The sequence below is a fragment of the Panicum virgatum genome, chromosome 9K (genome assembly GCF_016808335.1).
Source record: "Panicum virgatum strain AP13 chromosome 9K, P.virgatum_v5, whole genome shotgun sequence".
Classification (NCBI taxonomy): Eukaryota; Viridiplantae; Streptophyta; class Magnoliopsida; order Poales; family Poaceae; genus Panicum; species Panicum virgatum.
The window spans coordinates 60196820-60266335 of record NC_053144.1 but is presented as its reverse complement, the minus strand read 5'-3'; the positions used below and the strand labels follow the sequence as shown (position 1 = coordinate 60266335).

Below are 69516 nucleotides of genomic sequence, written 5' to 3'. Positions count from 1 at the left end.
GGCCAGGATTCGGGGGTTTTCTCTACCCGGGTAAGCCGGTGTGGCTTCTTCTTAATAAAAAAATGGTGGGGCCGTTTCCTCCCCGGGTAAGTTTTTTTTTACGCCCCCTTTCTGGTTACTTTCTGCCGTGATAATCAGTTTTTGTTTGGTCGGCCCAGCAAAGCTAAGCTTTTGGGTGATGCCAACATTCAGAATCATTTTTGTCTGCCTCAATTTCAGTAGCCTCTAGCAACTTTACAGTCATGAAGTGCAGATCAAGCTTCTAGGTAAATTTACTAATAATATATCCAAGGCATATTTACTAAGCTACCCATGTTTAGAAGGTTTACTAATTTCCATGTTGTTTCCATACAACCACATAAACGATAAGACTTTCAACATACTAGCATATCAACCCGCGCTCTCGCACGGGCTGATTAAAATTTATAAAAATAAGATTTATTTCTAATAGTAATAATTATCTACCTCACACCCTCTTTCATCTATTAAATATTCTAACACATACTCAAAAATATATATTTATCACTATCTACCTGCAATAGATTTCATTTTGTATCATGCCTCCATGCGTGTTTGATATATATTTAATTGAATCATTTTTTGTGAATATGTATTCTTATCTCTTCTATCATATATGAATACACGATGACACATATCATGGGTAGTATTTTTATATAAAACAATAATATAATTAATATATTAATAATGATAGAAAAAGTAATTTAGAATTTTATATTGATGCACTTTACTATTTTATTATATTTAGATTTAGATTTAGGATTACTTTAACTTTTAATAATGACATAATTGGATAATTTATACGTAAATTAGGGGATTATTTACATTATTTTATAATAGCATAGGTGGGTAATTTATATGAAGATTAGGGAGGTTAATTTAGATTTTTTTATAATTGCAGAGGTGGGTAATTTAGATATATGTTTAGGGAGGTATTTTAGTCTATTTTCATAATGGTAGAGGTGGGTAATTTATTAGGAAACATAGCGGATTCAATGATCATTATGATTAGAGTTATCGGATTGACGACCATGTTTCTGATTTTTTTAAGAATTTTTAGAATTTCTCTATTTTATTAGAGTGTCCATCTAGAATCTTAGGTGGCCTCACGTGGAGGCTTCAAAGCATCCTCCAATTAGTAATAGTAAGATGTCATATTTTCTTGTGAGTAAACATATTACCATACACTCAAAACATCGATTACATATAGGATTGGATGGTAGGATCATAGTTCTGCATTCTGCTCGATCAATACAATACAAGATCATACAGTCCTTCAACCCAAAAGCGATCTGTAGCACATCCATATGACACTGTTAAAAACAATTCCTTGTCTTCATCTATCTAGTGCTAAATGAAAAAAAAAGAGTGTTCTTGAGACAAGAAAAACTTTACAGCCAAGTTGCGAAAAAAAGTATTGTCTCCCAGACTTATTTTCCTACACGAAATAACAGGAAAGGTTCTTTTACGAGTGGCCATTTATTTTTCACATTAGCAGTAGTCGATTAGTATTGCTACTTGATTGTTCGTGTAGTATTTATTTATCTCGCATAGTACGGCACAGAGTCATTTTCGTTACAATTATTAGCTTGAGTTGGACAATTGGAAGAGGAGCAGAGATACCATGTGACTGGTAGAACAGAAACTGTATGCAAAACCTCTCAACTGAACTGATGCCATTGCTGATAAGCTTATCTTCAGATCTTCGAGCTGCAGAGCATCCCGTTGTGTGATCTATTCTCAATTTGGTTATCCCAATTATTATATCCACTCGGATTTAATAAACGTCAAGTTTTCGTTTATACTAGCATCATCATCATCATCATCAGGGTATTACCAATTATTATCAGACCAAATCCGTTATCTTCGTCCTTTTCGTCCGTTTCTTGCCAAGCCAGCAGCTGGCAGGCAATCTGTTTCTATATACCCGCCTTGTTCCATTTCCGGGAAGCCGTCACCGCGACGAACTTCCCAATAAAATCATGCACCGACTGCATCCAGAACATCAGAGACATTCGGTTCAAAAAAAGAAAGAGCATCAGAGACGTCGATCTCAGTCGATCATGAACAACGGTCACTAGTAGCAGTAGCAGCAGCAGCAACGTAAATGGTAGTAGACTAGTAGATACAAGAGGCAGGGCACGCGAGGTGACATGCCAAACCACCAATGGGGGCTAAGCTCTCTCCATCTCCATAGCTCACCTCTCTCACACACAAGACACACGGCTAAGCCAATCACGTGACGACGATCTTCACTTACTACTAATTAACAACAGCAGCATTACGTTACGTACGTTACACCTGCGGCAGACGAACAGAGAATCACTCGTTGATCGAAGCATGAATGGGAGGAGCGGCGGCAGCGGACACCGGCCGGCCGGTCGGACGGTCGGGGTTCTTGCTCAGGAGGAGGTGGCGATGCGCGGCTCCCAGAAGAAGAGCTGCCCGCGCAGCTGGTTGCACCGGCGCATGTGGTTGAGCAGCTCCTCCTTGCTGCTGCGGCGCTTCGCCGTCATCAGGAGCTTGTTCTCGCCGCAGGTGGCGCCGGGGACGGCGTCCTCGCCATTGCCCGGCGGAGGCGCGGTCGCGCTCAGGACCGAGGCCGCGGCCAGCGCCGCGACCGCCGTGGTAGTGGACCCGGTGGAGCGCCTGGGGGGCCTGGGCGGCGCGGCGGCGCCGTTGATGTCGCAGGTGGCCGCCGGCTCGGCGCCCACGAACTTGTTGATGACGAGCGAGGAGCGACGCACGCGCGGGCCGCTCCCGCTGCGCGCCTGCGGCTGCGTGCTCACCTTGAACTCCACGACGGTGCCCCTGTCCACGACCTCGACCTCCTCCTCGTCGTCGTCTTCTTCCTCGTCCTCCTCGTGGGTGTCGTGGTCGTCGGCCAGCTGCTCGGGCTCCAGCTGCCCGCGATTCCCGTCGAGCTCGTCCGCGGCCGGGGAGGCCGTGTCGGCGAACGACAGGAGCAGGCGCCCGCCGCGGCGCTGGGCGCGGAACAGGGTGGACGAAGCCACCGGGACGACCCTGACGAGCAGGCGGCCGTCCTGGCGCTCCTGCCTCATCTCCATCGTGGACTCCACCTTGCGCCGCGCCAGCGACGGCAGCGGAGGCGGGAACGCCCTGGGCGGGGGCGCGCGCGGTGCCAGTGCCACCGCCTCCTCCTCGCGCTCGTCGTCGGAGCCCGGGCACGAGCGGTCGGTGCTGGAGCCGTCGGCGTCGGAGAAGCCGTCGGAGCCGGTCTCGGAGCCGAGGCTCTCGGTGCAGATCTCCAGGCTCTTCTGGGTGAGCAGGCTGGACGAGCGGCGCACGAGCGGGTGCACGTACGCCGCCGGCGCCTGCGCCTGCTTGGGCGCGGGCGGCGGCTTCTGCGCCTGGATCATGTTCCATATGTCGGCCCTCTCCGGGCGGTCACCGTCGCCGTCGCCGTCGCGGTCCGTCTCCTTGAGCATCGCGGCAGCCTTCTCGGCGCCAGCCGCCGCCGCCGCCTTGCCCCCGTCGCCGCCCTGCTGGCACGGGAGGAGCTGCTGCTGCTGCTCGCTGGTCTCGAACACTGTCAGCGCCATGTCTCCCTGCTGGTCCCCCGCAAGTGACTCTCCCAGCTAGCAGTCTCAGGTGGTGCAGCTGCAGGTTACCACAGAAAGGGAACGCACCACGAGTGACGGCGCTAGCTTCGACGGCAGCAGCTACCCTTGTACTAGCGCGCGTGCGTGTTTATATTTCGTGGTTTGTTAGATTTCCCCCCCCCCTTTTTACCTCGTGTGGGAGATCAGGAGATGTGGAGCAGCAGCTAGCAGCACGAGCACAGGACGTGGATGGGAGGAAGGAGACGCGGCCAAACCGGGGAGGAGGAGTGGACGGGAGGAGAGGCTGCGTCGGGGAGAGGGGTTGGAGAGATAGGCTGGCTTTGGAGACTTGTAACGCGCGTGTCTCGGTCTCGGTCTCGCTCTGATTTTTCCCTCGTTTTTGATGGTTTCTGGGATCGTTTTCCTCTCTCTATGGATCGCACGAGCGGGAGGAGAGGGAGGCTCGCGCCGCGGTGGCGTGGCTTCAGCTTCAGCTGGGGATGGATGGATGGATGGGGGAGGCCACACGATAAGAAGAGGGGCGGCCGGGGCGGGGGTATTTGTAGGGCGCGGACGGGGAGGTGGTGGTGCTCTGCCTTCGCTAAGGCGGGCGCACCCCCAACTACCACTAGCACGGGGGGAGAACAGAGAACACACACTTTTGTCGCCGGTGAGGGCCCCTCCGTGACATATGCGCATTCCGACCGGGCATTTCCGGAAAAACTTTGGGAACAAAAGAAAAAAAAATTGTGCCGTTCCTATCCGTTGTGGCGCGCACACTATCTGCGGTACAAAAAATGGTGAATATGTTCTGTCCGCTCGCCGCGCTTATCAAGAGGCGGCGAGACATTTTCTCATCACCGCGAATTCAGTGTCAACCGTAACAAATCATCCCAAAAAAAACGTATGGATTGCTGGAACGAGGTGACAGACGATTCCTTTTTCCGTGCCTGGCTAATTGAGAGAAGAGCTTCTCGTTCAGCAGTTTGTTTAGAGATGCAGTACTGGTCTTCAAATTAGGATTTAAGATTTTGGTGGGTTTATAAGGGGGGAAACAGAGGAATGGAAGAGAAAGGGCATCAAGGCTGTGTTTAGGTCCCAAAATTGGGTGCCAAAATTTCTGCTCAATTTGTGTCAAATTTGTGTTGAAATCTATACATGTGTCAGGCCTCATGATGGACGGCAGTTGAGAGGATAAAAAAAGACTAACTCTGCATGCACTCCGCGTGGATGGATGGATGTCAGGCCAAGCTGCCGCCGTGCATGGTGTTTTGAACTCTGCATGCAGCATGCAAATGGCCCGTGCAACTGTTGCAAATGGCCCGCACTCTGCATGCAGCATGCAGCCGTGCCCTTGGGCCAAAGGAAATAATTTATTCAACACACAACTGTTACAAAAATTACAAAACTGTTACAAACATAAAAAAAATGTTTCAAACCCGCACAAAAACCGAGTGGAAAAAAACAAGTCCTCATAAAATTACAACTACAAATACATGATTTAATTGAGTGCCCATGCATTTGAACACACATTTATTGGCCGCCATGAAACATTTGAAATGCAATCAAATCACGAAATTCGTTCATCTGTTGGTTATCTAACACAACAAGGCGCCTCCTCAGTTGGTGGCTGTTCTACGGAAGCAGCAACCGACACATAGTTTGGATCACGGTCACAACGAGCAAAGTGTCGGTCCCTTTCTTGACTCAACCTGATGAAGTTATGAAGTGCCATGCAAGCAACTACTATATGTGTTTGTGTTTGTAGATTATAACTCGGGATACCCATCAATATCCTAAACTTTTGCTTGAGCACTCCAAAGGCTCGCTCAATGCAGTTTCTAAGTGAGGAGTGTGCGTAGTTGAACAACTCTTCTTTACCTTGTGGTTCTTCAGCGTTTTGAAACTCTTCGAGATGATACCTTGTGGTCCTGTACGGCGCAAGGTACCCTGGACGGTTGGGATACCCGGAGTCTACCAGATAAAACTTCCCTGCACCGGCAAGCACATGTAAGTATTAAGTACATGTAATTAGGAAGTTTAAAGACAGAACAGCCACTTAAGTACCTGTAGGTGGGTGAGGAAACACATGTCCAAACTTATTCATCGAATCATCAAATACCCTCATGTCATGAACTGAACCAAGCCAACCAGCATTGACAAATGTGAATATCAAGTCGAAGTCGCAGCAGGCCATGACATTTTGGGTTGTTAAGTTTTTACGGCACATGTACTGATTCACAAGATCTTTGGAGACAACACAGGGAACATGAGTGCCATCAATTGCCCCAATACAATCCTTGAAGTAGGGATAAAACCTACGGTTGTCCAGTCTCGAATGCATGGTTCTAAACTGTCGGTCTCTTGGTTTGATGATGTCATCAGCTAGCTTCACCAAAGACTTGAGCACTTTCACAAACAAGTTATGCACAGTTCTCAATGATCTCCGAAATATGTTCCTAGCTTGCCTAACAGATTGTGGAGCTCCAACTACCCAAAGGAACATTCCTAAGGCCTCAATTGTGGATGACTTTCCACTATACGTGAGCCCATACAGTTCTACCAACAGATCATGGAGTTTGTAGAATAGTTTGGGGGTCATTCTATACATGTCATAGCAATCCTGGGTATTGCAAAGGTTCCTCTTAACCCACTCATCACCACTTAGACCCGGTTCTACGACCCTATACTCAGATCTGGTGAAATACTTGTCAACATGCATAGCCACTGTGGACATACCTAACAATGCAGCATGGGCAGCAGCCTGTTCATGCTCAAGGGTGGCTAGTAGGAGGTCGTCAAACTCATCCTCACTATCCTCAGCCTCTCCATGCAATTGACCCTCAGAGGTGTTCGTACCTAAGGTAGGAGCTGGAACCTGTAAGCAACAATAACAACAAAAAAAGAAGACATCAGTGACAAGTTGCCAGCTAATTGGGGTCCTCATTAGTGCACATCGTCACACACACAGCAGTTCAACTCACTCCCAACACACATCTTTCGAATTCAAATAACACACATGCAAGCTTTAGTTGTCCAACACACAACCTTCACAAACTAAGACAGCCATCACAAACTAAGGTCTACGGACACAAAGGATACATGAATGGTTGAGAAGGTCTAGACCCGATTTGCGTAGGCTTTGATGGTCTGTTTCCTTCCTTCAACACCATTCTTGAGGAACCAGATGATGGCCTTCTCATTCTCGAGTATGTTGAGGACACCAAGCCATTCTGGGCTGCTCTCAGTGAAGCCGACACTCTTTGGCCAAACTGATAATGAGGTCCACCTGCTCCTCCTCCTCTTTCCTCTTCCGCTCCGCTGCCTGGATGGCAGCCTGCTCTGCTGCCTGACGTTGCGCTGCATGCAGCCTCAGGGTGTCATTGAAGTATTCACGGCCATCACCAATTGCTGCAGTGAGACCCCCAATCTTTTCGCACATGGCCCTCACTGCTGGGCTCTTTACCTTCTTATGGGGACTGCTTGCTGTGCTGCGTAGGCTGTGTGTGCTGCGTGAGCTGCTGGTCCTCTTGCTGCCAACGCTAACAGGTATGGCCACATGTTGATCATCTGGCTCTTGTTCCTCTTCATCTTCAGCGTCATCACTGGTAATGTCCTGTACTGAGCGTTGCCCAGGGGCATACGAGGTGGAACCATCAGCAACAAAGCCAGCGAACATTTTATCCATCTCCTCTATGTAGTCAGGAAACCCATCCCTGAGCGCCATCAAGTCTTGGTTGCCCTACAAAAAGTTGATTGTATTAGTTTAGTTTATTCATTGTTCATTATACAATGTAAAATAAAACAAGGCATTGGGCGTGTGTTCTCTTCAATACTGACCGCAGTGGCCGACTTCCACCAGTCCGTAGACGCCTCAGGTATGGTGCCATCCCCGCGGCCCAACCCAGAGCCTTTCCTCAACTTCTGTTCTATGAAGTTCTACTTCAACCGCAGCTTCTTCAACAGGTACTTGAATTGCTCAGTGTCATGATAAATTTGGGTTGCCAACAAAAACCTGTTTGAGATTCCCTCCCAGCCGCGCGGCGTCATTTTACCCTTTAGGCATTTGTCGTTCCCAGTATCCATTACGCCGCAATAGATCTCACAAAACCGCTTGATAAGGTCTGGTGTCCACTGACCCCTATCGGTGTCCTCCTAAACGACGGGTAACAACGGCACGAAATGAACGGAATGGTGGACACTAATGAGTTTGCATGAACAAAAACATAGAGTAGGTGCAGAATGGTGCGCAGTAGTGAGTTTGCATGAAAAAAAACATGTAGGTGAAGAGACGTATACCCCAACTCGGCGACGGGCATTGCGACGCCTGCCTCCGCGAGCTGGTCCCCTTGCAGATCCACCCGGGTTGGGTGTAGGGGACACGTAGCCGCCGTGGAACGCTGACGCGTCGCCCTGGAACGCTACTGCGCCGCCGTGGAATGCTGATGCGCCGCCCTGGAACGCCGATGGGCCGCCGTGGAACGCCGATGCGCCGCCGTAGGGCACATATCTGCCAGGCATTGCCGCAGGGTGGCCGCCCATGAATGCAGATCCGCCGGCCACGGCAGCACAACTTGCGTCCCCGAACGCAGATCCGCCGCCGACGTGCGCAGATCCGCCACCCAGGAACGCAGGTCCGCTGAGTCCTCGGCCGCCGCGCGGGCCATGCAACCCGAGGGTACCCCTCCCGCTGCGTGCGGGTACGCGTACGGGAGGCGGACCCTGCCTCACGGCCGCTCCCCCAGGACGAACGAGATCTCCGAATCCTGGGGTGTCTGACCACTCCGATGCCGAGTTGAGGTCGAGCGCATCGAAGTCGAGGCGACTTGGTTGAAGACTGCTCGACGACGCCATGCCATACGCGGGGGGTAGACGGGGTTGTAGGGAAAGCCGGGAGGAAATGTAACACCCCGGGTGTTTGCACAGTAATTTAATTAGGTGTCTGCACAGTAATTGTGTAGGTTTGCTATGCATTATGTGCTTGAATTATGTAAAAAGGATCTTTTTGTAATTATGAAAGGTTATATGTGTAATTATGATTTTATGCAAGGTCCTTTCTGTAGTTGTGTTGAATAGGTTGTGTAATTATAGCTTTAGTGGAGGGTGTTTTTGCAAAATTTCAGTGCATTTAATGCATGGCAGCCATTTTTGCTTTTGAGTCTAGAGTTGAAGTGAATTTGCTTTGAAAAAGACAAATTTCCTAGAATTCAAAATCTCTTCAATGATTTTAATTTTAGCTCTTGAATCTTTGGTCAAGTAAATTTTTGCACAACATCAAAGTTGTAGATCTTGAAAAGTTGAACAACTTTCATGTTGGGCACTTTTTCATTTGAGCTTTAGTTTAAAAGTTATTGCTTCTTTACAGAGAGGTCCCTGGAATTTTTGGTAATTACAAATCGACCCTTATGACCATCTCCCACCTCCCTGCTCTGTTCACGCCGCCGTGGAACGGCCGCTGCAGAGCACGCCGCCCTCTTTTAGTGAGCGCCCGAGCACTACACATATCCCAGGACTCGATTTTGTGCATCCCTTTACTCTATCCTCGCTCCCACACCCCAGAACACCGCCGCCGACCCGCTGGAACGCCGGCGAGCTCACCCCGCTGCGGAGCCGCCACTGCAGGCCCGCTCCACCCCTACAGCCCCCACCATTAGCTTGTTAAGGAATTTCTAGTATGAATCCTTATAAGATAAGTGTTAGTGTGCTTAAAACATGAGTGAGTGAAACTCTGATTTTAGTAGCATGTTTGTAAAATGCTTAGGTTTCCTTAGATGAAAAATATGGTTTCGAGTCATGCCTTCCTCCTAAGCCCCATCTTGTTGTTATAAGGATCTTTTCATTCCTTAGAATCTCAAATGATGAACCAGTACCAATTGTGGTTTATTATTCTTTGAGTTTGGAATCATATCATCTTGTGAATTAGAATCACATTTGTTTTACCGCAGTCTTCTTAAAGCTTTATTTGAGAAGTCTTGAGATAATTGTATTACTCACATTTGAATCCTTTTTGATTCAGATGGCGACTTGTTCCCAGATCTTTTGGGATGAGGAGGGAAATGCTCATACCGATTGTCTGTACTGGGAGGGTTTTCCGAGGATTCTTTGGGATTCACTTCGTATCTTCCACTACCCAGATCCACCCCAGTACACGGGACGTCAGTTTTCGGAGGATGGAATTAAGAAGAACAGAGTTAAAATGACCATTCCTCAGCACCCCACTTTGGAGTGGCCACCGATTGAGATCGAGGTGATTGGGTACCGTCTTGTGGATGCGTTTGAGAAAGCAGCTCTCAACACTATCACCACTTTTTGTGAGCACCATCCCGAGGAGGTAGCAGCATATCCTATTGGTTTGTTCCCAGCAGTCAGTGCTGGCAATGCAGAGTGGCTGTTCAGGGTCACACACTTTGGGCACTTGATTGGAGATGTAGCGGATGAGACTATCGAGGCAGTAGTCAGATATATGAATGCTCAGTCTCACTACCAGATACTCCAGCAGCGACACATGGACCAGGTGATAGACTTGGCCCAGAGTTTTCAGCGAGGCCTTCGTTTGAGGGATACTCAGATTCAGGGACTTCAGGATGCCGTTGCTGGGAGGGATCTGGCCATTGCACAGTTTGAGCATCAGGCTATGGAGCATGGTGCTGAGATAGAGCAGCGCAACATAGTTATTGGTTTTCTTCAGGGGCAGGTGAATGAGTTTCAAGCAGATTGGGCTGATGCTTTAGCACATGTTGGAATGCTCCAGGAGCAACTCGATGCCCCAGCTGAGCCTGCAGCAGCAGAGGAGGACCCAGAGGAGATTGAGGGAGTATCTGACTTAGATTCAGAGCACGCACTTGCTGAGCCTAACCCTCAGCCGGATGACTCTTCTTCCGGCAGTGCCTCTTCTGTGGGCAACCTCGACGACTTCTAGGCTCCTTAGACTAGTCCTAAATAGTTCGTGTTTTCTCTTGTTGTAGCTTGTACATAGGAAAGAGATGTTGTAAGATAGCCCTAGGTAGGAGTACCACTTGTTGTATTATATGTGGTAAGGGTGAGTAATATTAGGTTGTAAGAAAAATGCTGCTTTGGATGTAATATAAGTAGCGACTACCAGTTTGGAAATCATAATCTTTCTACTTAGCAAATCTCTGCATTTGTGCATTTTCACGCCGTTTGATGAATACAAGATGTTGCAAATTTTTGTGGCATATGTGCCCATCAAATGTTAGCTTGTTGAATTTGAGAGACTAAATTTTAGTCCAACCCCTTCTATGATCTCTGTTGTTTAGCAACATAGCACATAGCGATGAAGAGCGAATTGATAGATTATTTTCTTTACCCTTTGCTCTCAGCATTGAGTCTCTATACGATGGAGCATGAAGCTATCTAGCAGCTGACTAGTTTTGATTTTTGTGGGTTGCACAGTTATGTGTTGTGCATATTGTGCTACACCGCATCTAGTAAATTTTGCTGATTTTGTTTTATCCATTGTACGATCATTGCATGTGTCATTGATTTTGGAAGCGAGAAATATGTATCTAATGGATGTCTTCCATGATTACAGATGGTTGGTCATACATGCGGAACGCCTGATGGCTTTGGTTGTGAAACTGGCATGTGGATCTCAGCAACCACCGCCACCCTCCGTCGAATCTGGCCGAGTTAATGGCCATGCAAACAGAGTTGCTTCGCCAGCTAGTCCAAGGGCAACAAAATCAGCCACGCCAACAGTATAGAGGAAGGGAGGCACAACCAGCGGGTTACCAGGAATTCTTTGGTACCCAACCTCCGCTTTTTAGCAAAGCTGATGACCCATTGGATGCCGATGCTTGGCTCCGTACAATCAATTCCAAGTTTGCTTTGTTAGCAGTACCGTGTGTTGATGCAAACAAGGCCCCCTTTGCCGCCCAACAGCTGCGTGGTCCTGCACGTATATGGTGGGATAATTATTGTGCAATGCAGCCTGCTGAACATATCATATCTTGGGAGGAATTAGAACAGCCTTCAGATCACATCATATTCCGGATGGACTAATTGAAAGAAAGTTGAATGAATTCTTGGCTCTAGATCAGGGAACCCGCACTATTCTACAATATGCACAGACCTTCAATCATCTGTGCCAGTATGCGGGCCACCATGCTGATACTGATGCCAAGAAACGTGATCGTTTCCGTCGTGGCCTCAATACTAAGCTCAAGGAACGTTTAAACTTGGTTCAGCCCAATACCTATAATGAGCTGGTTAATATGGCTATTACACAGGAAGATTGTATTGCTGCACATCGTGCTGAGAAAAAGCAGAAGGCACCAACAGGACCCTCGAGTGCCCAGCCACCGAGGTATCGCCTGGTGCAAAATACTTCACCTAGGCCTCCACAAAGAAATGCCCCAGTGGGTAGGTTTGTCTTTAGGCCGCCTCAGCAACAAGGAGGATTCAGACCTCCAGTGCCTCAGCAACAGCAACAGCAGCAGTTTAGCCCAAGGCCGAATGCCCCACAGTTCAATAGTGGGAATAGTAATAATCGATGTTTCAACTGCGGCAGTGCTTCTCATTTTGCCAAGAATTGTCCACAACCCAGAAGGAATAATCCAGGGCAAAACTCTAATCAGAACAACAACAACAACAACAACAACAACAACAACAACAACAACAAGGGCAAGGGCAAGAGGCAAATGGTGCAAGTCCGGCAAGGGCGAGTTAATTTCACTACTCTTGCAGACCTTCCAGCAGGAGCACCAGTTATGACGGGTACTTTCTCTATCCACAATAAACCCGCAGTCATATTATTTGATTCTAGTGCAACTCATAGTTTTATAAGTGCAAAATTTGGAGCAAGAGTAGGATTGGACTTTTGTCATACTAAGGGATCTTTTATGATAACAACTCCTGGTGGGAAGATAGCTTCCAATCAAATCACTAGACATGTGCCAATTAATCTGGGTAGTAAATTGATCAAGACAGATTTAATCTTAATGAATTTAGAAGGCATGGATGCTATTCTGGGCATGGATTGGATGACTAAACATAAAGTACTGTTAGATATCTCTTCCCGAGCTATCGAGATAGATTCACCACATCAAGGAGCCACCATACTCTATCTACCACAACGAGAGTGCATTAACTCTTGTGCTTATGCCGCAAAAGAAATTAAACTTGAAGATATCCCTATTGTGTGGGAGTATGAGGATGTATTTCCAGATGATTTGCCTGGAATGCCCCCTGATAGAGATATCGAGTTTATTATTGAGCTTCAACCCGGTACAACCCCTATTTCTAAGAGGTCGTACAGAATGCCTCCAAATGAGTTAGCAGAATTGAAAGTCCAACTCCAAGACCTTCTTGACAAAGGCTTTATACGTCCCAGTTCTTCACCCTGGGGATGTCCGGCCCTGTTTGTGAAGAAGAAAGACAATAGTTTGAGGCTATGTGTTGATTATCGACCACTCAATGCGGTCACTATTAAAAACAAGTATCCTCTTCCCCGCATTGATATTCTATTTGATCAGTTAGCTGGAGCTAAGGTTTTCTCTAAGATTGATCTTCGTTCTGGCTACCATCAAATAAAGATCAAACCTTGTGATATTCCAAAGACTGCTTTCTCTACCCGATATGGACTATATGAATATCTGGTTATGTCTTTTGGTCTTACCAACGCCTCAGCATATTTTATGTACTTGATGAATTCAGTCTTCATGCCGGAGCTGGATAAATTCGTCGTGGTTTTATTGACGATATTTTGATCTACTCCAAGAATGAAGAAGATCATGCTGAACATTTGCGTATCGTTCTTCAACGATTACGAGATCATCATCTTTATGCCAAATTCTCCAAGTGTGAATTTTGGTTGGACAGTGTGAAATTCTTAGGTCACACTATCTCCAGTGATGGTATATCTGTTGATCCAACTAAAGTACAAGAAGTGATGGATTGGGAATCTCCTATTTCAGTTCATCAAATTCGCAGTTTTCTTGGTTTAGCTGGATATTATCGTCGATTCATTACTGATTTCTCCAGAATAGCCAAGCCTATGACGGAGTTATTGAAGAAGGGAGTGAAGTTTGTTTGGAATGATAAGTGTGAAGAAGCTTTCCAAACTCTCAAAGCAAGATTAACTACCGCTCCAGTATTGTCTACACCGGACAGTACCAAACCTTTTGATGTCTATTGTGATGCTTCGGGTACGGGACTTGGTTGTGTGCTTATGCAGGACAACCGGGTTATTTCTTATGCATCAAGAGCTCTCCGGAATCATGAGAAGAATTATCCAACCCATGATCTGGAGTTAGCTGTTGTCATTCACGCTCTTAAGATGTGGAGACATCATCTTATGGGAACTCACTGTAATGTTTACACTGACCATAAGAGCCTCAAATATATCTTCACTCAAGCTGATCTCAACATGAGACAGAGACGCTGGCTGGAGTTGATAAAGGATTATGATCTAGAAGTGCACTATCATCCAGTAAAGGCTAATGTGGTTGCGGATGCACTCAGCCGCAAGTCACAATGCCATTGTCTATCTGTAGAACCATTCAATGAAACTCTATGCCAGGAAATGATGAAGTTGAACCTGGAGATGGTACCTCAAGGAAGTGTGAACCATATATCCCTTGAGCCTACACTGCATGATAGCATCATCATGGGGCAATTACATGATGAGTGTATCAAGATCATCAAGGAAAAGTTATCACTAGGAGAAGCAAAGTATAAATGTTTCCGAGTGGATCATAGAGGAGTTCTATGGTTCGAATCCCGACTGGTGGTACCTAAGGATCATCAGCTTAGAAAGCAAATCCTTGATGAAGCACATCTTTCGAAGTTTTCGATTCATCCCGGTGGTACCAAGATGTACCATGATCTCAAACAAAATTTCTGGTGGACTCGAATGAAAAGAGAGATCGCCAGATATGTTTCTGAATGTGATGTTTGTCAAAGAGTTAAAGCTAGTCACTTGAAAGTAGCTGGTACTCTCCAACCTTTATCTATTCCATCCTGGAAATGGGAGGACATCAGTATGGATTTTATCGTTGGTTTACCCACTACTCCTCATAAGCATGATTCTGTTTGGGTAATCGTTGATAGACTCACCGAGACCGCTCATTTTATTCCAGTACACACCACTTATTCTGCCAAGAGGTACGCAGAGATTTATCTCGATCAGATTGTTCGTTTACATGGAATTCCAAAGACGATTATTTCTGATCGTGGGCCTCAGTTTATAGCACGTTTCTGGGAGCAAATGCAAGAATCCCTTGGAACAAAACTGATTCATAGTTCAGCTTATCATCCACAAACTGATGGGCAAACTGAGCGAATCAATCAAATCCTTGAAGACATGTTGAGGGCATGTGTTATTCAATATGGCAAGAATTGGGTTAAGTGCCTAGCACTGGCGGAGTTTTCATACAATAACAGTTATCAATCCAGCTTGCAAATGGCACCATTTGAAGCATTATACGGTCGAAGGTGTCGAACTCCTTTGAATTGGTCACAAGCTGGGGAACGCAAAATTTTTGGGCCAGATTTAGTCTCGGAAGCAGAGGAGCAAGTCAGAGTTATCCAGGTTAATCTTAAAGCAGCTCAATCAAGACAGAAAAGTTATGCAGACAAAAGAAGAGATCCTTTGCAATTCGAGGTAGGGGACTTTGTATATTTGCGAGTATCTCCTACTAAAGGTGTTCAACGCTTTGGCTTAAAAGGGAAATTAGCACCTCGATACATCGGACCATTTGAAATTATCGAAACTTGTGGACCCGTTGCCTACCGACTCCGTCTTCCATCTCAATTGGCCGCCGTTCATGATGTCTTCCATGTCTCACAACTTCGGAAGTGCACCAGGGTACCTACTGAAATCATTGAACCACAGAATATCGAGATTGAATCCGATCTATCTTATACGGAGTATCCAATTAAGATTCTTGACGCGAAAGAAAGAAGTACTAGAAGGGAGAAAGTTAAAATGTACAAAATACAGTGGAATCAGCATACTGTAGAATAAGCTACTTGGGAAACTGAAAATTTTCTCCAAAGAAACTTTCCCGACTTTCTTAGAACCAATCCAGGTACCAAATCTTTGCACCCTTTTCTTCCTGTAATCTCGGGACGAGATTCCTTTTAGGGGGAAAGGCTGTAACACCCCGGGTGTTTGCACAGTAATTTAATTAGGTGTCTGCACTGTAATTGTGTAGGTTTGCTATGCATTATGTGCTTGAATTATGTAAAAAGGATCTTTTTGTAATTATGAAAGGTTATATGTGTAATTATGATTTTATGCAAGGTCCTTTCTGCAGTTGTGTTGAATAGGTTGTGTAATTATAGCTTTAGTGGAGGGTGTTTTTGCAAAATTTCAGTGCATTTAATGCATGGCAGCCATTTTTGCTTTTGAGTCTAGAGTTGAAGTGAATTTGCTTTGAAAAAGACAAATTTCCTAGAATTCAAAATCTCTTCAATGATTTTAATTTTAGCTCTTGAATCTTTGGTCAAGTAAATTTTTGCACAACATCAAAGTTGTAGATCTTGAAAAGTTGAACAACTTTCATGTTGGGCACTTTTTCATTTGAGCTTTAGTTTAAACGTTATTGCTTGTTTACAGAGAGGTCCCTGGAATTTTTGGTAATTACAAATCGACCCTTATGACCATCTCCCACCTCCCTGCTCTGTTCACGCCGCCGTGGAACGGCCGCTGCAGAGCACGCCGCCCTCTTTTAGTGAGCGCCCGAGCACTACACATATCCCAGGACTCGATTTTGTGCATCCCTTTGCTCTATCCTCGCTCCCACACCCCAGAACACCGCCGCCGCCCCGTTGGAACGCCGGCGAGCTCACCCCGCCGCGGAGCCGCCACTGCAGGCCCGCTCCACCCCTACAGCCCCCACCATTAGCGCCGCCTCGTCCTAGCGCAGCTCCCAGGCCACTTCCCCTCGCCCAAACCTCACCGGAACTACCCCGCCGCCATGCTCCGAGCCCGCAAGCCGCCGCTCGCCGTCGACACCCCACCTCCGACCGCCCTAGCCTCGATTCCAAGTACCCAGAGGTGCGTCTTGCACCCGTGAGGCTCACGCACCCCTCCACCCTCGCCGCCGGTGAGCCCCTCGCCGGGAAATCGCAGGTCAAAACCCGCGCTCCCCCTCTGACCCGACCCGAGGACCTCGGGTTTGAATTTGAAAAACCCCAGGGGGTTGTCTGCGTTGTCAGTGACTCAGGGAAATAGTGCTATAAGGACTTGTTTGTATTAGTTTGCTGTGAACTTTGAAATTCTAGATCAATTCGTAGAAAATTCATAAAATATAAAATTTTGATGTTTTGGAATCCTCTTGAAGAGCTCTATGCAGTAGAACCATAATATGTTAGGCTTTAGTTTCAAGTTTTTGCTGTGTAAATGGTTTTGTGTCACTAGGTAAATAAATACTAGATGTTTAGTCTTTTTCTTATCTAATGCTTGAAAGCTGGTCTTGCTCTGAAATTTTTGTGGTAGTTTACTCGTGTTACACTAGCTTTGCTATAAAAATTTCATGATCAGTTCTCTTGTGTAGCTTTTTCTTTGATTTAAACTTTGTTTAGTACACTTTATTTATGGTAAATAGTTTCTGTTCGTAATAAATCATGATTTTATTTCGGCATGTTCTTTTTGAGTATCTTAGCTTGTCCAGGAAGTTTGAGCTTCAGTTCATGTCTAGAACAGGAGTTAAAACTGAATCTTGCTAAACTGATGTCTGTTTTGTTTATTTTCTCATAATAAATTATATGTAGATAAACTCATGAAAATTCACAGTAGCTATATCATCCCTGTGTAGATCTCATGTTAAATTTTAGCTTCTGATCTGCTTTAGTTTGATCGGTATAATTCAAGCTTGTACTAGGTGTTGCCTGCATAAATGATTTATTGTGTTTACATGGTTAAATGTTTTGGCATGATTTTTACAGGGTAGATCACTTTGTTCATGTTATGTTTAGTGTAATTTTGGTAGAATTTATTACTATTTTTACTCTGATTTGTTGATTTATTTGCAAACCATGACTTAATTGTATAGGAAATCACCACTACTCATTTTATGAAGTTAGTTAACTTCTTTTGTGCTGTTGATCATGATGTCTTGTGTAGTTAGATTTGTTATTTAACTACTCTATAAACGATTGCCCATGTGTGTTTTTAATATTGTTCTTGCATTACATATAGATACGACTACTTTGTCGGACGGGACGTACGAGTTGATTCCGGAGTCTGACGGAGGTGATCTCGAAGCTCAAGTAAACACTGCGGAACTAACTGAAGCCCCGAACCAAAGTTCGGAAGAGCCTAGCGCTGAAATAGTTAGTAATTACCGAGAAGGCAAGCCCCGGACATAACCTATACTTCAAATTAATTTCATTTACTGTTTTATTTTACTTGTGCATTTACAGTTCATAGGAGTTGAATTGAAACCCTAGATGCATGATCCTAGGAACCTATGTACTGAACACTAGATTTGAGTTCGAATAATTGCTAAGCTTATAGGACCGGTAAAAGTCGAGTGATTGCCTGTCACTCGCGAGCTTTATAGGAATTGCCTGTTTACTTTCTGTTATCAATATAAGGACGACGGACGGGGTTGTGTTCGATATCATGACCTTATGTGAGACCCCGTCTGTGTTGATGAACTTGCTAAGGTCGCGGTGTGTGGTAGTGCCGGTTAAGTTTTTGAAAGTACTAGCCACATGCCGTAAATATGGTACGCGGCAAGGCTAGTAGCCGATTGGACCGGGGAGTGGATATACCTTTCACTCTCTCAGTAGGGATAGGTTTTATTATTATGTTGCGCAACACTACGACTTCAAGGGACAAGATTCGGCCTTGGAGCCCTGTAGTCGGGGAGAGTGACCCTATCCACAAGCCGGAAAGAAAGGTCAACGGTTGTTTGGGAATGACCCGACGGTGTTCCAGACGTGTGTGTGTTAGGTTGTCCTTGCAAGGTTGAATTTCGATTCAGAATCGTCCGCCTCTCACGATGAAATGAGACTGCTTAATTGATCTGCCACACAGAGTAATAAGAGCAACAATATTCTTATTAATCTTGATGTTTGCTTAGAAGTTCCACCATGATTGGATAGTAGCTGCTTACATAGAATGGTTAATCAACTAGAATCTTGAAGCTAAAACTTGAAAGTAAGGACATACTCTTATTGCTTTTCAGCAAAAGGAAAACCAGAGCCTCACAAAACCTTGCATAGTCTAGTTAAAGTGGGCTACTTATACCCGTTGACGGTTAAGTCTTGCTGAGTATTAGAATACTCAGCCTTGCTGTTAAACCCTTTTTCAGGTATGAGTTTTGAGGATCAGATCGCTAGCTTGACCTATCCTTGCTCGTTGCCTCCTGGCTGGTCCGTAGAATGGGATACGTCTTCGGCCGGCAATGACTATGACGAGTGATACCATGCTTGGGCTAGCTTGGTATACTTTTGCGACGTGTTGTAGTCATCGTGTTTCATCTTCCGCTGTTTAGACTCTGAACTTATAATCATATCTTGTATAACTGTTTTATTTAAGTTGGCTTTGTAATAATGTTTTTAACTGGTATGTAATCGTTATTATGCCTGAGTTGTAAAATTGTGGTTGTAATATCTCTGAACTCGCCTTCGTGCGGGGTATGCTTGTTCGATCCGAGAATCGGTGGTTGTATCGGGACGTTACCCGACAGACCAAAAATTATTCCGTTTGAAGTGCGTTTAAGCTAATGTTGCCTTTATGGTGATGGCCTGCGCACTTGAGCCGGGATAATTTAGGCGGTTCTGCCACAGGAAAGGCCGCCTGCGGGGATAGGAAATCCCGGGTATGGCCGCCGTCGCCGTACGCACCGTCATGGCCGTAGCTCCCGCCGTCGCCGTCGGCACCGTTGTGCCTACCGCCGTCCTGGCCGTCCATCGGCCTGGATCTGGACGAGGAGGTAGTGGATGAGGCAGGGGATGCAGGGGATTTGGGAAGCGCCGGCGGATTTGGGAGGCGCGGCGGCAGCGGGTGTGGAGTGGGGGGCGATTGGGGAGAGACGAGGCACCTAGGTTTGGACTGTGGGGGAGGCGACGCACCGGGGTAAAAGGATAAGGCAGGGTCGGCCTGGCTGCGGGAGCGGGGTGGGCCGCGCACCACGTGGGCCGGACACAATCATCACCTTTTCTGCCATTTTTCAACTTTTTTGCCAAATTTCTGCCAATTTACAACTTTCCATGCCAATTTCAAATTTCATGTCAATTCCAAGGGAACTAAACACAGCCCAAATCGGTTAGCTGCGCTTCTGACTTTGAACAGATCAGACGTATGGCGTAGATTCTCGCAAGTTCCAAGAGCGTATCATGCATATGAGCCGCCACCTTGCCAATGATTAATTTTCCTGTCATGCTTCCATTCGCCACATTACTACTTGAAGGAACGGAAGAATCGGCACTTCCCAGTACCCGTTCAGTTAGATCACGGAGATATTCTCTCCAGTAGAGCCCCCACACCAGACATGCTCTTGTAATCACGACCACATTAGCTAGAGTTCAGCTCTTTCGGTTGCTCCACGACCTCTGGGCATACGTATGCAAATGAGGTTTCACAAAATTATTCTCCTGGAGAGAATATCTATTGGTTGGGAATTCTTGATTGGTAATTCATCTTTTCACTAAAAAATATATAAATTAGACGAGAAATCCCTTGGTCACTTGGGCCATGTTTGGTTCATAAGGTGAAAAAAATTTCACAAAAAAGACGAATGCATACATGGAGTACTAAACGAAGTTTATTTGCGAAACCTTTTCGCGGATGCGTGTAACTTTTTGAGACGAATCTAATGAATCAAGTTCCATCATGATTAGTTATAGTGATGCTACAGTAACCGCACCTAATCATCATCTAATCATGCGGTCAAATGTCTTATTAGCTACAACACATGCTACAGTACCATACTTGTAGAGATTATTTTGTAATTATGCTTTATTTAATACTTCTAATTACTGGTGAAAGGGGCGAAAAGTTTTCATGAAATCTTTTTCACCCCTAAACCAAACACGGCCTTGATAAGAAACTGTGAAGAAGAACAATAATCCATAGCTGTTTGAAAATTCTTGGTATCATGCAGCGGTTCTCAAGAAGGCAACAAAAGTAGGAGTACTAGCTAATGGGAACGTGCTTCCATCGATCCGCCTATAACATAAGATAAACGCCATTGCGCTGCACCCAAAGGCGCCGAAGCAGTAGGTTTATCCAGCACAGCAGCATGGTCCTGCGAGCCACATCACCCATTATTTAGCAGATGCAGCCGCCTCTTTCCGAGCCCTGCGCGTGCCAAGACAAACTGCCCGATTAGCGCGCAGCGCACAAGGACCCAAACCCAACGAACCACCCGAGCTACGGCCTGCCCGGCAGCTTCCAAAGACCCCGGAATCCGGCCTTGTTCCCACGCGCCGCGCGCCTGCGCCCGCCGCGGCGCTCGCCCTGCCACGCCGCGAATCCTCCTCCTGCCCCTCGCGGCTACTAGCGCGCAGCACAGGGCGCCGGGGGCGGCGCGCGCCCGGGCGGCTCTGCCCTCCCCAGCGCAGCGCAGCGCACCGGCCGCGCCCCGGGGTGGGGCACACGCGCCCCTACCCACGCCCGATACAGACGGACCAGATGCAGTCCTGTCTTTATGATTCGTGCACGCGCACTGCATCGTTGTCAGAGATCAACGCGGTAATCGTGGATGATTTCAGTGTCTCGCGGCCAAAAAAGTCAACACTGGCGACCGCGAGTCCGCGACTACTCGTAGACATTTGGAAGGGTGCCTCAACGACGGTTCTCTACTTCTGCACGTGCACCATTACAGCGCGGGGCACTCTAGAACCATCTTCTCCCTCCTTGGGAGAGTGCACGACCATCTTCTTCTTTGGCCGTGTTTAGATGTTTTACAAAAAAAATTGTGATGAAATTTTGTTAATTTAAAGTATTAAATGAAGTCTATTTATAAAACATTTTACACAGATGGGTTGTAAATCGCGAGACGAATCTAATGATGCTAATTAATTCATGATTAATTAATAATTAAGCGGATGATTCACTGTAGCAGTCACTGTTGCAAATCATGGATTACGTAGGCCTCATTAGATTCATCTCGCGATTTACAGTCCATCCATGCTAAAAGTTTTATAAATAAACTTCATTTAGTACTTCATGCATGTGTCGAAACATTCGATGTGATGTTTTTTTTGTTTACGGGGTTTATAGAGGTGGGAACTAAACAGTACCTTTCTTCACAAACTGACAAACTGTACAACCATCTGCTTCCACCTTGCAGCGAAAAGAGAAGCATCGAACAGGGATGAAATATTGATCTGCTTGTGAAGAACCAGAAAACCATGATATGAGCGCAGGTAAAACTCAGACCACTCGGCTCTTGTTTAGCTGAAAAATTCAAAATTCAAAAACTATTACATTGAATGAGAATCTTACATGTATGAAATATTAAATCTAGACAAAATAAAAAAGTAATTGTATAGTTTGTTTGTAAATTACGAGATGAATCTAATTAGAACATGATTAGACACTAAATTGCTACAGTAAATATATACTAATGACGAATTAATTAGTTTTAATAAATTCTTCTCATTGTTTACAGACAAGTTCTGTAATTAGTTTTGTGATTAGCCTATATTTAATACTTTAAATGTGAAAAGGTTTTATTTCATAAATACCTCGGCTTCAAACGATCCAATGTGTCATCTAAAATACCCTTTCGTGGACGCAGGCAAAATTGAGATGGAGTTGATATCGGATCGAAGGTCGGCGTTACAGTCGGAGCTTGTAGCAAACGGGGAACCTGCGGTGATGAGCTCCGAACAGAGTCCACTCAGAGTCTTGCGTCGATGGCACATCAGGGCGGTCCACTAATCACGTCCATTTCATCAAGGAAAAGGTATCATCTGCCATATGAAAATGTTATGTAATCCCCTATGGCTCTATCAGTATGATCCTCCAACCTACCCAATTATGAAAGAAACATATGAGCATAACAGCAGCTTTTAAACAAAAAGAGGCATATCTAGCATTTGCGAAAAAACTAGCAAAATAGATGGGAGCAAATGAAATGCTCGTGTCGCGAGCGATGGCGACGCGAGCATTATGGACTACGACTGTAAGTCATATAAAGATACAATTACAATTCAGCTTTAGTATAATTTGAAATTGGATGTTAACTACTCCATACTATAACATCTAACTCATCATTACTCACATGCATGTGACACAAATGTTGGTACCATGTTTCTTTTTTTGAAATAGGCTCCAACAGAACTAGGTGCATGGAATCAAGCTCTGACAGCGAGGAACTATGGGACCGAGAACCAGGTTGCTGGAAAAGGGGCTGTGAATGAATTCCTACAAAATCATGACACAGTGCAAGTCTATGAAAATATGTAATATGTATGAACTGTTGCAATGCCATGTATGCCTAAACAATTCCAATCCCTCGAGTACCATATATTGCTATCCATTTGTATGCCATAATAACTTGTATCCTATATATACATGTAATGTAACTTCACTACCAGGACAATCTGCCTACTCGAAGTATCCAGAAGTACTGCACTATCTGTGCTTTCCAATCATGTACACTTTTTTTTTTGTTGTCTTTTGACGATGTTACAAATTATCAACCACCCCCGCGGACAATTGGGCTAAGTAGCACAATTAAATGGGATACATACAAAATATGGGGATTATGAAAATCGATAGATTGTAATCGAATAATATTATAATCATCAGATCTTCTACACAGACCCCGACAGATTGGAATCCCTGAACATCATAAATGAAAATTTTGGCCACCATATAAAGAAACAACAGCTACCATATACAAAGAGTTACAAGGTAAATAAGCTCATATTACCACAAATTCCAACAATAAATCAAATAATTCCCTAGGGATTGTTACATATAAGCTCACATTGATATCATCAAAATTTGTTTAAATTCCTTGGAATACTACCAAAGTTTCGCTTCAGCTGAAGACCCTCCGCAAACAACATAGCTGATATCCCTTCCAAACATCCCTAACAAATATCGAATAATATATTTACATTAAAATGACTAATAATTATATAAGCTATAACTTAAAAGTATAATTGTCCATGAAGAAGCATCAATAGTACTTTGCAAAGCTTAACTCACCAATTGAAGACCTGGTCTCATCTTTTCCCGATCAAAAGCACAAGCGAAATAAGCACAGATAATTCCAGTACGATTAAGGCTTCATCGTACTAATAGAACATCAAACAAATGTCTAATAGAACATCTCGATGCAGGATATCCAAACTCATTCCTGCAACTTGCAGATAATACCCTTAATTTCAGACCACTTTGCACAGAATCTGTAATGGTTCCCTACACAACAGGAAAAAAGCATGAAAATAGTATTAAAAGATTATAACATATTTAAAATGACATAACTAAATCAAATCAATGACCAAAAACAAATATCACATCTAAAATAGAATCAATTGTGCAGTAGTAGGCGCCTAGATTGCATATGTACACAGTTAAGTAACTCTTTACGTAATGATTAATGTAAAGAAAAGAAAAACCTCATTTCCATAAATGCCCTGCCCAGCGCATGAAATTGGATCACCACTTGGAAATTGGGAACTGGAATCCCATACATAATAAGCAACCCCATCCATGACCTCGTTGTCCATAGTCTTGCTTCAACAAAACTTCATCCTATAAAAGAAGGGCCCTATGTGCGAGCTAGTTGCCAATATAAATGCACTAAAAATGATATGAAAATTATTATGCAATAAAATTAATAAATTACTACTAAGACAGATGAAGACGCACAAATACACTATAAACCCCTAAATCCCTCACACCTCCCTACCTAATCACAGCACTTGTATACATAGTTATTAGGACTGAACCGGTGAGGCTATTGGTTCGCTGGTTCACTGGTCCAACCGTAAAGAACCGTTTGAACCACTGGTTCGATAGTATCGGACCGGAGAATTGAACCGCCCACAAAAACTTTCGAACCGATGAAATATCATAATAGATAATAGATAATTAGCAACATAAAGTTCACCACATGTACAAATGAACTGTTAAATAACATAATTTTATAAATAAATCCCAACTAATCTTGCCATAAGTCCACAAAAGATATAAAAAATTATCATTTTGTGTGTTTATGGTTGTTAGCTTAAATAATATGATGGCCAACATATAATAATATAATAAAATAACAATGTTTCATAATGCATCATGGCAAGATGTATCTTAATTTAATAAATTTCATAAGTTTTGGTGCACTAGAGTTGTTTTATGGGGCATACCAAAAATAAATATGCCTGAAAAGATAACATATGTAGCATTTATGAATTAAGAAAAAATTAATTTAAATATTTGTCATTATAAAACAACCTCAAATGCTAAAATAAAGTTCACTATTGCGAAGAGCTCGTCGAAATAATCAAAACAGACATATTATTTTCCTAATTTGGATCTCTTATGAAGCATATATAAAAAACTGACCGGTTCAATTGGAACCGGCCAATTCACCGGTTCCGTAAAAAACCAACCAGTCCAACCGGTTTTTATCGGTCCGATTGTATGGACGGTCCACGAAGCGAACCGAACTGTTATTGCCCCTGGTTTGGTCTTTTACCGGTCGGACCGCCGGTTTGATCCGGTCCTAATAACTAATAACTAGGCCTGTATACCTCTACCTCAGCAACCCCCCTCTCCTCCCGATCCATCTACACAGTTCGCCACATCCACTGCCAGAACATTGCAGATCACAAGAGGCAAACCATAAAAAGAAAGTGAACCGACTCAATTACCATGAGGCATGCACCCATAAACACCATTACACGCAGTTCCTACCACAATCCCTTTTAAATAAGTGTCGAACCGACCTCGAAAGATTAATCTAGCTTACAGCTTACTGCGTGTAAATCGAGTGACACCAGGCTAGGAAATTTCAAGAATATCAAAGAAAAAAAGGAGATCCAAATATCAAAGAAAAAAAAAACAGATCCAGCCTTACCACGCCTAGCAATGGCGGCTCCGCGTCTTAGAGAGGTTAGGACAAAGAAGACGAACCTTCCTCTAGATGAAAAATAAAAAAGCGTAAAGTATATATCTAGTGATGGGTCACCACCAAAAGACAATAAAATCCGGATACGGTGTAGGCGGGTGTAGACAGGTGTGAATACTATGGGACCGTGAAAAGGTAAATAAGCCGTAAGAAGCCATAAAGTCTGCAAACAACTGGTATGGATTAAAAGCTACGCAAATCTTGAAGAGAATCGAACGGCTGGGGCTTCGGGTGGGCACGGGCCGCTGTGCCCACCAGAACATTTGGGCTACCCCGTGGATTTCTCGCGGGCGCCGCGCCGGCGGGCTGGTGGGAGAAGGCCAGGCGCGACGAGGACCGGGAGAGTTCGATAGCGGAGCGTGGTTGCGCTGCGCCGACGAGGCCCCGTTTAGTTTAGTTTGTGCTAATAAATAGTGCTACTTTGATCATTAATTACAGATATTAATAAAATCTAATTATAAAATCATCTTTAGAACCCTACGCTATTTCACAAGACGAATCTAACGAGGTCTTTGACTGTATAATTAGAGGATGGTACTGTAGCATTACTGTAGCTAATTATGAATTAATTATCGTTATTAGATTCGTCGTGCAAAGTTGCACCTATCCATAAAAAAATTTTGCAAATAAATTTCATTCTGTGCTTCGTAGCGCAAGTTGAACGGCCTCGGTTTCTGGAACTACGGGTACGGCTACGCGGCAGGCTCGCTCGGGGTACCGACGAGACGACGCTTCATGCCAGCAACGTGCCTGCCGGTGGCGCCCGGTGGGAGTGCATGCGCGCTGCCAACGGCCGCGAACCGTGACATGGGGCAGCGCGCCGCCCCGCCGGGCGCTTGAATCAGTCTCCGGTCGTCCGCCACGCGACTCCGGTGGCCGAGGACCGGGCAGACGAAACGTGACCTTGGACGTTTCGGTGCGGCGCTAGCTGGTGCGGCCTTCGCCCAACCCGCCTCTCGCTTTGCCGCATCTCTGGAGCTCTAGCTGCGTGCGATCGATCCGGCGTCCCCTGTCGAGAATACAAACCATGCGACTTCCGCGCGCACTTCGGGGGCAGATGCCCCTACCTACCCGGACGAGGCACGGGTTTCTGTCTGTAATCTGCCGGCGCGGGCGAGGTGCAGCCAGAATTAGGAGCATGGTTTTAAATAGCGGGTTATAACAAATAGCAGTGTATTTTTTTTCTGAGGCTAGAAGGTTATAGCGGGCTATGACAAATAACAGTTTACTACTAAATTATGAAAATACAAGTAATAGATGCACAAAAACATAGTAATTAGCGAATTTCAATATAAATATGTTTCTAGGGCTATGCGAATATTACTTAAGTTGACAATGTAATAAAAATCATACAATCAAATATTTATTTGTCCAAAAGACCAAGACAGTAGCACTGAGCTAAGAATAAAGTTATACCGAAGCTAAAGCTATGCTATTTAGCACAACTATAACCCAATTTAGCGTACATGGCTGCTATAGCGGCGCAAATACAAATAGCGTAGCGGAAACCCTCTAAAAAAGATATAACGTGGCAAATACAAATAGCATAGCGGAAGCTATAGCCCACTATTTAAAACCATGATTAGGAGTAAGTTTTTTTATGATGATGGGATTATTGGGGGGATTGTGCGGGTGGAAACAGGTCGAGCGACGAGCTGCGGAACTGACCAACCAGGGGTCGTCACGAGCCTGGGAGCAGCAGCTTTTGACAAGTCGGCCGGGGCCCGTCGGGCAACCGCCGGCCACCGTCCTTTGGTACTTTGCCAGAGTAATATAAGTAGAGATGTCAAAATATATCACTCATGCAAGAAAAAAAAAGAAGATCATGTGAATAGTTTTCTGTATCCGTACTTCTAGTAGTGCCATCTTGCTTATTTCTGAAGCTGACAAATGCTTCTTCAGTTCATTCAGATCTTCAGGCTCCTGAAGGCGGGATATACATCTCAGGCTGTCAAGCACTCAGAAACAGTGCTTAGGTTTTTCAAAGAAAGAAACAGTACTTGTAGGTTCATCAAGAAATACTACAGTCTTGGAGCCTTCATTCTTGAGACTGTACTGTACTTGTAGGTTGTAGGTTCTGTAGCTTTGTAAGCACCTCGTCACAGGCTACATCTTCCTACGATTGATTGCAGAGATGTCGATCCGCGCCTGTACACATCCGTCTCCGGAATCGTCCCATCATCGATCGGATCCCAGAAAAACGCTATTTTTCTCGTTAGGTTTTGACGCATGCTTGGGGCACCTCGTGCCACGTGTCGAACCCCCGCGCCGCCAGGGGTAGATGAGACCGAACAAGTGGAGGCGGAGGGAGCGAACACGCGCGGCTGCTATGCTCTCGTGCATTGTCTTCTTCAGCTCGGCTGGAAGAATAAGATACAGTTGTAGAATCGATTCACGACAAAATATATATACAGTTGTAGAATCCATCTCTTTCAGGCTTAAGATTCCGGCAAAGCTTGGAGCAGATAACTCATGAGAAGGAATTGTTGCCAATGGACGACCTTCTCAAGGCAACCATCATGAGTTTCACAGATCATCATGCCTTGGGATTGTGGCAGAGATTTCTTGCCTCTTCGTTAACTGGGCTCTGTTGCCGCTTTCAGGCCTTTTGTTGTTCTTGGTAGTTACACATCGTTTGTCATGTTTTTTCAACCTGCATCCGTATGTCGCTATTTCTTTTTTTTCTTTTCTTTTCTTAGAGAGAGAGATGCAATCTTACACAGTTTCAGTTAGCAGCATGCCTTTGTTTGAGAAGAAAGCTCAATGCATGCATGATCCAGCAGTAACTTTTTAAACTGTGCGTTAGCGGTCTTTCGAAAAAAAAACTGTGCGTTAGCGAAAAGGTGAAAAAAAAAGTGAGAGAGAAGAGATCGCGCGGATGGATTCCCTATCCCTAGCGCAGGCGCTGGAGGGCGGTGCAGAGCAGCAGGGCCGGAAATCCACGGCAAGTGCCATCAGAATCCCCCTTGGATTGCAAGCCACCGAATCTTGCGCGCCATTACCAGGACAGGCGCCGATATCTTGGGGCCATCCGGATCCGCTCCTGCCCAGATCTCGCCGTCTATCCACTGTGCAGCAAAAGCTAGCAGGCAATGCAATGCAACCCGGGCGAGCGACGGTGCAGTGCTCCATGGACGGGCTCCCATGCATTCCCTAGCTAGCTGCCCCGATCCCGTACGTCGCCGGTGCCCGGCCTCATGCCTCCGTGCTCCGTCTCGCCGGCCGGCCGTCAGGTCGTCCGAAAAAAAAAACAAGCTAAGTAGATAGTAATGTGTAGTGTTTAGACGTAATTAATGACCTGATAGAACTGATGCAAGACGTACGACGACAGAACGAAAGAGGGGGGAGAAATAGAATTGTTAGGTGCGCACGAGCCTGAACCCTTCTTTCAGAGCTATGCATTCCATCGAATAACTTTTTAGTCGGCCCGCAGATAGATCGCGCCGGCCGGCCGGGTGATGGATTGATGCGTGGCCTCACTGGAAGCCGTGGATCGTAGCACGCACCCACCCAGCTTGGACGCTAGCTAGCTAGTGTCTGCCCTCCTATCGCCTACTCGATCTCCTCTCTATCTAGATCCCTGCTGGACCAGAGGGATCGGACATGTTCGCCGTCGGATCGGCGGGCTCCGACCCGTCGTCGATCGGCGTCCGATCCGCGCGCATACGCGGTGGCGTGGCGCGCGCCCGTCGTCTCGTCTCAAGATGCGCGCGTTTCCCCTGGCCAAGTTGGGATCGCAAAGACTCGACTCGGCTTGGACCGGGGAAATCATTATCAGTAGGCCGTGAGGGAGAATATAGAGCTCGCGACCGCATGCAGCGCATGGCTCGTGCAACGGTGCAAGTGGCGATAGGCCATCGTGCCTTTTGGGAGCGAAGTGGACATCGCACGCATGACACAACGGTCGACGGCGACACAGTTTCTCTTCCACGGACCAAGAAATAAAAATTCCTTTGCCGCCCCGGCACGGTAAAAATAAATAAAACAGATGAAAGGTAGCGCAAATAGCTAGGGACATGCGTACCGACCAAGATATGTATACGGTAGTACAAAGCAGTAGCGTCAGTCGCTGCTAGCTGCTGCTCGCTACCTCGTCAATGTCATCTCCTCCTTTCTATCCTCGAGAGCCTATCTCCCCTCGCCACCGTGCCATCACCGTTCTACGTACCTACTAGTACACTCCTACGGGGCAAAGGCGCCCCTCCGTCCTAAAAACTAAAACTAAAAAGAGGCACGCGCCCTGGGTACCTCTGCCTCTGCTCGCTCATGATATAAAGCCTGCGCAAGTGTGCAGCAGGACGTGCTACACGCACGGGTATAGCTGGTAGCTGCCGAGCAATCCATGCGCCGGGGCGGTCGGCCTGCCTGCTCGCGGGTAGCCAGCCGAGCCAATGGGGCGCGAGGGGAAAAATTGCACGCGCCGGGCCGAGCCTCCCAGGCCAGCAGATCTGACGCGACGCGAAAGGCCAGCGCGTTTTGACGACCGGTACCCCCCAGGCCTTTGCCTGAGAGGGAGGCGGGCGGCGGGGCGCACATGGCCGCGCCCGGCGCGCGCGGGGCGCGGGGCGGGGATGCCAAAAATGGCAGTGCCGTAGGCTTTCGCGGGGGTAGTGACTAGTTGAGTGGGGCGCCTGGCCGTGGCAGGCCGCGGATCCGGCCGGAGATCGTGCCGGCCCGCGTGTCGCCCCTGCGTGTCAACCCGGGGTTGGCCGCGCGCCGCCGCCGCCCGATCACGCTCGAGATCGGTGCGGGGCACGCTGTCGCCGGCGGTGGCCGGTGAGTGCCTGAGCGGCTTCAGCTACACTGGAGCCCCGCGCATGGACGTACGGGGCCATTCTTGGCGGTGACCACTGACCAGAGTCTGCTTTCTGGAAAAACGAAAAGCTGATTAGTGTGAGCCAGCTGCAAATCGTGGCCAAAAGGCAGGGGTGAGCGAGCAGGCAGGAAAGGACGAATCGGTCCAGTGATTGATTGGGATCACCGATCGATCGCGAGCTTTACCACTGGATCGGGCTTCTGCTGATCGACGGGCCGGCCTTAATCCAAAGGAAGCAGAGCACCCAGCTGCTGATGGTTCGTGGAGCACGGACGAGGGAGGGGGACGGCGACCGGTGCGATGCTCCGGTTCCCGTCGCGGCCTAATCCTTAGTCAAGAAGAAACAAAAGTTTCCCAAACCGGCATTGCGCAGCTGCACTACGGATCGACGACGGGCGCATGGCCACGCTGCTCACACGCTACACCGGCTAATCGCTTTAGCTTTGCACAAGCTTTGATTCTTTTGATTTCTTTGGTCGGTCACATTAGTTTTCTATTCGCGGCAAAAGAGGCGCCTTTTTTTTCCCAACTTGGGCACGACAAGGCTATGTAATCCGGACGAATAATCACAAAAGTGGTATGAGCAGTATCTAGTATACAAAATTTCCTACACATAAAGTTCCAAAAGGCCATATATTCTATATAAAATACTCTGTTCTATATACAACAGTAATCAATGAATCGCACAGCCCGGTAAAAGAATTATGAAACCAAGCTAACAAACAACCAAAACCGGAACCTGAAAACAGGCAGACTCGGCAAATGCGCTGTTGGCCAAGGATAGCACCATCAACCGCGCACACAGCTCCAATGAGCACCACTAATAACACCAAAAAGGAAAACAAGAATTCTACTCACTCGCACCCATGTCCGATGCAGACATCCCATCTGGTTTGATCCATCTAACCAGAATCGACAAATGATGGCCTTGAGAAAATGGCAATCATTTGACAGCCAAAACAATCCAACAGAACAAAGAACTGAAGAAAAGTTGCTTCTCAGTGATCATCTTCTACTGGCAAATGCTGCCAATGCGTTTGCATGAGCTGGTGGCAGTGCACTCAGTATAGGCTGCATTTGCTGGCCGTAGACAGATATCAAGTGAGATACAGCCTTGCCAATATTTGTTTTGACTTCATCACTCTCGTCTGGGGATACCACCACTTGGGCAAAGACATGTATCACATCAGGCACAAGAGGAAGGATCTGCAACAGTAACAAAGTTAGGTTCAGCCCATGAATAAAAACTGATAATAGATATCTGGTGTGAGAATCACCTGGGGATGCGATGATAGTAATAAACTGCAGATGCAACTATAGACAGACATTGATTCTTCATGATCTTCTTTTAGTGGCAAAGCTTTGATAAATACTGGAAGAACCTATAAGAATGAAACCAAGTGCTCATTACACTCCTAAAATCTGAAACAGAGAGATCTCCAAACATACCAGCTAAAATGTCATACGAACCTGGTTGAGAGGAATTGACTGAGGCTGCACCATTATCATCCTAGCAATAGCACCAGCAGCATTATCTCTTACTGCATCATCTGATTCTGAGTTACTAAACAGATTATGCAGAGAACGAAGTATATCCCCATAGTACCTGAATAAAGATGAACAATAACTAGTGAGTGATAAATTTATATGATGGAATGTTAACTCTTCAGGTTTCCCTGGATTCTAGCAATCTGAGATATTAAGTAACTTATTCGTGGCTATAAAACGGAACAGCACCAACCAAGTCTAGCGATTCTTAGTTGCCCTCTTCCTACAGTTTAGTATTTGAGAGTACTTTACATCTATAAACAGTGTTCTACTTTATCAACAAACTCTTAGCAGCTATTATCTAGAGGGAAAAAATTGGTTTGATCTATTGGTCTTTTTGACAAGAACTTTGAAAGAGTCTTGCCACATCATCGTTACTGCTAGGCTTCAGTCATGACAGGGAACCTAGAACAACCTATGGGTCAGCCTATTCATAATTCAGATACTATGGCAATTGAGAAGTATTAGAGGCAACAATAATTCTAATCAACTGCTCACTTACTGACATAGTGCTTTTTCAATATGGATACAGTGAACATGATACCGCCTTCCCATCAGTTCTATAAGAAAATTGTTGGATTTAATCAATTAAATTAGTATAATACTTTTTCATTAGCTAGCTTTTCCGAACATAAGAAAACCATAGTGCACACCATGTCTTCTTTTAAATGCAGTAATACGCATTATACCAAGAGTATTCTTCATACTAGGAAAGTGCAAGGCATAAGTGTCCAAAGACAGTCAGGTGCTTAAAGGCAAGACATGAAATATGATAATTCTAGCATAACTTTATACATACTTTAGTGCTGCAGCACCCCCATTCTTGCAAATCTCACCAACACAGAAAGCAGCATTTCTTCTATTAGTAGCATCAGATGATGCAAGCTCTTTCAACACCAAAGGCATTATTTTCTGAAGAAAAATCAAAATGAAGAAGCATGAATAGGGTCATTGAAATGACAAAGTTTGTACAAATGTCAAGAATGCTAGAAACGTACATCAACATAAGCAGAAATTGGAGAACCCATTTCCTGAGCGACCTCAGCTAAGGTTGCAACAACCATAGTCTTATCTTGGGGAGGATGGGGAGATTTCTGCAATTATTCCAGGAAATAGTTTCAAATTTCAAACTTAATTAATAATATTTAACAAATGGGAATATGGAGCATGTGTGCATAAAGAAGGGGGATAGTAACATACAGCAAATTTCATCAATGGATCAAACAATTTTGCAAAGATAAGATCAAAATAAGAACCCATCACTTTTGCAAAAGCTGGCAATAGATCTGAAACTGCATCCATGAGGACTTCATCATGATCAATGTCGCCATCATCCTCACCATCCGACTCTACTTGCTGACAACTTGATTCTTGACGCAAAAGAATGAGTGTCGCCTCAGCAAGCCTTAGTATATCTGAAACAAAGCACAGAAGCATACTTTTTAACAACAAAGCCTAGTATTTTGAGTCAAACTAGTACAGGACAGGTGCATCTTACAAGGTTCAATTGCAGCAAAACCACAGTTCTTCACAATGTCTGCTACACTCATGCAAGCTTGTGCAACAACCTCTTTGTCATCATCCTCTGTCATGGTCTTAATATAGATGTTCAGAACCGTATCTGGAAAAGCAAACACAGCATGGTTGTTTGATATCTCACAGGACAGATGAACTTAAAATGTGGTGATATTTATATCCTGCATTTACCAAGGACATCCTTCTGTTTCTCTTGTACATCCTGCATGGTACAAAGAACATATTTTCCATCAGAATTGTAATGTTTTATTTACAACAATCATATTTAAGTTGATGGAAGGGGTGAAGGATGTGGCATACGAATATTTAGCAAAACAGAATACTTACAGCATGTGTAGGAGGTATTGCCCTAACTGCAGTTAGGATATCTGCAAGAAGGGATAACACTGTAACTACAAATAAAATCATACTCCCACCATTCACTTTTGATAGCTATACATTTCAAAAACTCAAATGTTCATAAATGATAGCAATATTTGCTATTGGCATGTGCTGTGGCAATAAATAGCACTAGTAACGAGGAGTTTCCAGTTAAATCATTGGAGGACCAACAAAAAAGTCTGTGTTGCATTTATTATATGATAAGTAAAGTTATTTTCTTTGGTCAGTGTGTCAAGGTGAAATATAGCTGTCAAAAGTGAATGGAGGGAGTACAATCACATATTTTATGGATCACTCCAAAAAAAGCATAAACCAAGAATGTGTTAAAAAGTACAGTTGCCCATATTAATGATAGATCATGAAGTAATCAAGTCGATTAACAACATACCATTCTGCATTCTATCATAAAATATTTGGTCCCTACCTATAGTAATACCTCTACTGTGTAAGCCTAGGATTACACTATCATTGGGTGAACCTGTGAGCGTACCTAATGTTTTATTAACTTCGGAGTTTCAATCTGAAATGATCTTTCTGTCAGACCTTAAAGGAAACCTCGCTACACAGACCATAAAAATACATCATTTAAAAGGCTTCTTCACATGATTTTTTGATATATTTCGCTATACTTTTACAGCTATTTGTTTTCTTACAGTTATAGTTAAAGCAACCACAATTTATTTTTGATGAATCACTCAGCCTGACAATGAAATTTCCACAATGTTGACAGTACAGAACAAAGGAAACAAAGGCCCAGTGAAAAATGCATCTAGGAGAAGTAGGGAATAAATTACGTTTTAGAGAAATGACTGCCTGGAGCCTCAGATCTTCGTGGAAATACCCACTGTGCCTGATTAAAATCTTCAGTGACTCCTCGAGATACCTAGTGTCCGTTAAGGAAGTTTTGAAAGGTGAAACTGTGACTGGAGCATTACGTTAGCACTTTTTCAAGGATACGGAGCATAGGCACTCTTCGTGTGTAGTGCAAAAAAACCAATAGCCTGTGTTGCAGCAGCTTTCTCATCTAATACCCCAGTCCGCACACTGATATTTCTAACTCTTGGCTCATCATTAGCATCATCATCAGAGGAAACACCGCCAAATCCATTGTCAACACTATCAGCATCATCAATGTCCACAGCAGAACCATCATCCAAGTTGCAGGAAGAAAATACGAGAGGTACAACATGAGGAAGATACTGCAATGCACAACAATTCATTTCGATAAACATAAACATCACTCAGAAATTGAATAAAACTTAAAGTCCCTTTATTGGCTAAAAAAAGTTCCCCTTATTACCTGTGTAAAACTATCACCCAAAATCTCAGCAACGTTGCTAAAAAAACCATGAGTATATTCTCTAAGTTCACTGTAATCCAATCCAAAACCCTGCATGTATGAAGAGCATAATGAGTTGGACTAAACACTGTAAAAGTGTCTGAAGGTACTGTAACTACAACTCACAGAAATAGCAGCCTCGATGAAGGGGGGCAGTATCGCTTCAACTCTTGCTCTGCCAACTGCCATGGCTACTATCCCAACAACCTCGGTAGCCCTAGCTCTTGCACACAAATCTTCATCACTAGTGAGCACCATAAAACCTTTCATCATTTCAAGGACCTTTTCTGCGTATGGGGTAAAAGCCTTCTCTGCAGCAGCAGCCACAGAGCCAATTGCAGACTGCAGAAAATATCATCATTGTCAAAATGAAAGATGATTTTATTCATTTATTTATTTATTGGGGGGGGGGGGGGGGGTATCATCTTTCCAAAGACTTATCACTCATTCAAAATATTTATTGCTATACACACCATGCATGTCTCTTGCAAGTTCCGCGGACTGCTCTGCAAAGACATAACCAATTTGCATATCAAGGGATCTAGATATGGCAGGATATCTTCACCCATGTCCTCACAGAATGCTGCAAGGGCATAATATGATTTCTCCTGCAAGAACAAATGCATTAATGTTTTATATTTTCCAAATTCATTGTCGAAGCTAAAGCATCATGGAAAAGGTTGCTGCCCATTTTGAACAGAAAATATCTCTACTTTTCAAGGATACCTTAACTTCATCTGATGGGTCTTCAAGAGCATTTAGGATGCATGGAAGTACATTCGCATAATGAGACAAAATTTCTGGTTGCAGGTGTTCAGCAAACTGACCAAGAGCAAAAGACGCAGCACCTCTAACCATTTGCTCTTGATCCTTTAATGCTTCCAAAACAATTTTCAGACAATCTTCCAGCTTATCTTTCAAATGTTCACAACAACCCTCTGAGATAACACCCAGTGATGTCACAGCAGCCTCACGATACTTCGGATTAATGTGATTAAAGCTCACAGAAGCGAACTCAAGAACTGGTGCAAGAACGTGTCTTGGTAAGTTGATAGCCATTGTATCAATGACTTCGGCAGCAGAACGATCAGCTGCTAGATCAGAATCTTCATCTTCATTAGCTGTTTCCGTAAGCAAAGGGCACATAACTTGCAGGATAGGTACAACCAGTTTGTGCTTTTTCAAGAAAGATGCTTTAAACTTTGCAAGCCATGAAATTATCTGGATGGCCTGAAACAATCATTTGTAACAAGTCAGTAATCTGCAAATCATATGGAGACATATTAGAGGATGCTGAGTGCTGATCAAAACCTGCTGCCTTATATTTATTTCCAGATCCTGGTTTGCAGAAACTTCCAGCGAGAATTGCACAATTGACCTTACAGAGTCGCCAAGAAGTGGCGCTGGAGATTCAATTAGTTCGTCAAAAATTTCAAATGCAATGGAAGCAACATCTTCCTCGCCATTAGCAAGACATTGCCTCGATATATTCAAGATACTGGGAACAAAGTCCCGAAACATTTTGACCTACATAATGTACACACACGACCACAACATTAGCCAGTGGTAATGCATCAAATGGTATATTCTGCAAGACTAAGCACGAAACCAAATTCCACTATGCAAGCAGGAAGTGGAGGATTCAAACATTTGGACATTTAAAATGAGTGCACAAAACTCTAAGAAAATACTATTTGTGTACAGTAAGTCAGCAAACATGGTCACATTGTAAGTAGAACAAAACAATTTCATATTTGGAAAGAATATCATGTGGATCCATCATAATAGATTCAATCATCCAATGCAATTTGTTCCAAGCTCCAATAAACTACACAATTAGTTAACATGAAACACAAACAAAAATCACAGGTACAGGAACTCCTCAAAATATATGGCTTGACTTTCTCTAGCAGTATGACAATAAATAGCTTTCGCCCTGTTCACCGGTTCGGCAAAACCGGTTGCCAGCCCGCACCCAACCCGAATAGACCCGTCGTGTTGGAGCTATCGACGGGCTGGGTCGGTTTAGCTCTAAAACTGGATAAGAAAAGAACAGGGTGGCTGGTTAACGGGTTGAACCATGATACCCGCCGAACCCGTCTTCCTATACAGCGGCGGCGAAGATGCAGGTAGCCCTGCATCATTTGCGTCCGCGAGAAAAATCAAGCAAGATGCATTGACAGCTTCTTGTTTCCCCATCTCATCCTTCTCTTGACGGCAAGATGCATCACCCATAAATCAGAAAAATCAAGCAGGAGAAAAGAAAAAGGGGATCTGAATAGCTGAAGAGACCGTGGTCACGAAATCCTTGCTGTCCTCTTGGTTGAGCAGTCTGGGTAGAAGACCTGGCCGAGCAAGCAGCAGGAGCCGCGGGGTGAGTTTCGCCGGATGACGCTCGCGAGCGGCCACAGGCGAGCTTCGGCGGGTGGCGCGGCAGGAGCTCCGCCTCGGCGCCTCCTCTTTGCGACGGCGGCACTTGCTGGCGACCTGTGTGGAAATGTGCTAATGATGTGCAGAAAGGCCTGTATCTACCAGGCGTCCAGGCCCAAAGGCTAGAGGCAAGCATCTAGTTGGCCCGTTGACGGCCTTGTTGTTTGCTGCAAATTCAACCCGTGACAAACCCGTCGAACCACACCAGACCAGTTTAACCCAACACATAATTAAACCTGTTCTAAACCTTATAGGACCAACCCAACCTGGACCAAGTAGTAAATACGCAGGTTGGGTCATGGACCCAGCCGAACCTGGAAAACCCGGACCATGAACAGGGCGAAATAGCTTCATGGAACTGCACTTATCTCAAGGGAAAAAAAATTGTTATGCAAATATGTTCATAGGCATAAGAGGTTAGTGTAGTAGAGATTAGCAATGAGTCAAATCCTATGTTATGGTAGATGCAAAAGAGCGTCATTATTAGCAAACACTAGGAAAATACAGTAGAACCAGTTGCTGTAAACAAAACACAGATCTAAATAACAATATTCAAAATAGTAGGACCAATTAGAATAATCATAGAAGTGGTACATTTTTTAACTCCAAACAGACAAACTTTAAGAAAATCACACCTGACGAGTAAAACTTACAATGTCACCTCCATCATTGACATATTCTATGAAAGATCCAACAGCCCTGTTGCACAGAGAGAGAAAAAGAAGTTGTTTAGCCACAGCAAAACTTGGCCAGATATATTATTTGCAATAAGCTTTCGGTCACCAAATTTAGCCATACTTTAGGGCCGCAATTCTGACTCGAGAGCTAGACTCGTCTTGCAGACATTTCAGCAAAATAGGTTGCAAATTGTTCAGATGAGATTGAAAAGTAGCCCCAATAGTTTCAGTAAGGGAGCTGAAAAGAATCAAAGCCACCTGCAAAAAAATAAAATGATAGCAAACCATCAAGGCTGTCAGAACTTTACTTTCTGCGTAGATAATGCAGCAGTTACTTCCTGTAATGTTACTAATAACAAACAAAATTACCAAAGAATACAGGGCTTGAAAATGGTTGCCCCATACCACTATACCAGTATATACTACTAAGCCCAAAAGAATAATTGATATCAACAAATGCATTGTCTGAATGATAGGGAACAGCAAGTAGAAACGTCTAGGAATACAAACATAGAAAATGCTATGATGTCAAATTAGTTTTCCAATGCGCATCAACAGTGTGAATTCCAGCATTTGTTAGTGCTGTTAACCAGCATGCAAAATTATAATGGATGTTTGAAGGAAACAGAGAGGATTTTAAGCAGATGCAAAAAAAAAAGTATACATTGTACATACCATCTACCTATCTCCTAAGATTTATCCTTTATTCCTTCCAATGAGACTAATGTAAACAGCAAGCAATTATGAAAGGGCTAACCATCATGCCGCTGATATGATATCAGGATACCAAAACATAATGTGGTAAAATTCAGAAACCTAGAGTAAATAAACGAAAATGACGTTGCAAATAGAATTTTTCTACAGGTAAATTTAAAATTCATCTAATATAAAGAAATAGTAACATATAGTTTATTATTTTTCAATGTGAATACTGTATATATGCATCTACTTGGTAGGAATACTTCACCAAATTGACTTACTTCTCTATGATCTTCCTGAGGACTTTGGCTGCATTGGAAAAGAAAAGGTAATAGTTCTGGCCACTCTCCTGCAGGGATTGCATACTTAGCTATAATGCTCACGACATTTGCACTAGCTCGCCTTACAGGATGACTGCATAAGAAAAGAAAGAGAGAAATCTAAGCTTAAAAGAAGTACAAGCGAACAAAGAATTATAGAGCAGATAAAAAACAAATGACGAGTACAATGTTTGACATGCAACATTTTGCACCCCCATGATGATACTGTTGTGATGCAACCATGATCTCCATGAAACCAATGATCTCTTATGTATCTCATCAGGCTCTGATTAGTTTTGGCTGTAATAAGAGACATGCACCTACCAGATCCAGTCGATGGTGACTGTAGGAGGGAATAATGGATGTATTACTCCAACCCTAGAAGGGTGAGTATATATATTCCTATACATGGGCCTTTATACACATGGGCTCAATATACACCAACACCCCCCCCCCCCCCCCCCGCAGTCTGAACTACCGGCACAGCGGTGTTCAAGACTGGACAACAAGAAAGCCAACACCCCCCGCAGTCTGAACAACCGGCGCAGCGGTGTTCAAGACTGGACAAGAAGAGAGTACAAAGGGCTAATACCCCCCGCAGCCACAACTAGCCACCGGCTACGTTGAGGCTGGAGCGAAACTCCGAGGAGGTCGAGGAGGGCAGTCCCTTGGTGAAGATGTCAGCAAACTGGGAGATAGTCGGGACATGGAGTACCCGAACATTGTCGATAGCGACTCTGTCGCGCACGAAGTGCAGGTCAATCTCCACATGCTTCGTCCGCTGATGTTGGATGGGGTTGGTGGAGAGATACACGGCGCTGACGTTGTCGCAGTAGACGAGCGTGCTCTTGGCGAGCGGGTTGTGGAGCTCCGCAAAGAGCTGTCGTAACCAAGACGCCTCCGCCACGCCGTTAGCGACAGGCCGGTACTCCGCCTCAGCACTGGAGCGGGAGACAACCGGCTGCCGCTTGGACGACCAGGAGACCAGGTTGCCACCCAGGAAGACGGCGTAGCCGGAAGTGGAGCGAAGAGTGTCCGGGCAGCCAGCCCAGTCAGCGTCGGTGTAAACCACCAGCTCAGCAGAGGACGAGCGGTGAAGCACCAGGCCGAGATCCACTGTGCCACGGGCTGCTCTTGCGGCTGCAGCTGCTGCTGCTGCTGCTGTTGCTGCCGGCGGGAGGAATTCCGCGGCGGCGATGGTGGTGGTGCAGTCGCCCCAGAGGATGCGTGGGGGCCGGCAGCCCGGGAGCTACCCTGGCCCGCGCCCTCAGAAGACCTCTGGCGCTTCGCGGCGGGCTCCGAGACCAGGGTCCCGTCGCCCCGGAGTAGCCTGCGCCGGCCTCCGTCGCCCGACGATGCACCGGAGCTACCTTGTGCCCGGCTGGAGCCGGCTGTGGCCGCGCTGCTAGCCGCGGCCTGCTTCCCCTTCATGGTGGCGCCGGATCCCGCAGCGCTCAGCGTGGCCTGATCCCCGGATGCACCCGGGATCCGGAGCCCGCGGTTCGCGTCGCCTCCGGTCTGGCGTGGGGCCAGTCCCCCGTCGTCCAGAGTCGGCAGGGTTGCCAGCACCGCCACCCTCGCGGAGTCCTCGCAGAGGGGGACTATGCCCTGCGGGAGGATCAGGTTCTCCGGGATGAAGGCGTCCCCCGTCACGTTCCGCACCAGAACCTCCAAGGCCTCCTGTGTCAGGTCGCTCCCCTCTCCGCGTTGGGTCCTGCTGCAGTCGTTGAGACCGGTGAAGTTCCACGCTGCACGTGGCCGCTGCTTCAGGGGAGCGATCCGGCGCTTCACGAAGTCTCCGAGCACGTGCCACGAGGTGAGGCCGCTCTCTGCCAGCGACCTGATCTTGTCCAGTACGGAGTCGAACTCCGGCTGCAGCGACGGCTTGGCCCTCCAGGATGCCTTGTCGGAGGCGGGCCCCTCGGTCGGCAGGGTGAGGCGCTCGTTGGCTTCGGTGGTGGCGATCACCCAATCCCTGCGCCACTCCTCCCACTTCCCACCAGCCAGGCCGGGAATGTAAGGAGTCGCCAGGTCACTCCTCACCTGGAAGTAGTACCCTCCCACCTCGTCCTTGCTCCTTCCGGATCTCACCAGAATGAAGAAATAGCGGAAGAGGATGACGCAGGGCCGAACTCCCACGAACATCTCGCATAGGTGCACGAAGATGGACGTCAGGAGGAGGGAGTGCGGCGTCAGATGCTGAAGTTGGAGGCCGAAGTCTTCCAGCAGCAGCAGCAGGAACGAAGAAATCGGCAGTCCCACGCCAGTGGAGATGTGCGAGATGAATAGCACAAACTCCCCGGCGCGGAGGTTGCCAAGGGGAACCGAGCCTGCTCGCACCCCCCAGCCGGTCTCCTGAGCGCTCCATCCCAGCAGACGGCGCACTGTGTTCAACTCTCCCTCGGTCTGATATCGGCGGGGGGTGAACAAGGGATGCCATTGCTCAGTGGAGATGAGAGGCAGCCGGCGCGAGGGAACAAAGGGCAAAGGGGGCTCGAAGGCAAAGGGGCGCAAAGGTTGGAAGGGAGAAGACGAATGCGGGAAAGTAACCGCGGAATGCGGTACACCCCATTATAAAGCCTGACTCAACCGGCGCGCCCCGGAACCGTCGCTGGAACCCAAGCGACGTCCGCACCTAATGTTAACCGCCCATTCCATGGCAAGGGGGCCAAGGCCCACCTGTCAGGGAGAGCGGGTAACCAACAGAGGTGTGAAAAGGCGGGATCCGAACCGCCGCCCGCGCGCGTGAAGCGAGGCGGAAGCTGAGCTGACGTGCGCGCATTAATCGCAGGCGTGGCCGAGCTTTTCGGGAACTGCGCCGGTGGTAAATATTCTGTTTACTCCGGCTGCAACAATGCCGAGCGTCGCGCGCATGACTAGGTGAACCACTACTATGCGTGGGGATCGTGAGTCAGTAAGCCGTTGCGATGTGATGAGGCAGCAACCAACCCAATGGGTGGTCAAAGCCGGTCAAGACCCCTGCGGAAAGGAGCTTCAAGCTATATAGAGCCAAATCGCAGAAGTGGCCCCACCTGTGGGTTCGTACCTCCCCCAAGGTGGGCCCGGGGGCCACTGTCGGTACCCTGTAACAGGGATACCCACTCTTACTACAGCAAGGCAGGACCCGCGTAGTTATCCGTAGCTGCGCGGGAAAGACGGAGTAGCCAGGCCCCACAGGCCAGGCTTTTCCCTCACCAGGCCAACGGCCCCGGACCGTTCCCCGCCTGAGGATGGGTCCGGTGACGCCACGTGTCTCTACGGAAGGGAAGCTCCGAGCTGACCGCCGAGGCCTCGGACCCCCAGAGGGGTCCGGGACCTCCTGCGCCCGTCCGGACTCCCCTCACCGTGTAGGGGTCCGGAGCCGCCACGTGTCCCGGAGACGTGGGATCGTGCGCGAGTCTTCCGCAGGAAGACTCGCCCACCTACCGCATTTAATGCGATGGACAAGGCGTGCTCTGCCGTCGCGGTACACAAGACAGCCTTTTGTCAGGCCCCGCTGCGCGCCGCGTATTACCAAGGAGCACAGTGCAGCCGCCTGAGCCGCGCCCGCGCAGAGCCCGTCTGCCGCGTTAAATGGATACGACGGCACGACACTTTTCCATCATGCCACCTACGCCGCTCCCTACACAGCCGTTCAGCTGCGTGGCAGGCGATGCTACTAGCTACGTCAGGCTCCGTCTCGACAAGACAGCGCCAAGACATGATGGACGGAGGGCTCCGGGAGCAGGCGAGGGAATCCAAGAGAGAGATCTCCTTTGCCTGCAACGCCATAATGTATGAACAATCCGTTATTTTATATTGCATCGTTGGACCCACCTGTCGGGGATCCAACAGCCGTGTACGCACCCCCTTGAGATATAAAAGGGAGGTGCCCGCTGTGCACAGGACGATCTCCACAATCCAGACTGACTCAAGCTCTCGCAACCTTCTCACTCTCGTGGGAAGGCAATACAACACACAGTGGACGTAGGGTATTACGCTCCGGCGGCCCGAACCACTCTAAATCCTGCTGTGTTCCTCGTGTTCTTGAGTGAGACCGATCTAAGACTAACTACCCCCTGAGTATACACCCTCTGGGCTAGGGCGGGTGCCTTCCGCCACCCGGCTGTGGTTTGCAGCACCACGACACCGCATACTTACCTCGGCTTGCCCCTCACCCCGCACAAATTACGCGTCTCCGACTTTCAGCCCCTCGTTGCTTCCTTCGACCGTTACTTAACAGGTTGGAAAGCTAGGCTGCTCGGTACCGGAGGCCGGATTGTCCTCGTCAATGCCGTCCTAGGCAGTCTGCCCGTCTACTACATGTCTGCGATTCGGCTCCCCAAAACTGTCGTCGACCGTCTAGACGCGCGTCGCAGAGCTTTTCTCTGGACCGGCGAAGAGAAGTGCCACGGGTCACGCTGCCTCCTTGCTTGGGAACGTGTCTGCCAAACCAAAGAAGATGGTGGCCTTGGTCTGAAAAACTTGGAAGATATGAATCACAGCCTCCTGCTCAAGATTGCCCACCGGCTACACGACCACTCCTCCTTGCCGTGGAAAGATTGGTTTCTCTCTCAAAACTCTCCTGTTCTCTCCGATCCTCAGGACACCTACCTCTTAGGTCCGAACTCTCTCGCTGCCGTTCAATCACCACTGTCACCGTTGGTAACGGGGAGCTTACCTCCTTCTGGCATGACCGCTGGCTTTTAAACTCGCCGCTCGCTGCAACCTTCCCTGTGCTTTTCTCCCACTGCACGCACCCTGAAATCAGTGTTCACCATGCGCTGCGCACGCCGGTCTCAACACAACTTCACGCGCGGCTGACCCAGAGCGCTGCAGCTGAACAGCAAGTCCTCTCTGACTGCCTTGCCCATGTCCATCTCACTGATGAACTCGACACTCGCCTCCTTGCATCACTGCGCCCTGAGCCTTTCACTTCAGGGGGTGCTTACAAGCTGCTCAGTCCCGAGGGGCCCCACCATCTCGATGCAATGGCTATTTGGCACGTCCGTCTCCCACCAAACTTAAGTTCTTTGCCTGGCTCCTGTGCCATGGGCGTCTCAACACCAGGGACTATCTCTATCGTCGCTCCATCCGGCCTCTGTCTGAATCTTTCTGTGAGCTGTGTCCCACTTCTTTAGAAACTGATTGGCACATCTTTGTTTCGTGCCCTATGGCTACAAGCGTCTGGGATAAACTGGCCCTTGACGTTCACGGATGCAACCTTCGCTCCCCCTGGCTGATTGGTTTGGGCACCAGCCTCCCGGAGGTTCTTCGGGTGGACGTCGTTCTCATCGTCCTTTGGCAGCTCTGGAAAGCCCGGAACGCCAAGATCTTCGACCACGTCGACTCCTGCCCCCGAGACGTCCTCCGCCGAACTCTTCGTGATCTTGACCTCTGGGCGTGCCGATACTCAAATAACAAACCTGAGCTGCTCGTCTGGAAGAATTGGTTAGCTGATCATCTTTAGATCCCCCCTTTTCTCTTTTCCCTTTGTTGGGACTCCTCTGTACTCTCAACCCGGTATGCTGGGTTCACTCTGTACTTTGCGTTGTACTTATGCTCGAAAAAAAAAAGTAAAGGACCTGTGGTCGAGCGTGATTGAGTCGATGAGGGCTTGCTTGAGGGATGCCTTGGAGTCCAGGGGAAGCTTGGGCCAGTGGGAGGTGATCTTCTTGCGGAGTAGCACGGCGGCGAGCTGGCGCACGTTGGGCGTCTTGGCCGTGCGGAGGTGGTGGACGAGCGCCGGGACCACCTGCGGGTCGCGCGCCAGCCGCCGGATCTGCTCCTCCGCCTGCCGACGCGCGTCGTTGTCCGGCATCAGGAACTGGATCAGCAGCAGCTCCAGCGACTGCGCCATTTCTCCCGCCTGCTGCTGCTGCTGATGCTGCTTCCCGCCGCCTGGAGCCTCACTTTTGCTGCGATCGGCGGCGCCGGCGGAGGCGGCGGCGGCGGGCTGGGGGAGAGCAAAAACCCTATCGATTTGGAGGCGCGGTCGCTCGGGCTGTGGTGGCGGCGCGCGTTGGGGGGCGGCGGGAGGGGTTTAGTAGGACAGTTGGGAAATTTCTGTCTTTTCGTTTTTTGTTTTCTTGCTTTATTTATTCTTTTTTCCTTTTAAAGCTTTTTTATTATTCCGGCAGCCAGAAGCCCTGGCAAACTGCTCGAATAGCGTCAGGCGGGCCGTCGGCGCTAGATGTAGAGGTTGGGATGGGCCCAATTTTTGTGGTGTTCGAGTATAGTACAGCCCAGCGCAGTGTCCTCTCCTATAAAATATCGTTCTGGGTCTAACCTCAGTGGTTCATACTAGGAACTCCTAGTGCACACAAGTCCAAGAAAGAAATCTCGCATGCATATAGTATTAAATAAAATTTATTTGTAAATTTTTTTTAAGAGTGGGTATAATTTTTCACGACGAATCTAATGACGGTAATTAATCGATGAGTGGTTACAGTGATGCTACAGTAATCACTCTCTAATCACACGGTCAAAGGCCTTCTTAGATTCTTCACGGTTCCTAGTGCAGGTGTTCTGGAGTTGGTTTTGTAAATTGACTTTTTTTAATACCGTAATTAGTAGTCAAAGTCTTCTAGTACTCCCCAGCAAAGAAAACCAAACAGGGCCCTCATCTAAAGTTCTATGGTTTGTTTTGCCCGGACTTCTATTTCTTTTTTTAATCAGAAGCGCTTGTGAAGAACTGGCGCAGAGTTTGGAAAATTTCAAACTCACTTCATGGCACGTCATCCTCCACTCTCAGTCTTATAAGCGGGCGTTCTTTTTCTTCGAAATCAATTCATTACTCCCTATTAGAGGGCTGAATCTTTTCTTTGTTTCCAACAGAGAACTTCATTGCAGGCAAAGATTTTCCAAAAAAATTAGGGTATAGGAATGGAACGCACGAACCACTGAAACCCTCCTGCATATTTCTGAAGAGGTACCTCCTTGACCTGCAGCTATCTCTTCCAGTGTTGGCAAAGGCAGTTAGTCTGCAAGCTGTACCATTCCTTTCTTTATGGATCATCATATCTATATCGATCGTCAGTTCAGTACAGATTTTAGTGCCGATGCTTAGTTCATCCTGTCAACTAGACACCTACCATTCGGTGCGCCTGCCAGCTTCCAACATTTCTTTTTTTTTTTTGAGGGAAAGCTTCCAACATTTCTTAATATAAAGGAACCAGCAGGTGGGCTCCGGCCATGTACATACAGACAGGCGCTGTATGCGCGGGCCACTACGGGCCGACGCGCGTAGCCCAGCTGTGTGTGAATCGGCCACGTAGGAAAGGCCCATCCAGCCGCAAAACTCGCGTGATAACCGTAGAAACAGGCCCGCGTCGTCGGCTGGCCGTGGAGACTGGAGAGTGGAGACTGGAGGGGAAGGAGACGCCGCCCCCCGCGGCCGCGTGCGCCGCCGAGCGGGAGACCCTTTTAAGTTCCAGGCTTCCAGCCCCGCGACCGCTACTACTACTAGCCTAGCCTAGCAGGACTGCAGGAGTAGAGCAGTGCTCCTCGACGGACGAGGCTCCGCTGCAGTTGGCCGCCGTGCGGTTGAGTCACTGCGCGTGGGGCCCGCACGCGTGGGGCCCACGTGGCAGTGACCCAATTACAGTGGAGGTAAGCAGCGGATCCGGTTCCCTCGTCGACTTGGTCGACTCCTCGTCCCCGCCGGCCTGGCATCGCGTCGCGTGCCGACCAAAGCCGACGCGCGCAAAAGCAACGAAAGCGAAAGCAAAGCGGCCACCACCTCCCCCCGCCCCGCCCCGTCTCCTCTCCCTCGCACCCGTCACGCGAGCGCCATTCCTCCTCCTCTCCGCTCTTCTGGTGGTCTCGTCCCGTCCCCTCCCCTCCCCTCCCCTAAAAATGAGGAACCTAGTACTGCCATAGAAGTCAAAGTCGCCCGCCCAGCCCAACCACCCGGCGCCGCACTCGGGAGGCGCCCACACACGGAGCCCATGCCGCCGCGCGCCGCGGCCTCGCCGCTGCAGGGCGACTGCTGCGGCCACGGCCCGGGCCCGGGCCCCGGCCCCGGCTGGCGCGTCGGCGGCGGGGAGCTCCACGGCGAGGCGTCCTGCAGCTACCTGCCGCTGCGCAAGCGGCTGTCCGTGGACGGCAAGTGCCCGGCGCCGCGGATATGCATCTGGGAGTGCGACGGCGAGGCCGGGGACATCACCTGCGACATCGTCGCCGCGCCGCTGCGGCGCAGCTGCAGCGCCCGGGCAATGCCGCCGCCGCCGGCTCCGCCCTTCCGCCGGATGATGACGCCGCCGCCCTCGCGGCCCAGGCCGCCGCCGCAGCGGGTGCCGGAGGAGGCGGCGGCGGCGGCCAGGAGGCCCGGGGAGACCATCTGCAAGGGCCACCGGAGCTACGGCCTCATGCTGAACCTGCAGCTTGGCATAAGGTACCAATGCTCTCTCCCCGCTGCTACGTTTCCTCGGGATTCCCTGCGTCTCTCTCAGTGCTGCTCTGGCATTCGTGCCATAGCTATTCGGTGGGGAAGTCGTCGGCGCTGCCGTTCAGGAAGCTCTCGCCGTCAGACTTCGATCCAAGGGAGAAGGTGTGGACGCGGTTCCCGCCGGAGGGGTCCAAGCTCACGCCGCCGCATCACTCGGTGGATTTCCGATGGAAGGACTACTGCCCCGCGGTATTCAGGTGCCATGTTGCTCTGCTGGCCATAGATTTGGTCATTTGAATAACACCTGCAACTCCTTTTTTTTTCCTTCTGCGCGTGAATGCATTGCTTGAGTGCTGAGTGATGCCAATGCCAGGCACCTGAGGAAGCTGTTCGGGGTGGATCCTGCGGACTACATGCTCGCCATATGCGGCAGCAACACGCTCCGGGAGCTGGCGTCCCCGGGCAAGAGCGGGAGCTGCTTCTTCGTTACGCAGGACGATCGATTCATGATCAAAACCGTGAAGAAGGCAGAAGTGAAGGTCAGTCGTTAGTGATAACTAGATTGAATACGATTCATGAACTAGTCTCATGATCACTACTAGTTCGTCCTTAGTTTTTACCACGTTGGTCATCTTTAATTCCGTGCCTGAAATGATTTCTGAAGAAAAAAAAGCCGCACACACCAAAAATAGCTTTCCTGATACATCTTTTAGCAACACATGTTCCTTCTTTCTGGAAGTTAGATTTGGTCCATCTTTAAAACCCAAATTTAGCTTCTTATGAGAAAGACTACAGCACTAATTCTAGTCGGTGACATGAACATCGGTTTACACAAAATCTTGGTTTGCAGGTTCTAATTAGGATGCTGCGGAGTTACTATGAACATGTTTGTCGATACAAGTCAACTTTACTGACAAGATTCTATGGCACACATTGCATTAAGCAAGCTGGCTGCCCCAAGGTGAGCAATATTCACGTTACATAACTCATTTAATTCTTCTATTTGTTGTTTCATCTCTATGCAAATGATCTCGATAATGACATGATGTCAACCTAAACAACTAGGTCCGGTTCATTATAATGGGCAATTTTTGCTGCTCAGAGTATAAGATCCACCGGCGTTTTGATTTGAAAGGTTCCTCACATGGTCGGACTATTGACAAAGCAGAACAGAAGATCGATGAAACTACTACTCTAAAGGACCTCGATCTCGATTATGCATTCCACCTGCAGAAGTTTTGGTACGAGGAGCTGATGAAGTGAGTTTCCTATTAGATTATCTTAAGTTCATTGGCTGTGAATGCATGATAATTATGAAATCAATCCTAAATCTGGCTCTTATTATCGCATAGGCAAATTCAGATGGACTGCGCATTCTTAGAGACACAAGGAATTATGGACTACAGCTTGCTGCTAGGAGTTCACTTTCGTAATGATTTCTTAATGTCTAAGATGGGTGTACCCCAGTTTAATGGTTTGCCAAGTAAGTAGCGTGGATCATGTGTAGCTTCCAATAATCTGAATCATGCCATGCACATATTTTGGATCATAAGCTGATAGTCACCAGTTTTGATCTCAACTTGACAATGTGCCTGATCAGAATCCACTGGCAAAAGAAAATCATTTGAAGGTGGAGATGATGTTTGTGAGCTTTGCTTTATGGAATCTGGATGCAAGGAAAGAGATTTCATTGTTGACTCTCGGTAACGTACTGTTATTGCACTCTTTCATTTCTTTGCAACCAGTGTGCACTGTTTTGAATAATGAAAAACAATCTGAGGAACTTAGTTGTAATTAAGTACGAAACCCAGTGATCGATCAATCGCAGCATGATCAGTACTAACGATAGATAGCCAGAATATTGGGTTATATGTTTGCTCTTTTTCAGGTGTTTTTGTCCTTCAGAAGTTGTTTATTACATCTGTTATATTTCATTAAGCTACAAATTTCTCCTGGTAACTTTTAGGTGTAGGTGTAGCTAGCTACTAGTTGCTTCTGTGACTACATCAGTTAAACTATTTTGATAATTTAGGCACCATAGCTGGAAAATTCATGTTTCTCTAAATTGACCTGTAGTTCAGGTTCTTACATTTATTTTGAAGATTGCTACTCTCTCCACTATGGAAAAGTACTAACTTTTATGTTGTGATTTTCAGTAATGCAATTTAAGTTCCATCATGATCCTACTTTGTTGCTCCCTTTGTACCCTACAAACAAGGAGCATCATGGGGTCATGTGTGTTTGTTTAAGTCAAACACTTGTAAAGGAACTCTTAAGATACCTTTAACTTTTCGGGCTAAAATATTCGAAACTGTAGCTGTCGCATTCCATAATCTTGTTGAATACTTTCCGTTGAGCTAATGTAACCTCTGTCTGCTCTTATCAGGAAACCGTTGGTACAGTTAGGCAAGAACATGCCCGCACAGGCCGAGCACAGATCAAAGAGAGTCCTCGATAAGTTTCTCCTAAATGAAAGACACTTGTTCATAACCACGCCAAGCGGAGGATCTCGGGATGTCTACCTCTTCTTTGGAATAATTGACATTCTTCAAGACTACGACATAACCAAGAAGCTCGAGCATGCTTACAAGTCCTTCCAGGTCAACCCTGGCTGCATTTCTGCCGTGGACCCAAAGCTATACTCGAGGAGGTTCCAGGACTTCATTCGCAGGGTGTTCATCAGAGAACAGTAAGAGAAACTTGCACAGAGTTAACCGGTGACTGTTCAGCTCCACTGACTTTTTACATCATGAGATCCATTGGTGAAGCCCCGGGTATGATCGTTTCACCGATCCCGAGCGTGCCCCTGGAACAGGAGGGTTTTACATGTATACTATTACAAAAGATGGCACCGATGTTCATACCACTAAAAAGTTTGGTGACACCTCTATAGACACATCGCGTTTTTTCGTTTTGACGTCTATAGAGGTGTCACCAAACTTTTCGTTTTGACGTCTATAGAGGTGTCACCAAACTTTTTAGTGGTATGGACGTCGGGACCATCTTTTGTAATGATATACATGTAAAACGAACAGCGGGAAGGGTGGGCGGTTTACCGGACGCACAGTTTTCTGAATAATTGGCGCCGAGGAAGGAGCACTGCCGACACGCATGCTAATGCTGAAAGGATGCGAGCTAAAACTATAGAGCTTCGCCTTTTCGAGGACTTGTAAAATGTAAGTGCCGGCTCCATGATTGCGGAGCACATCCCGAACCTTGCTGTTGTTTATTCCTTTTTGCACTCGCATCCGCCAAGAATCTCAAGTATTTTAGCTTCTTGGGATGCTTGATGAATACCGGTATGATCTTTGCCGAGTGGGGATCAGACACTGTACATGTATATGCATTTGCTGCCCTGTAGCATTACACTAGATGGATTTAGGAACCGGTGCATCTATGTCAAACTCTAATATGAAAGGAATTTGGATGCATTCTTGCTTTTCCGCTTGCGGATGAAACGTCTCTTTGCCAGACTCTGTCCTGGATGAATCCCTGAAGCTGCCATGCCATGTTCTTTGTTCAGAAAAGAAGCTAGTACCTCGTCGACATTGACTGCCTTCTTTGCAAGCATTTGCAGCTCGGTATCTTTTCCTCTCTCGACTGCTATCACTGATGGTGGTGACTGGAGGAGAGGCAGCGGCGCCACTTGCAATCCTACCACTGGCTCGGCGAACTGGCGAAAGGTAAAGCGGAAAAGCGGAGGGGGAGAGGAGACAGGCATCAAAAGGAGAGAAAGCCGGTGCAGGGAGATGCTGGGACAGATCTGGTCTGCTGCTGCGGCCCGTGTCTATGCGTTTTCTTGAGTCCTCTCGCTGTTGCTACATGGCCGGCCGCCCGGCCTTTCCTCCTCGACTTTGCTTTGTCCCACGCCAAGCCCTGGTCTGTTTCTTCGTCGCCCTCGCTTTTGCCATGCTCTGCCGGGCCAGCCTTCCTTGTCCTTGGGCTGTTAAGCATCGCCATGGCTGGGGCTGCAGACCAGGTGGTCAGAACCTACTTCTTCAGGTCAGCAACTCAGGATGATGCATTGCCACTCTCACGCATGACACGTCCTACTCGGATCTACGACTCTGGTGGAGTCCTATAGATAGCATATAGCCACTTTGGCGGTTTGGCCTGATCATGCTACTTGCATTCTGTTAACCTGAAGCAGACAAGTGGGTTGGCATCTTCCAATCGGAGATGTGTATGGTGTACCTGGAGTGGTGTCTTTGTGTCGGCAGCAGATGCTGAGAGATGCATTAGAACGAGAGAATTTCCACATGTTACTTTTCTGGGACTCGTGATGTGCGAGCCAAGTGCTTGGAATCGTCGTGCTGTCATCAGTAGTCAAAAAGGGTTTAACTCGGGTACCATTTACCAAAGTATATATCTCCATTTACATCTAGGAACTGTTTTTCTTGTTCGGACGTTTTCAAACACTTGGGGTGTGAACTGCAAAACGGTGGCCAATATAGGATTTCAGGATAGGGTGGTCTAATAAAATAATACTTTAAATATTTTAGTGAATAAATTAATCTAATCTAATAAAGATGTTATTTTCCCACTTTTCACCTTCTCAATTCAATTATCAATTGTTATATACAAGAAAATAATTAATCGGTAACTTCGGCTGGTAAAAAACTAGCTGATTTCAACTGATTCAATAATGTTCTATGACAAAGAATAAGTCGGAACAAGCTGAAAGCAGACAAACCGAACAAAGAGAATAACTATTTTTCTAATAGTAATAAATAAAATCAAATAATATAAAAAATGGAGAGAGTGAAGCTCTTTGAGTCAAATCTTAGGGTGGACTAGGCCCCACCCAGCCCACCCTCTATATCCACCCATGTTGCAGAAGTTTTTCTTAATCCACACAAATATTAAATTATTTCACGTGGAACTCTTGTATTTTAAAACAAGTGTTTTGAAGTTGGTAGAAGGAAAATTGCATAATCGTCACACATGTCGCTTGGATTTTGAGATATCATTCTATGATGTTGCAAACAACCACCCTTATAAAGACTATGTCGGCGATCCCATCTTGAAAAAAGAACACTTAAAGCATGTAACGGCTTAGCGTGTGTATAGTATGGTGGTATTTGCAATGAAAGAATGGAAGGCATTATCTTTTGTAGCAAAATATTTTATTGGTGGAATCTGAAACCAGAGTGGTATATGAGATGGTTTTCGCAATTTCTCCAAGTTAGAAATCATAGGCATTGTTAAAAATTAACAATTCACGTTTGTTTCTCATTTGTTCCATTTTCCAGTATTTTTTCGAGTTCGATCTGTTTTTTTTTCTGTCTTTAGCATGCAATAGTTTCCATCTCTATGCTACCGATGAGTGTCTACTCATGGCAAGGTATTCTATTTTGTCAATACCAGGATGAACAACCATAAAATCATTATTAGGAGGTGTTTGACCTCTAGATTTCCCAAAGAAAAAATGCATCCGTTGACCTGCAAACACTTACCAAGTCGTTTCGTTTATAGAGTAATAAGATAGAGCAAAATTACTGGTAATTAACTACTGAGCAAAGTAAAACAAAAACTTCAAGTGTGGAGCAACTTAAGTACTGAATAATTTTTTACAAGGCACCTTACTGAGCTATTTTTCTGATAGAGTAAATTACACTCATCATACATCAACTTGTGTGATTGTATCACTTTAGTCCAACAAATTATAAAACGCACAGATAGATGCATGAACTTGTCAAAAGTGTGCACCTATGGTCACACGTACACCACAGAGCGTATTTAGGTCACAAGCTTTAATGTGGAGAAGAGGGAGGGCCCTAATGCAAATATCTCTTGGCTGATGTTGGTCTCTGCCATGTGATGATGCTCGCGCTACCCGGTTTGATCCGTCGATAGCTTGTTACACATGATTATATATCTGTTATTTGCTTTTATGGCCACTCTTGATAGTGTGACATCAAAATTTAATGTTCTGAATTCTTGAGGCCTAGAATATTATAAGCAAATGCAGTTGAAAAAAAAAACAAGCATGAATATTGTAGTCTGAATAAACACTAGTGACAATACTAGAGATTCATGCCTGGTCCATAACAATCACACGATAAAAAAAGATTGTTTAAAAAAAAGACTCTCGTAATGGTCTGGGCGCCTGCCTTGAGTTGGCGTGTAACATATCTAAATTAGATACTACTGGCATTCACTTTTGCACTATTAAAAATACGTTAGTGCAAGTAAAAATGTACTAACCTCATTCATCAAATTGAAGATCATGCTCTCCAGATGTTTTTTTTAAATAGCTCTCGAGATGTTTTACTCAGATCATTTGAAGGTCACGGATTAAAGAGGAACACATATTTGCATTATGGGCTCCCTCTTCTCCACATTAAAGTTTGTGACCTAAATACACTATGTGGTGTACGTGTGACCGTAGGTGCACACTTTTGACAAGTTCATGCATCAGCTTGTGTGTTTTACAATTTGTACGACTAAAGTAATAGAACCACACAAGTTGATGTATGGTGGATACAATTTACTCTTTCTAATACGGTGTGATCTTTAAACTTTTCCTTCAAAGAGGTTTATGGTAAACGAAATGGATTGTAAGAAATCAAAGAGTACCCTGCTACTACGCTAATAAGTACCTCAAGCAAAGATTATCTCAAAATAGCATACCCTGAGTTTAAATTGTCCAAAACCGCAAGCTCAAACTCATGTAGCTTTGAGTAACCTAGTGTGATATCTATTTTTTTTTGTTGAGATAACACAATATCCTTCTCTTACCCTAAAATATTCAAGGTATGGTAGCGTATACTTTAGATAATTATCAATAACAAACCTGTCAAATATCATTGAATTGAATGGTAGGAGTATGTCTACGAGGTTAGTTCGCATTAGTTCAATTCAATATATGAATAGTTTGATTTGACGTTATTGCACGCAAAATCTATTTTGTAAAAGTAGTAAAAATATGATCTTATGCTTTGTGATAAGTAGATAATTTCATTGTCCATTCATTAGTGAAAAACTGTGTATATCATAATTGTATATGTATAAATATATTTTACACTAGTAACTTATATATCAAATATTGTTTCTAAAACCACACTAGTCAGGTCTATCAAAATCAAAACAAAATTCAGCAGAAATATAGGATGCATCGGCTTACATGTTTTATAATCTCGTAAAGACTGCACAATGGGACTAGCAAGTTACAAGAAGATCACAAAAAATATTATAAAACAAAATTCAAATTCATCAATAAGGAAAAGAAAATTGCAAAAACGAGGAGGGCAGAAAACCCTCAACTCCGGCGGCCCACTCCCGGAGTCCCGGCGTCCGACGCAACCCTTGAGGCAGAGCGGTCTTTGCTCCGACACCTCGACTTCCCTAAACCCATCCTGTGCCCGCCGTCGCCGCGGCCTTCGGCCTCCTCCCCACCCCACCGCATCCGAAACCCGCACGCCTCCCCCGCCATGGCCACCTCCAGCGACGGCGGCGGCGGCGACCAGCGGCGCCTACTCTCAATCCCCAAGGAGGGCGAGCGCATCATCGCGCCGACTCGGCGCCCCGACGGCACGCTCCGCAAGGCCATCCGCATCCGCGCCGGCTACGTGCCCCAGGAGGAGGTCGCCATCTACCAGTCCAAGGGCGCCCTAGTGAGTCCCGCCGTCCCGAGCTTCCTCCCTCGCATCAGCCAGTACCTCGTCTCTGCTCGATTTCGTTGGTCTTATCGGGGTGGCTGCTTGTCTCGTGCTCGGTGCAGATGAGGAAATCAGGGCCCGACGTGCCGCCGGGGTACGACCCGGCGCTAGCGGTCGATGCAAAGCCCAAGACGAAGGCGGCCAAGCGGAACGAGCGGCGCAAGGAGAAACGGCAGCAGGTAGGGCCTATATCTCTTTCTCCGGTGTTTGCAGTTGTCTCGCCGTTGATGTCATGGAAACCGCCAGATTTGGTTGAATGGAATTGGCTTGTTCATTGGTACCATTCCTGTCTCTGCTCAGCATTCAAGAGAAAACTGATTAATGGGGTTGGTTATGTGATGCAGGGAGGCATTGACCCGTTCTCGCATATTAGTTAGTCCTACTTACTCATCAATTTATACACACAAAAAAGCTTCCCTTAAACAATGTTATGATAATATCATATTTAAGATAATCACTTGCCTGCAGCTTGTTGGAGCTGGATTATGGGAAATGGATGTGCAACAATAGAACTTATTATTGTTGGATAAAGACCCAACTATACTATACTAGTTACTACTTTGATCATTTGAGTGTTGCAGTAATCCACATACAACTCTCAATAAATACATAATAGCGTGATTACACCAATCTCTTTAATACTTTCAATGTTACCATGTTCTACGTTAATGATAAGTGTTATGTGCAGTTCCTGAACAATATTTAGGTTGTTTAACCATGCGCCTGTTGAGTTGTTAGGTTGTTACAAAGAAGTTCAACAAAAACCTTATGGAACTTCTGCTTGTAGAATTTGGATTGTCACAATTCCTAAGGCTGTGAAAACTAGCAGAATGCAGTAGCTATCTCACATTCCTTTATAAAAACTTGGGGAATCAGATCATCTCAATCATGAAGCAGCACCAATGCTGAATTAGTGGTTCATGTGGAAACGGTTAGCATTATTGCATCCTGTATTCACTGTATTGCGGTGCTCTAGCTTATGTTGCTTCAGGTAGCAGCTCTACTTACCCCATTGTGCTGCATTATTGACTGTACAATGTTTGTTTTATTGCATTTCTCTAATTCTTGCCACCATCAATGATTGTTCTTATTTTCGCGTACTGAATTGGTGGAAAAACATAGGGAGTAGATGAAGAAAAGCATGACTCATAATGGTGTTTTGACAAGTTAAACTGATCTGAACAAAGAGATGTACTCATACTGACAAGTTGGTTATCAGTGCATGAATTGGAAACCTTATGGCAACATGGCATTTAGTTGATTCTGGGACATATACCCTAACATTTGTACTTTGTACAGGGTTTGGTGTTTATTCATCATTTTATGATTATGCTCCTAAGTTCATAATGTTTTGTATCTGTCCCAATTGAAGGAAAGGTCATAATGTTTTGTATTTGTCCCAATTGAAGAAGTGTTTTGCTCCGGAGATGCCATATACCAGTTTTGTTACTTTCGCAGAGTGGGGAATTTTTCTTTGGCGTAAATGCAGCTCCTATATTTCTTAGTAGGGTATGGCCCTACTGTTACCTCCTAAAAGAAATGTGTCATCAATATTATTTAGGGATTTGACTATCATCATATATAAAAGGATAATCAGAATATTTCTGCTAGCATACATCAGGTTGAAGGAAACACCATTCCTTCCTATCTAGAATAGTCTTGACACATGCACTTTTAGCTTATCGTCAAAGATATTTAACTTTGCTTCCTTGCGAAGAAAGTTTGCTGGGTGACTTCTTTTTCAGCCTGTTCTCACAGTAGATTAATGACTTGTCTTCTGAACTAGTTGATTGATTTTGTTGGGCCAAGTGATGTCACAAACTAATTAGCCACGCATGACATGAGGGGTTAAGAAATAACAAAGCAAACAAATAGTGTGTGATTAAGCATAACAAGATGGCAATCCACAATAGCCTTTTGGTTTAAGCTAATTCATAAATGAGTTACCACAATGGCTTAAGTTATTCATGCTGTGTCAGAAAGTTGAAATGAATAAAAGGTAACTTGTTTAGCTTCTCATAAATCATCTGGTTAATAATGGAGTTATCAAAACATTGTATTCAGTTGTTTTGCACTACTTTAATGGTTAGATCTTGTGTAGATTGAACATATCTGGTTTGTTGGGATGGCTGTATGACTTAATTGTGGATGTAATTATTAGCAGGCTAGTTCGACAAATGATAAAGGAAAGGGCCTGGATATAGAGGACGCTGGAGCTGCAGAAACTGACAAGGTTCTTTCCTCCAAAACTGATAAGCAGAGGGATTCAGTGGAAAGTGTAACAAAGCAGATAAGAAGCATTGCTATTTCTGAATCACCTGCAGCGCCATCCACAAATGCCAATGATAGCTCACAACCAGAATCATCCGCTCCAGACATAGATAAGAAAATTCGAGCACTGAAGAAGAAGGTTTTCCTCTCCCTCTCTCTAAATGTGTTCACCTTCTTTTTAATGTCTAAAAGGCACGTCAGAGTCATTAGTCCAATTCCAAACTTTTTCTGCCATTTTCGGACTTTTCTAATTTTGGGGCCTGGCTTGGTTCTTTTTTGTCCAATATCAAGTTGAATTTTGCCCTGTTTCTTGTAAACTTCAGAATATGTTTCCAGTTTAAATGTAGTGATGAGATATTGTGTCTTCCTGCAAAGTTAGTTTTACAAATATGAAATGTCTTTATCAATGCACCGTGACCTTGGCTCCTATATGTTGAAGCATGTTTTCCTATCTTCTGATTTATTTATGCTGAGTACTAATAATCTAATGTTATAGGCATAGAATTTCAGCTGGCTGGTTGAAATGGCGGCAAGCTTCTAGCATCCTTTGTGACAAGAGGGTGCCACAAAAGCTAAAAGGCAAATTCTATAAGATAGCAATTCGTCCGGCGATGTTATACGGTGCTGAATGTTGGCCTACAAAAAGGCGACATGTCCAGCAACTGAGTGTAGCAGAGATGCGGATGTTGCGGTGGTTTTGCGGGCACACAAGGAGGGATAGAGTCCGGAACGAAGTTATTCGGGATAGGGTCGGGGTGGCACCAATTGAGGAGAAACTTACCCAGCATCGGCTGAGATGGTTTGGACATGTCCAACGAAGGCCTCCTGAGGCGCCGGTGCGTAATGAGGTTCTTGAACGGGTCGATAATGTAAAGAGGGGTAGAGGTAGACCTAAACTGACGTGGGATGAGTCGGTTAAGAGAGATCTTAAGGATTGGAATATTTCTAAAGAGATAGCTTTGGATAGGAGTGCTTGGAGACTAGCTATCAATGTGCCTGAACCTTGAACTTATTTCTTTCGGGTTTCATCTCTAGCCTACCCCAACTTGCTTGGGAAAAAAGGCTTGTTGTTGTTGTACTAATAATCTAATGTTAATATCTGCCATTGCCCATCGATTGTTCCTTACTTTATCTTGTTTTAGTGCATCTGTCCGTGATTTAAACTTGTAGGACCAGGCTTTTAGATTCCAGCTGTGGTTTCTGTTCTAAATTTCTATCAAATGTTTATGTTTGTCTTTCTTATAAAAAAAATGTAGAATGTTAGTTTACTTGTTTGGGAGACCTTTATATCTTTTGTACACCCTCGGTCCTCAAAAATAAGTCATTCTAGGAATTGTAGCAGATTAGCAAGGAGGTAAAATGACCTTGATTACCCTTATTTACTAGTGATATTTGGCGCTAATGGGCTGCTGCATGCACATAATAAATGGGGTACTAATAACAAATTGTCGCATAAATTTTGAATCACATAATGTTTTTTTTTTCGCGAACCTGCCTTAGCACCAAATGACTTTTGCGTATTCAGTCATTATCCTTCTGAAAAAAGACATTTTACTTTTTAGAGAAAATGATTGATGGATTCAGTAGTTGATTGTTCAATTTATTTACTTGTATTTAGTCTGCAATGTGTGTTAGCATGATGACAACACAGGATGAGGTCTGACGTTGATTAATCTGTCATTTGCAGATACGTTTAGCTGAAGCACAGCTGCAAGGTGACTCCGAAAAATTGAAATCTGAGACTCAGGAAAAGTTGAAAAAGATTGAAGGGTGGCGTGCGGAGCTGAAGCTTTTGGAGGACAAGAAAGCTCCCACGGGTTCCTAGACAGAGTCGGGTTCAGCTGTGATGTAGAGTGGAGCCATGGCTACCAAACAATCACCATGGTGTTGTGCACTTGTGCTGATCCAAGGTCCAATCAATCACCATGGTGTTCGCGCAGAACGATGGAGAGTTTCTCATCGCACACATTTTGCTGTCTCATGTTCGCCGAGTTCGAAGATTTGTACCACAAGATGATCCATTTGTCAGAGACCACACAATGAGATAATTCGACCGATTATTGTGACTGGCTGTAGCTTCGGTGTACTATGCTGACACTGGGGATTTATTGGAACTGGATCAGAATTTCCTTCCAGCTCTAAACTTAGAATGCATCTCTCTGCATTTCCACTAGTATTCGTAACTTTTCAGGCCGGGCAGCTGCTTTGTCAGTGTCCGTCACCTTCAGCTTTTACAGACACCATCACGACTTATCTTGAAACAACCCTTCGGAGGTTCTTTGTCGTCCTTTTGACCTTTTTATTTCTCTTGATCTGTTTGGATCCTTGGATCCGGAGGGCTAATAATTAGTCCTCTCAAATCTTAATATTTAAAAGTATTAAATGTAGATTACGGACAAAGTTCATTCCATAATTTCATAGGCTAATTTGCGAGACGTATGTAATAAGCTTAATTAATTTATAATTTACTACAGTGATGCTATAGTAATTATTCATTAATTATGGATTAACCTACCTCATTAGATTCGTCTTGCGAATTAATTCAGGGGTTCTGCAAATAATTTTATACATAGACTTAATTAAATACTAGTAAGATTCTTTAGCACGACCAGAGCCAAGTAGCGAAACAGTTTTTCTGGGTTGAACCGTAAACGTTCATGTTTGGGTTTGCTCCAGGTAAGGATGAAAACGGATGAAAAAATACCGTCTCGTCCGGCCCGTATTTCTATATTTATCCATTCCGTTTCCGTATTTACGGAAAAATATGGAAATGAAACGGGAAGCGGGAGATGGTGTATCCCGCCTGTATTTGCGAAATCCCGTTTTTAGCTGGGATAATCCTGTATTTTTCCCGTATTTATAAAATCCGAAAAAAATAAATAGTCACACCATATATCCTCTCATGTTTCTCAACATCAATACATATATTTTGCGTTTTAATCGTAGGAAACAAGAAATATTGATCATATTTTTGAAAAATAGCTTGTGTAAAAAATGCTGTGTTATATTTATGCAAAATGGGTAGTGATTAAATCATAATGTATTCTGGTAGATTTTCCAGTTTCCGCTCCTGTACCTGGCTATTCCGCTCCCGCTCTCATTTTCCGTAATAAAAAATAGAAACAGAAATGATTGATAGGTTTTCATCCCTAGCTCCAGCGAGGTAGGCGCAGGCATAGCCAGGCGAGGCGGACGTGCGAGTCAACAAACAACGCGTGAGGAAGGAATCCCCCGCGGCAGGCTGACAGCGATATGGCATGGCATGCCAAATGGACAACGGCTGAATGCGGCAGCCAATCCAAGAATTTTCTTGGGAGTTCCGTGCATTGAAAACGCGAATAAAACAACGTCGTACGTTCCTGCATTAGCAAAAGGTTGACAGCAAGATATGCAGTTCCAATCTAACAACTGTGTTGACAGTTCCAAAGCTTTGTTTCTTTTTTCCTTCTATTTTTCTTTTTCTCATAGCAACATATCAAGACAAATACCCACATGGACACGCTGACATATTTACATCGCCCGTTCCCACTACAACTCATGCGCTCAAATGCGCATTCACTGTTCTAACTCCTCCCGGCAGAAGAATATTAGCCGGCGGCTGAATCACGAGGACATCTTTCTTCCCTCAAACGTATGTCAAAGAATCAACTAATGGAAAAATAACAAGGTTGACGAGGATGCTGTTGAGCGTTTACAATACAAGCTCCAGGCAAACCACCCTCCCTTTCAGCCAGCTCCGCATGATTCGCGGTGACTAATATCTGCAGGCAGAATAAGCACAGAAGTCAAAAGTCAGATTAACCCCACACGCTTATGAAGAAACAAGTGGCGCCCTATACAGCCACAGCTAAGCAGCTGACGGCAGCAAGACAAGCACAAGCTATATTTGATTCAACGTGACTTGAAAAATCTTAGCATGAACATGAAACAAGGTAACTTACCATTCTGCCACTGCTATAAATGATCCCCGCTCATCAGTTGATGCCACGTGTAGACGAATTTGGGCGTGAAGATGTCCTCATAGACCGTACCGACCTTATTGACCTGTTAACGAATGGATGCTCCAACAGTTTTGATGCTGAAGGTCTGTCTTCGGGATTGGGTTTTACACACTGGCTTATAAAATCACGGGCATCCTTTGAAAGACCACTAGGAATTGCTGGCGCTTCCCCTTTACCAATCCTGTATAAAGCTTGTGTCTGCAGAAAATCAATATGCATGTAAGCATATTGAGTGAGAAAACTGTATACCCATATGCACCCTCATATAATTAGAAAACGTCAGCTAGAATTTGCAGACGTTGGTACTAAATTCTAAATTCTCTCACCCATTCCAGATCAGGATAGGGAATTTTCTGTGTCAACATCTCCAGGACGGTGCAACCAAGACTCCATATGTCAGCAGCAGGTCCATATGTCTTCTTTGGATTGACAACCTGAAAAGTTAGATTTTAGCACAACCTTCTATAATGATCTTACAATGTAGGAACAAATCATATATCCTGTTATCCAATAACAGAAGTTCACCAGCGCACAAAGTTAGCCTGAGACAATGCCTATGACGTCAATGAATCATCAAGCTGCAGTGAAATATTAACTCAGCTACTCTACCATGAACCAACTTGATTAGACTCAGCTAGATGTTCGATAGATCTTTAATGACACCACTGAAGTAGGGCACTACCCAAATAATATTTTAGTACTTTACGTCTACTAACTCAAGTTAATTATTCTAGACAAATCATTGAAAGAAAACATAAGATGAACAAGCAAATGCAAGCATACTCTAATAGTCTAATATGTAAATAGTGAACAAGCAAAATTATGTTGGCATACCTCCGGTGCCATCCAATAAACAGTTCCTTTGCATGATTTGATCGCACTGAATTTGGTAATCTGTAAGAGAATGGGTAAAACATTATTGTATCAGAGAAAAGTAGCAATGGATAAATCGAACAAAAAAACATGGAAATTTTGCAGATTGCAAGCAGAGTAGCGAACCTCCTTAGCAAGTCCAAAGTCTGCAAGCTTCACAGATCCATTGGCATGCACCAGAATATTTGCACATTTAATGTCTCTGCAAGATGAGATTTCACACTATAGTTCAGAACTCACACATATATAACTGTACAGGAGTACATTGATATAATTATGCAATACTTTTCAAATAAATGTGAAATATGCAGATTTTAGGCATTGCTTTGCAGGGCTTCATTTAAACTAATGGGCACGTTTTGGTCCTATACTTTGTTTTTACCAGTAATCTCGTTCACTGCAGTGGAGCAGGATGACTAATAATGCCACTATAGGAATGCAAAGTTATCTAATTTCATTACCTATGAACAATGCTCCTTTCATGGAGGTATGTCAACCCATTAAGGATCTGTCTTGTATATGCAGAGACATGAGTATCTCGCAGGCGGTACTTCTGATACAAAGATGCAAGGGATCCTTGGGTCACTAGTTCAAGGAAGATGTAAAGTTTCGAATCTTCCTGCAAAACAGACAAACGATTGGATGGTCATATACATAATAGCCAAAGCTCGCGGAGGGCTTATAAAGGAAACAATGAATTTCTGTGCACACAACCATATAATTATATCAATGACTTTATAAACTGAAGTTACTTACTTTGTCTGTTCCGTAGTACTGCACTATATTCTCATGCTCAAACTGGCTCAGAAGTGCAATTTCCTGAGAAGATCAAAATACAGTAGGCTAGCAGAGGTCAGATGTGCGTGTTTATTTTAATTTTGAGAAAATCGGGCATAGATCACTAGCCGAGCCCTGTTAAGGCTAACAGCACACAGGCCAAAGGATCAAATCTTAGAAAGTCATAGTGGAAGTCCATAAAAATAACCTTTCAATCTATCATGGATCATAATATCCATACAAATTAAGCTACCAGTAGTTGTCGCAATTCACAATATGATAGGATACTACCAGTAATACATTATAGCTCTCATATTATCAAGACAACATAATGAAACAAACCTGCTCAAGCTGAAAGATACACTGCTTCGCGTTGCTCCCTTGATCATATAAGCTTACTTCTTTAACGGCAAAGAAGCCACCCTCGCTGAGAATATGGTGCAGAAACAGAACAGAACAGAGTGTAAGGGACTTTAGACTTGTGACAGAAATCACTAGAGCAGGCCAACTAGCAAAGACAACCATCCCGAGCATTGGGGATACAACAGGGTATATATTGTTCTCAAAGTTGAATATCCAATTTTGCTGTGACCCCAAAACACAAACAAGTAAACGTACGTTAACCTAAATTCTAATTGACATATGCAAAAAGTAGAAAAGAATTATCAAGTGATCGAGGAATCATGTGTTCACCCAGAAGTGTGCAGCATTTTGGCACACTAAGATGCCATGCTCCTGTGTATGATTGAGAATTTGGTTCCTCAAATTGGATGGGGCCACAATTTTGGCACAATTTTAGTTGGTTCCTCTTATCCTCTACAACTTAAGATCATGTTGGTTTAGTCGTAGAGGACTAAATCATGCAACTAACTCAATTACTATGTACTAGGCTGTACTTAATCTGCCTAGTCGTACATCTAGAAATGGAGCCAGTAAGATATAATCTGCAAAAAGTTGGTTCCGCGAAACCCAGGGGCTTCTACACGCAACCTACACTAACTTTGGGCGTGCTTAGCATGTTCAATTGTTGATTCCAAGCAACTAACCAAACAGTACAGACGAACTGAATATTATCTTTAGAGAAAGCACTTACTCGCTGATGCCTTCATACACCGTCCCAAACGAGCCACTCCCCAGCAGCACCCCTCGGTTCCATGACCGAATCTTCTTCCTGAACCGGCCGTTCGGTGAGATGTAGAACATGGACTCTGTGGTCGTGCTGCAAGTCTCGTCATCGTTCGTGGTGGATAGCGAAGAAGTGCCAGTGAAGCCCTCGGACGACTCGCCAAGCCTGAGATCCTCCAGCGTCAATGCTACCGCCGCATCCTCGTCCTCCTCCGCATCCTGGTGTGCAAAACCTCGGCCAGATCTGCTCGCAGGGGCGTGCTCTTTCTCATCCGGCGCGAACGACCGCAGGATGTCCCACGTGGATCCCGCCCCGCAGACAGCCGGCAGCGCCATCGAGGGGGGCGGCTTGAGCACCGGCGGCGGGCGCAAGCCCTTGATTCCTCCCTCCCCAACTGCCCTCTTCACATCCGGGCGGGTGGACTCGAGCGGATCCAGCCGTGCCGGCCGCTCCAGAGCTTCGATTGGGGCGTTCCTCGCGGCCGGCTCCTTCGCCGGTAGCTCGTGGCCGGCGTCCGCTGGCCGGGTGGGCTCCTCGGCACCCTCGTGGCGGAGCGGGGAGTCCCGCGCGGGGGGTTCGGGTTCGTGCCGCGCGGACGAAGGGGAGGCGGAGGCGGAGGCCGAGGAGCGCACGGCCTTGTGCGCCTGCCAGTCGGCGAGCGAGATGGCGAAGTCGTCGGGGCCGGAGAGGCCGAGGCTCTGGCAGAGGAGCTGGACGTCCCCGCCGCCGTCGCCGCTGCCGCCGATGCGGAAGCTGTTGACGAGGTCGAGGGAGCAGGCCACGGAGCCGGCGAGCGAGGCCGGCCCCGACGCCGGCGCGGAGGCCGGCTGCGGGGACGGCGGGAACTGGCAGAAGTTGGTGGCGTCGTAGCCGATGTTCTTGGACGCGTTGCGGCGGTCGAGCCGGCGGAGGCGGCGCCTGGAGGAGCCGGAGCCGCTGCCGCCCGACGGCGACGGCGCGGGGTCCTGCGCGGAGGGGGGCGGGCCCATCGGCGGCGGCCTCAGCTCATGGGGCGCCCTGGAGGCCGGACGGGAGCGCTCGCCGAAAGCGAGAGCTCCGCTTGGGGATGCGGGAGCGGAGACACGGCAAGCGGGGGCGGGGCGGGGGCGATTTTTTCTGGTTCGGGGGGGCTTTTGGGTTTTTCGGCGGGTGAGGTGGAGGCGGGCGGAGAGCGTTGCCCTCCGCATTGACTCGCATCTTTTCGCCGCTCCGGCCCGCTGGTCGGGTCAGCGGCGCGACACGGCAAGCGCGGGCTGGCTGGCAGCTCGGCCCCGCACCGCGCGGTGGTGATCGGGATCGTGATCGGGCTGGGACTTGGGATGCGGTGCGCGCACCCGCCCTGGCCTTCTCTTTGGCGGTGCCAGTGGGGTTTGGCCGCGCCGCGGGGGAGGGAGGGGTCGCTCGTCGCTGCGCTGGAATGGTCGCGGCGCGGCGCCGGGTGCTGACGTGTGGGCAGACGCCAGTGGCGAGCTCAGCACCAGCAGGCGGCGGCGGATCGGCACGTGGCCAGATGCGCGGGCGAGATTCTGCTGCTTGCCAGCGAGCCGAGTAGAAGACGAGCTCATCACTCATCAGCGGATGTGGCTGCACGTGCGTTCTTGTCCTCGACAGAGGATGTGGCTGCCTGGCTGATGAGCTAGCCTCCTGGGCGATCATGTGCTCTAAAGTAGGTAATAATACATTCACTGCGTTCAGTAGACTGGAGCTGGAATAGTATGATAGAAAAATACTGTTATCTAGTTTGTGGCTGGAGAATAGTGCTAGAGCGATATGAGAGAGAAATATTGTAGGGCTGTAACTGAAGCACTGAGCCGAACACGGTGATTATAGACTGGCAGCCTGTCGGAAGTTTACTGATAATTGGATCTCGTGCCGCGAACTCCTGCGCCCGGTGGATCGCTACTTAGTGTGAAAAATTTATTAAGATCGATTAGTAATTACAACTTGTCAAGCACGGAGTAATCCTGCACGAGCGAGCACGACGGGCGGGGGCGGGCGCTCCGTGGCGTTTCTGCGCAACGGGGCGTAGCTTTCACGGAGCTCACTCGACGGTAGCAGCAGCACTGCCACAGTGCCACCAAGACGCGTGCCTTTCTGTGGGCGGCACCGGTCCTAATAAACCCCAACGCAACGTGATCCAGCCGCCCAGCAGCGGCAAGATCCCCCCCCCCCCGGGAGACGGGGAGACACTAGCGACGACCTGGGCGTGCCATGGCCGCCCGGGAATGGCCAGGGCGTCCTGCGTGGCAGCGGTAGAGCAAGGGACCGCTAGCCTGGTGGTTCGCTGCTACGGCCACACGGTCGAGTTACCCCGCAGCAGGTTAAAGAAAGGTGCGAGCCGCGCTCCCGCGGTAATCCTTGACGTTTACTCTTTTTTTCCTACTTCTTCTTCTTTTTTTTTTTGGCTTTGAGCTCCGTGGTCAGCATCTACTAGGCCCTAGGAGCCTAGGCAGTTGCATCTTCAACGACAGCCAACGCAGTCTTTGCGCCAGTGTCCAATCTCGCGCCATGGTCTTTGACCAACACGCGCGGAGAAAACCGTATTCAGCGCCTCTTACGTTTCGTGCATACTCCCTCAGTCTTAAAAAGACTGTTGTTTTTTTGACTCAAAGAAACTGTGTTTGACCGTTCGTCTTATTCAAATTTTTTATGTATATTATAAAACAAATAAAATATTATTAAAATATCATTAGTGATGTAATAAGTCATAATAAAAGTGCTAATATTTGTAAAAAAAAGTTGAATAAGACGAGCAGTCAAACACAGTTTCTAAAAGTCAAATAACAACAATTTTTTTGGAACGGAGGGAGTACTAGAAAGGACGCGCGGCGTTGCCGCACTGGGCCATTGGTGGTCCATTTGTTTTGGCACCAAAGAGCTGGTTCCTCTGTTTTGCCTGCAGGCGTGTGAACACATGGGAGTTGAAGACGTTGAAGTTTAACAAAGCGGAGAAGCTCGTAGTCATCATGTAAGTGCTGTACCAATAATATGTTCTAAAGTTTTGAAAATATTTCGATACAGTGTATTTGGAAAATGATTATAATAGGATGCCGTAAGCGAACCACTTGAACCTGCACGGGCCGTAGATAGATATGATGCACATTATGATTCTGTTGAGGCAGGCGTTCCGAATTTTACAATCGCTTTCCGTGCTGTTTACTGCCCTGATTTTATAATATAGGCGTCCCGGATTTGGCACAATTGTATGTGAATTTATTTAAGGCTCGGTTTGAAAGCCCCTAGATTTTCAGAATCAAGAATCCAAAATGCATCTGGGGACGCCTCTGGATTTGAGATGCAAGCTTCCCCAAGATTGCCCAACCGCCTCCCTCCTAGCTCTGATCTCCAATCGTTTCCACTTCCTACCGGCAAGCCGAGCACCTCCCCACTTCCATGGCCGACCAGGCCCCGCTTCTAGATTTCACAATCATCCTTCCTCGCCGAACAAGAGAAGGTGCTCGCGGCCACCCGCAGTAGAGGAGGTTCCTGTCGTGTTGCGTCTGATGCGGGCCCAGGCTCCGCCCTCCCCGACGCGGCTGATGTTCCCAGTCATTGTGCGGTAGCGCTGGCGGTGGAGGTATCCTGTTCCTTCGCTCGGAGATTTGAGGGCGGCGCCTGGGCATGGGATCGGACAAGGCTGATGCTGAAATCGAGGCCGAGGAGGCGGCGTCCGCGGCGGAGGAGACGTTGAGTGAGAAAGAGAAAGGCAGAGGCAGCGTCTGCAAAGGAGGAGGTGTCGAGGAAGGAGGGCAATAGCAGGGCAAGAAAAGAGAGCGGCGAAAGCTGCGGACTGCGGGGTAGCAGATGTCCAGCTTGCGGAGGCTCAGGGCCATCCCTTCCCCCCGCTGCCCTCTATCGCTAGATTCGGCGCGTCGGGGGGGCGCAGACGGGTGTGGGGGGTGGGCGGGTCGGCGTCGGCATCGGCGGGCGGCGGGCCACGCCGGTGGTGCAGGCCGAGGAGGTCAAGGCGTGTGCGGCCGTCGTCGCCGTGCCAGTAGTGGAAGCTGCCGCGCCGGCGCCGAGTACAGAAGGAAAGGGATGCCATCTTATGCAAGGCCCTGTTTAGTTGCATCCAAAATTCCAAAAATTTACAAGATTTTTCGTCACATCGAATTTTTCAACGCATGCATGAAATATTAAATCTACACGAAATAAAAAACTAATTGCATAGTTTGCTTGTAAATCAGCCTAATTAATCTATGACGGGACAATAATTACCAAATACAAACGAAAGTATTACAGTGTTTTACACCTTAAAATTTTTGCAACTAAACACGGCGCAAGTAGAGAAGATGGCCGTAGAAGCGGAGGAAGGCTTCAGGAATCAGGACACGCCGAAAAAGGGCGATAGTTGTTTATCTCGGGAAGGGCGACAATTGTTTGTCTTGGGCTTCTCAACATCCGTTCGATCTATGTTCGACGGCTGCTAGAAAATATGATGTCGTGGCCCAATGTCAGCTCGCGAAATAAACCCAGGTATCGATTCTTAAAATACTAGCCCTTTTGACCCGGGGGCGGTCTTCCGATACAACAAAATTTTGCATGCCGATGAAGAACCACGAGCTAGTAGCAGGGTTTTAAAATCCGACCGGACCGGCCTAACCGCCGCCCTCCGGTACCGGTTTACCGAACCGGTTAGGCCGGTAACCGGTGGAAACCGGTTGAATTCAAATCTAAATTCAAATAAATTCAAAAACTCCCATGCAACCGGTTTGACCGGTTTACCGGCCGGTTTTACCGGTTTACCGGTCGGTTTGATCGGTTTGAAATTCAAAAGCTCCCGTGCAACCGGTTTACCGGCCGGTTTGACCGGTTTACCGGCCGGTTTGACCGGTTTGATCGGTGGGCCTTCATGGGCCAGTTCATTTTTTTTCTTTTTCTTTTTTGATTTAACTTTAAATTCCCACAAACTATACTAAATGAATGAATTTTTGAGAAAATTTGACACCAGTAGATTCATCACACCTTGAAGTATTTTTAGGAATTTTTCATTTTTTGAATTCAAATTTAAAATTTGAATTTTGGCCGGTTGGGTACCGGCCGAAACCGGA

The 69516-nt window shown here is 46.4% G+C and overlaps 5 protein-coding genes across 15 annotated transcripts; 2 read left to right on the top strand and 3 right to left on the bottom strand.

The window, feature by feature from the left end:
- Nucleotides 1–2037: 2037 nt before the first annotated feature.
- LOC120652942 (protein FANTASTIC FOUR 1-like) lies at nucleotides 2038–4127 on the bottom strand. The gene has a single exon (XM_039930906.1). The coding sequence runs from the start codon at nucleotides 3579–3581 to the stop codon at nucleotides 2421–2423; it is 1161 nt and encodes a 386-aa protein (XP_039786840.1). The 5' UTR covers nucleotides 3582–4127; the 3' UTR covers nucleotides 2038–2420.
- Nucleotides 4128–31061: 26934 nt separating this feature from the next.
- LOC120652941 (importin-4-like) lies at nucleotides 31062–45435 on the bottom strand. Of its 6 annotated transcripts, none has more exons than XM_039930899.1 (20): nucleotides 44953–45380; nucleotides 39350–39482; nucleotides 38491–38627; nucleotides 38328–38391; nucleotides 36574–36789; nucleotides 35989–36492; nucleotides 35736–35870; nucleotides 35389–35604; nucleotides 35224–35313; nucleotides 34881–35122; nucleotides 34718–34806; nucleotides 33870–33910; nucleotides 33714–33744; nucleotides 33505–33627; nucleotides 33207–33421; nucleotides 33005–33100; nucleotides 32806–32918; nucleotides 31929–32064; nucleotides 31736–31840; nucleotides 31062–31664 (listed from the first exon to the last, which is right to left on the bottom strand). In XM_039930899.1, the coding sequence occupies exons 1-20, from the start codon at nucleotides 45225–45227 to the stop codon at nucleotides 31464–31466; spliced, it is 3162 nt and encodes a 1053-aa protein (XP_039786833.1). In that variant the 5' UTR covers nucleotides 45228–45380; the 3' UTR covers nucleotides 31062–31463. The 6 variants fall into 6 exon arrangements, with proteins under 6 accessions (XP_039786833.1, XP_039786835.1, XP_039786839.1 ...); XM_039930901.1 differs by lacking the exon at nucleotides 44953–45380 and adding an exon at nucleotides 39575–39753; XM_039930900.1 differs by having other exon boundaries at nucleotides 31073–31664; nucleotides 38346–38391; nucleotides 44953–45435.
- A 1658-nt stretch (nucleotides 45436–47093) lies between these two features.
- LOC120652939 (phosphatidylinositol 4-phosphate 5-kinase 2-like) lies at nucleotides 47094–51033 on the top strand. 3 transcript variants are annotated; one of them, XM_039930897.1, is made up of 8 exons: nucleotides 47098–47762; nucleotides 47846–48013; nucleotides 48130–48295; nucleotides 48607–48717; nucleotides 48822–49015; nucleotides 49109–49239; nucleotides 49357–49464; nucleotides 50143–50283. In XM_039930897.1, exons 1-7 carry the CDS (start codon nucleotides 47317–47319, stop codon nucleotides 49461–49463), a joined length of 1323 nt encoding a protein of 440 aa, XP_039786831.1. In that variant the 5' UTR covers nucleotides 47098–47316; the 3' UTR covers nucleotide 49464; nucleotides 50143–50283. The 3 variants fall into 3 exon arrangements, with proteins under 3 accessions (XP_039786832.1, XP_039786831.1, XP_039786830.1); XM_039930896.1 differs by having other exon boundaries at nucleotides 47107–47762; nucleotides 49357–49459; nucleotides 50143–51033; XM_039930898.1 differs by lacking the exon at nucleotides 50143–50283 and having other exon boundaries at nucleotides 47094–47762; nucleotides 49324–49463.
- A 3952-nt stretch (nucleotides 51034–54985) lies between these two features.
- LOC120652938 (partner of Y14 and mago-like) lies at nucleotides 54986–59976 on the top strand. 4 transcript variants are annotated; one of them, XM_039930894.1, is made up of 5 exons: nucleotides 55028–55372; nucleotides 55480–55596; nucleotides 56876–56926; nucleotides 57582–57827; nucleotides 59376–59976. In XM_039930894.1, exons 1-5 carry the CDS (start codon nucleotides 55190–55192, stop codon nucleotides 59511–59513), a joined length of 735 nt encoding a protein of 244 aa, XP_039786828.1. In that variant the 5' UTR covers nucleotides 55028–55189; the 3' UTR covers nucleotides 59514–59976. The 4 variants fall into 4 exon arrangements, with proteins under 4 accessions (XP_039786829.1, XP_039786828.1, XP_039786827.1 ...); XM_039930893.1 differs by lacking the exon at nucleotides 59376–59976 and adding an exon at nucleotides 58185–58257 and having other exon boundaries at nucleotides 55044–55372; XM_039930895.1 differs by lacking the exon at nucleotides 56876–56926 and having other exon boundaries at nucleotides 54986–55372.
- A 1101-nt stretch (nucleotides 59977–61077) lies between these two features.
- Nucleotides 61078–65598, bottom strand: LOC120652937 (mitogen-activated protein kinase kinase kinase 1-like). The gene is made up of 9 exons (XM_039930891.1): nucleotides 64433–65598; nucleotides 63682–63766; nucleotides 63319–63381; nucleotides 63024–63181; nucleotides 62689–62764; nucleotides 62524–62583; nucleotides 62016–62123; nucleotides 61630–61887; nucleotides 61078–61449 (listed from the first exon to the last, which is right to left on the bottom strand). The coding sequence occupies exons 1-8, from the start codon at nucleotides 65452–65454 to the stop codon at nucleotides 61663–61665; spliced, it is 1797 nt and encodes a 598-aa protein (XP_039786825.1). The 5' UTR covers nucleotides 65455–65598; the 3' UTR covers nucleotides 61078–61449; nucleotides 61630–61662.
- Between the last annotated feature and the right edge of the window lie 3918 nt (nucleotides 65599–69516).

What these genes read in the sequence shown, in the direction of transcription:
- LOC120652937 (XM_039930891.1), bottom strand. Translation starts at nt 65,454, where the DNA reads ATGGGCCCGCCCCCCTCCGCGCAGGACCCCGCGCCGTCGCCGTCGGGC. An exon ending in AGTACTACGGAACAGACAAA is followed by an intron (nt 63,182 to 63,318) that starts GTAAGTAACTTC and finishes TCTGTTTTGCAG; the next exon opens with GAAGATTCGAAACTTTACAT. An exon ending in ACTTTGGACTTGCTAAGGAG is followed by an intron (nt 62,584 to 62,688) that starts GTTCGCTACTCT and finishes ATTCTCTTACAG; the next exon opens with ATTACCAAATTCAGTGCGAT.
- LOC120652938 (XM_039930894.1), top strand. Translation starts at nt 55,190, where the DNA reads ATGGCCACCTCCAGCGACGGCGGCGGCGGCGACCAGCGGCGCCTACTC. An exon ending in ACCAGTCCAAGGGCGCCCTA is followed by an intron (nt 55,373 to 55,479) that starts GTGAGTCCCGCC and finishes TGCTCGGTGCAG; the next exon opens with ATGAGGAAATCAGGGCCCGA. An exon ending in CTCCTATATTTCTTAGTAGG is followed by an intron (nt 56,927 to 57,581) that starts GTATGGCCCTAC and finishes AATTATTAGCAG; the next exon opens with GCTAGTTCGACAAATGATAA.
- LOC120652939 (XM_039930896.1), top strand. Translation starts at nt 47,317, where the DNA reads ATGCCGCCGCGCGCCGCGGCCTCGCCGCTGCAGGGCGACTGCTGCGGC. An exon ending in TACTGCCCCGCGGTATTCAG is followed by an intron (nt 48,014 to 48,129) that starts GTGCCATGTTGC and finishes TGCCAATGCCAG; the next exon opens with GCACCTGAGGAAGCTGTTCG. An exon ending in CCAGTTTAATGGTTTGCCAA is followed by an intron (nt 49,240 to 49,356) that starts GTAAGTAGCGTG and finishes GTGCCTGATCAG; the next exon opens with AATCCACTGGCAAAAGAAAA.
- LOC120652942 (XM_039930906.1), bottom strand. Translation starts at nt 3,581, where the DNA reads ATGGCGCTGACAGTGTTCGAGACCAGCGAGCAGCAGCAGCAGCTCCTC.
- LOC120652941 (XM_039930899.1), bottom strand. Translation starts at nt 45,227, where the DNA reads ATGGCGCAGTCGCTGGAGCTGCTGCTGATCCAGTTCCTGATGCCGGAC. An exon ending in ACGAAGAGTGCCTATGCTCC is followed by an intron (nt 34,807 to 34,880) that starts GTATCCTTGAAA and finishes AACGGACACTAG; the next exon opens with GTATCTCGAGGAGTCACTGA. An exon ending in TTTTGCTGCAATTGAACCTT is followed by an intron (nt 33,422 to 33,504) that starts GTAAGATGCACC and finishes GCTTTGTTTCAG; the next exon opens with ATATACTAAGGCTTGCTGAG.